Here is a 72,089-nt window from a genome sequence, read left to right as displayed (position 1 = left end):
CTGACAAAAACTAAATGGAAACTAAATGAAAACTAAGCTATGATGACTAAAACTGAGACTGAGAATTTTGTCAACAAATAAAAACTAGACTAAAATGTTATAGGAAGGGTCTAGTGGACAAGAGATCCAGTATAAGTCATTTTACACTTGGTTGCATGCTGAAAATAGCAGATCTACAAGCTCACAACACGTCACAGCGTGGTGAGTTGTGAGCTTGTATATCAGCTATTTTCAGCAAGTGTAAAATCAATCATCACGACGGCATCAAGGCCGTCCAAAACACATTTTAGTCGACTAAATCAACTGTAGATTTAGTCGACTAAAATCCTATGATATTTAGTCGACTAAAACACTAAGACATTCCAGGTGACTAAACACTATTCAAGAGACTAAAACTAAAATCTAAATTTGCTGCCAAAAACAACACTGCATTTCAGTAGCAACAACTACTAACGCCATGAAGATACATGATGGCACACTAATGCACGCACGCATGCATGTTATGTGCTTGTGAACAAATTAATGCATGTGTGTGTACATTGACTCATAAACATTCATATATGCACAAATGCACACAGACGCACTTACTGGACTGTACACTACCGATACGCACGCACGCACGCACGCACACACGCACGCACGCACGCACGCACGCACGCATGCACGTGCACACACGTGCACACACGTGCACACACGCACGCACACACACGTGCACACACACAAGATATACTGCAGTAGCTCCAATGATGGTAGTTTGAAATTTGCTGCCCTCTGCTGAAACAACACGTCCATTCTCATCTTCCTTAGAAGACATTAATTCATAGCAGAGAACACGGGTCATTTTCATAATGTTGCTGATGTCTGAGGTGGGTGGGTCTTTCAGTACCATCATGACGCTCAGTGACATCATAGAAGGTAGCCCGTTTGTTTTTCCTGCCCACATCCCTGTTTTTTTCTACAGGCAGGTGTTTGGGTGTATTTCACCCGTGTTTAATGATAGTGTGATAGAGAAAAATACCATACACCCACAATGGACTTGTTTTATTTAGATTATTTTTTTTCAAATAATAATAGTTTTTCACCGTTGTCATCAACGCTGAGGAAGGCCGACTAGGCCGAAACGCGTACGTTGTTGTCATTCTATTAGGCATCATCGAACCTTGCTCCTATAAGGATTATCTCTCTAACCTGGAGTTAGTCTGCCTCGGCAGTACTCTTCTCTTCTCATATTAATAAAGAAGAGTACCTCAAGTTGCTGTACTTCAATATATTTGGATGAGAAATATTTTTTATGGAATATTATCGGGTACAATATACAATATACAATATATATATTATTGTGATAATGATGGCTTCCATCGTGAAAACGATGGTTCGCATTGTAACTTTTCAGGAATAATAGCCTGCAGTTTCTATTAGCTTGGATTCCCCATTGATGATGTCACTGGTGGATGTGAGGGGGGGAGTGAAAAGACCTGCATTTTCATTATAAAGTTAACCCCGGCCTTGCCCCATAAAAGCGCAACAAAACCAAAACATCAACGAGCACATGCAGCCGCCAACGCACCACATTGGTGTTGTAAGCATTGTTATACTTTAGCTATTGAAAAATAGCAGATCTACATGCTCATAGCACGGCACCGAGTGCCGCTACGAGCTTGTAGATCTGCTATTTTTTTTTAATTCGTGAAAATGTGTTGCAGATCTTTCAGAGCCAATGTTTTTAACTCAAATCTTTGCTTCTGGGGGGGTCCCTGGAACAACATATTTTCAGATGGGGGTCGGCGGGCCAAATACACATATTTTTGGGGGTCCTTGACATGAAATTGTTTGAGAACCACTGATACAGAAACATGTGGTATTTCAGAAAACTGTCATGATTTAGAAGACATTTTTAAAATGTCGACGTCAGGCCTAAAGTGTTTAATATCCCCGTTTCCCCTGCTTTCTGTTTTCATTTATGCCCCCCCCCCCACACACACACACACACACACACACACACACCCCTCCCTCTCCATCTCATCTCTATACCTCAACCACTTCCTGCCTGTCTCTGCCTGAGGGCTGCTCATCAGTGCTGCTTCATGTCATTTGCATGGCATTAGAGCACAGCACGCACGTGCGCGCACACACACAGACCGCGCATGCGCCCATGCAAACACACTGTGAGCACCTAACACATAAGGTCACAGATGATGATGCACACACACACGCGCGACACACACACACACACACACACGTGACACACACACACACACACACACACGCGAATATGTATGAATGTTCATTATTCGTTGCTTCTCCACGTCACTCTCATACGCAATCATGCACACACGCACACATGCACATGCACGGGCACACACCCACACGCACATGCACGCACACACACAGAGGAAGGCAGCCATCAGACACTGTCACTACCACTGCCCACATTATGTACAGTAGAGATGAATCCATGGAGCGGTGCCCTGTAGGCCAGGTGTAGGGCGGTGCCCTGTAGGCCAGGTGTAGGGCAGTGCCCTGTAGACCAGGTGTAGGGCGGTACCCTGTAGGCCAGGTGTAGGGCGGTGCCCTGTAGGCCAGGTGTAGGGCAGTGCCCTGTAGGCCAGGTGTAGGGCGGTGCCCTGTATGCCGGGTGTAGGGCGGTGCCCTGGCCGGGTGTAGGGCGGTGCCCTGTAGGCCAGGTGTAGGGCGGTGCCCTGTAGGCCAGGTGTAGGGCGGTGCCCTGTAGGCCAGGTGTAGGGCAGTGCCCTGTAGGCCAGGTGTAGGGCGGTGCCCTGTATGCCGGGTGTAGGGCGGTGCCCTGGCCGGGTGTAGGGCGGTGCCCTGTAGGCCAGGTGTAGGGCGGTGCCCTGTAGGCCAGGTGTAGGGCAGTGCCCTGTAGGCCAGGTGTAGGGTGGTGCCATGTAGGCCAGGTGTAGGGCGGTGCCCTGTAGGCCAGGTGTAGGGCGGTGCCCTGTAGGCCAGGTGTATGCCAGGTGTAGGGCGGTGCCCTGTAGGCCGGGTGTAGGGTGGTGCCCTGTAGGGCAGGTGTAGGGCAGTGCCCTGTAGGCCAGGTGTATGCCAGGTGTAGGGCGGTGCCCTGTAGGCCAGGTGTAGGTTGGTGCCCTGTAGGCCAGGTGTAGGGCAGGTGTAGGGTGGTGCCCTGTAGACCAGGTGTAGAACAGGTGTAGGGTGGTGCCCTGTAGACCAGGTGTAGAACAGGTGTAGGGCGGTGCCCTGTAGGCCAGGTGTAGGGCGGTGCCCTGTAGGCCAGGTGTAGGGCGGTGCCCTGTAGGCCAGGTGTAGGGCGGTGCCCTGTAGGGCAGGTGTAGGGCGGTGCCCTGTAGGCCAGGTGTAGGGCGGTGCCCTGTAGACCAGGTGTAGAACAGGTGTAGAACAGGTGTAGGGCGGTGCCCTGTAGGCCAGGTGTAGGGCGGTGCCCTGTAGGCCAGGTGTAGGGCGGTGCCCTGTAGGCCAGGTGTAGGGCAGGTGTAGGGTGGTGCCCTGTAGGCCAGGTGTAGGGCGGTGCCCTGTAGGCCAGGTGTAGGGCGGTGCCCTGTAGACCAGGTGTAGGCCAGGTGTAGCGCAGGTGTAGGGCGGTGCCCTGTAGACCAGGTGTAGGCCAGGTGTAGGGCAGGCGTAGGCCAGGTGTAGGGCAGGTGTAGGCCCGGTGTAGGCCAGGTGTAGGGCGGTGCCCTGTAGGCCAGGTGTAGGGTGGTGCCCTGTAGGCCAGGTGTAGGGCGGTGCCCTGTAGGCCAGGTGTAGGCAATCAAAACTGAGGCGTCAAGTTGCTCTTAAAGGACCACTTCACCACTTTTCAACTAGTTCATGATAAAATACCACCATTTTTGTTCTACTCGATCTGTGTCTCATAGGAGGGCTGTGGGCAGTTCAATAGGCAGATTAATTTTTTTTTTTTAAATGTTTTGATTTTTATTATTGTGATAATGATGGCTTCCATCGTGAAAACGATGGTTCGCATTGTAACTTTTCAGGAATAATAGCCTGCAGTTTCTATTAGCTTGGATTCCCCATTGATGATGTCACTGGTGGATGGGTTTCTGAACGGCCCACAGCTCTCCTATGAGACACAGACCGAGTAGACAAACAAATGTGGCATTTTATCATGAAAGGGCCTTTCTCGGCCCCACCCTTCTCCCTTTGTTTATATTGTGTTTAGTTTCCAAGATGGCCGCAGCACCAGGAGGGGGTGGGGCGGAGGTGAGCGGGCGGGGTCGACATATGCCCTTACTAGGGGCACGGTGGTACAGTCGGTAGTGCTGTCGCCTCACAGCTAGAAGGTCCTGGGTTCGATTCCCACTGGGGATGCTGTGGGCGCTGGGGGCGTGTTCCCTCCTCTGCGTCATCAGTGCCCATACCCGAGGTGGGGTTGGCGAAAGGGCCTTTCTGTGTGGAGTTTGCATGTTCTCCCCGTGTCCCCTAGGGTAGGTACCCTCACAAAAACATGCAGTAATCCTGGTCTCGAAAACGACCTCCCCCTGGCCAGCCGGGGCGCCTGATGGAGGGGAAAGGAACTGGTCGGAATAACGTGTTCCTTCCACGCACTACGTGCGGCCAGGGAAATTCCCCCCTGTCAGGTGAAAAGAAGCAGCTTGGACTCCTCATGCATAGAAGGAGGCATGAGGTCAGTCCGCTGCCCCCCCAGGTTGGCAGAGGAAGTGTAGCGCCCAGGATTACATTAGATAATTGGCACTGGGTGAAAAAACTGGGTTGCAAAATCGTGGGAAAAAGCGCATGAGGCGATTTCACTCCTCCTTCCGGGTAGGAACAGAGTGCATTCTGGGATGGATTGGGCCAAATCATGAACGCGCTGGCCGTTGACTATCATTGCGCCATTTGCTCGTGTTCACGTATGAAACATAGCGTTCACGTGTCATCATGAACGTGCGCAATGATAGTCAACGGCCCAGCGCTGCAATACCGAATTCGGCCACTATGTCCATTTCGCCTCAGGGTTTCCTCCGGGTGCCGTCTCTATTAATAACTCTTAAGGCCTTGCCTCACCTCCCTGTATTAGTGTAACCCTAGTCACCTGTGTTCTGTTGCCTGTTAGCCTATCCCGGTATTGATTGCGTGTTTCAGTTCACCTGTGTCTATAGTCTTTGTCTATATTTATGCCCCAGTGTGTTCAGTTCCTTGTCAGTTGGTCATCATATACTGTATGATGTGGTCAGTTCTTAGCCTGGTTAATAAACCAGACCGAATCAGCCGTTGGCAAAAAAAAATTGCCTACCAGCGGATTACGGTCTGGCGAGGCTCAGTAGCACGCCTCTTTCCTACAACTGAGAACAGGTCGGACCAATCGGGACACGGTATGCAATATGGGCGGGCTTTGGTACAGTGACGTTCAATGCTTGAGACTTTTGACTGACAGTAGCTCTGACCAATTGCGTCAAAGAGAAAATGTTTGAACCCGCCCCCCGGGAAATGAAATCCAAGTGGAGCCAGCCCAAGGGGGCAGGCAGACTTTCCAACGTTGAAGCTCTCCTCCCTAGTGGTAGGAGGAGGGACTACAGGCGGACCCGTGGATTCATGACCGGGAAACCCCGTGCAGCTGGGCTTTAACATTGAGCGCTCGGTTGCACTTCCGCATTTGACCACCAAATTTTGGTGGTCAAATGGGTCAAATGCGGAAGTAGACGTTCTGAGACGGTACTTCCGGCAGTCTTCCGGGTGCTTCAAAACGCCACTGAGCAACTTCCACTGACATGAATAGCTGGGGGGGCGGAGCTTCGCGCCAGTTCAGTCTCTCAGACTAATATACCGCGACAGTGTTGTGTGATATTAGTCTGGCTTATTAGCCAGGCTAGGTCTGGCGAGGCTCAGTAGCACGCCTCTTTCCTACAACCGAGAACAGGTCGGACCAATCGGGACACGGTATGCAATATGGGCGGGCTTTGGTACAGTGACGTTCAATGCTTGAGACTTTTGACTGACAGTAGCTCTGACCAATTGCGTCAAAGAGAAAATGTTTGAACCCGCCCCCCGGGAAATGAAATCCAAGTGGAGCCAGCCCAGACTAATATACCGCGACAGTGTTGTGTGATATTAGTCTGGCTTATTAGCCAGGCTAGTCAGTTCTAGCTTGTGTCTCCTAGTATTTTGTGAAGTTCCTTGTTATTTTTTCCTTGTGGGATTTTGAGAATTAAACCTCTTGAACATTCACTTCTCTGCCTGGCCTGGTCGTTCTGCATTTGAGTCCTATACCTCCGTGTCCACATGGTGACACCGTTGCCGTGTAAAATCTGGCAAGAGAGGCAAAGGGGGGGGGGGGGGGGGGGGGGGGGGGGCGTAACCCTAACCCTTGTTGTAGATTTGCAGTACTTACACTCAGAGTAAGTAAAACATGATCATCAGGTATTATTATAATATAAGCAGGAAGAACTTTTTCCAAAAAGTGTACAGTATTTGTTAAAATCATGCTTTTATGTGGATACGCCCACCAGGTAATTAAGTATGCCTGGTTTGCCTGGTGGGTGGTGATGGGTGGTGAGTGCACCTGAACTGAAGCCGCACCCACAGCTGTAGTTGTATGATAAAGGGGGAAGGGTTAGGGGAGGGGCTGATAGTGTGATGTCACTTTATTACTGTTTATTTCATTGGCCCGTTTGACTGTCAAGTGTTCAGCCTCCAGGAAGAAACCCTAAATACAAAGTTAATACACCATTGCACATATGGTAAAAACGACTCCAGGGTGTCTAATGAAGTACTGTCACCTCATAGACACATGAAAAAAACAAAAAATTGTGGCACTCCATCTTTAAGAAATACAAAAGGTAGAGAGTGGAATGAACAATGTTTGTTTAATACAAGAGCTTCCGGATAGCCCAGGGAGACTGCATGCAATGCAGCCTCCAGAGCTGTATGTACGTGTCCCGTTTATAAACGGCCATAAATACACTGGAGGTGTGGTTAGTGGACATAGTCAAACAAGGATTTGATGTTTTGATTGATTGATTCTTTATTTAAGTGTCATGCTTCCGAAGAAGCCCAGCCCATATGGACTTACAGGACACTTTTTACAGTTTACATGAACAATTACAATAAACCGACATGACGGTTTGCAAACAATGATCAATTGAATACAATGATCTCTGTCAGAATACTTCCTCTGACAGGCAGCCAACAGGTGAAAGCCTTGCTTCTTAATATACTGTGAGATGTAAAAGGACACTACTTGTCCTTTAAGTGGATGACTCATGTGATCTATTGGAACAGTGTAGTATTTTCATCCCCTTGGGATGGGATAGGAGGGCACCGTTTCTCCCCCAAGGTTATGGAGGAGAAACACAGCTGTTAACATATTAGTTGATGATTCACACCATAGATATAAAGGCTAGATGGCTCAAGGCGAAGTCTCTGACGTAGTTCACCCGGCGGCCATCTTGCTTTGGGACTACAGTACAGTATGTTCAATGGCAGCTCAAACAAAAACAGTCATAACTCACTCAAATCTTGACGGATTTACAAACGGGTTGGTTTATTACAAACGTTGTCAAGTGGCTATGATTCAGGACGCTTATCTGCTTAATTTTGTTTTTTTTATATGGACGTCGTATAAAAGCATATAAGTATGCAGACGTCTCTGACGTTTATAACAAACCAAACTGTTTGAAAATCGGTTGGAAATTGAGCAAGTTATGGTTATTTAAAAGTACATGCCCCATAGACACAATGGTATGCTGCCCCGAGGTAAGATGGCCGCCACGTAGCAACGTCGCTCTCCATTGGCCAGAGCACGGGTGAGCCATCTAGCCATCTATGATTCACAGTGCCAGTGTGCTGGGGCAATATTAATGCTCCATGCAGGAGAGGACCCAGCAGGCCTGCATGCACATATCAAACTGCATGCAGCACTGTTAAATCACGGGGTCTTAATCCCTCCTGTGTGTGTGTGTGTGTGTGTGTGTGTGTGTGTGTGTGTGTGTGTGTGTGTGTGTGTGTGTGTGTGTGTGTGTGTGTGTGTGTGTGTGTGTGTGTGTGTGTGTGTGTGTGTGTGTGTGTGTGTGTGTGTGTGTGAGTGACTGTGCCGTTATCTGAGGGTATGGAAATGTTGTTTTTGGCAGCAAATTTTGATTTTAGTTTTAGTCATAGTCTTTTGAAAAGTTTTCAAAAGAGCCAACTGACAAAGCCAGTTGTGACACATCATGACAATAAACACAATGTTTTTCGCTGATCAAATAATTTGTAAGAAGAAAAACAAAACAAAAAGTGTTGTATCCTGCCATGTTTTTCTCCTTACAAATTATTTGATCAGCCCAAAACATTGTGTTTACTGTCATTTGTCGTCACAACTCGAGTTGGCTTTGGCTGAGCTCAGACCTTTACTGCATTGCTGTATGCTTGTTGGATGAATGTTGTGTAGTGTCATGGCCGCCCCAATGCATTTCCAATGGAGGTCACATGGTTTGACACAACATTTGTGTTGTGTGAGGGGGAGGGGGCAGTCGAAACACAGCTGAAAGCCATACAACAGACCATGTGACCTCTATTGGAAATGCATTGGGGCGGCCATGACACTCACAACGCTGTAAAGGTCTGAGTGAGGCCTTTGTCCGCGGTGTAAACGTCTTTATATAAATACTTTTTGAAAAGTCTATAAGGAAAATGAACGGGGAATTCACTTCTGGTCCTCGGGAGGGGGCGGGACTACAAAGCTCTATAGTCCTGTTAACCTGTGATTGATTGTATTTTGAGTTCACCTGTGTCTATTTATATATCCCAGTTTGTTCAGTTCCTTGTCAGATCGTCATTTCATGTCAGCGTGTTGTAGGCTATATACTGTGTCCTTATTTTGCCTGTCCCATTTTATGAGAAGTTTAAGTTAGTTTAATAAACATCCTGAACTGTGAATCCTGCCTTTTGGCCGTACTGCTTTTGGGTCCTCTGAACGCACCCTGACAGGTACAGTATATATAAAATCCATCCATCCATCTTCAACCGCTTATCCGTAGTCGGGTCGCGGGGGCAACAGCTCCACCAGAGTGCTACAGACTTCCCTCTCCAGAGCATGCATGATCTGCCAAAACAACGCTAATCTGTTTTCTATAGCTGGGACTCTCTGGCTGAATGAAAAGTCTAGGCCGTTTTTGCTTGTTTTTGTTTTATATTTATTCTTAAAAATGACTAAGCAGACCGTTCTTGTGCCCTGTGTGAATATACCAAAGTGTTTGTAAAACAGTACAGAACAGTAAAACCTTTTCTTTGTCTATAACATGTTTATTTTTGAGAGGGATATCAAAAGTCTTAAAAAACAAAAAAAACAAAAAACAAAACAGAAACAGACCCAGGATCTCTAGAAAGGGATGTAAAAATAATATACATTGATCTCTATATCTGATCAGTGTTAAAACGCTTCCAACGCACACAATGTTTTGTTTTCTTCACTTATATAAAGCGTCGCAGCCCCGCCCCTGCCAGGGCAGCCCCTCCCCTGCCAGGGCAGTCCCATCCCCTACCAGGGCAGCCCCGCCCCCTGCAATTTTACCGGAAGAGAATCTCCCGTTCATTGTTCCATAGATGTTTTCAAAATGTATTTATTTAAAAACCTTTAAGCCTCGGATAAAGCCAACAGCCGAGTTGACAAATCATGACAATAAACAATTTTTAATTTAAGTTTTTCTTCTTTCTAATTATTTGTTTGGCTGCCAAAAACAACACTGGCTCAGACAGTTAAGGGCTCATCAATCTGAAAATGGCACCACCGCTCAGTCACACCTTCCTTCCTCAATCCTGCACTTCCTCTTTTCTTTCATCGCTTCCCTTATTTCTTCCTTTTGCCTTCTCTTATTAAACTTAAAGGCATATTCAGTGATTTCACTTAATTCAAATATCACTTATTTTTTTTAAATATAGAGTGTGCTGACCATATAAGGAGTTCCCTGTCCCCAGTTAACACCTGGCGGTCAAAAAAACCGTAAGTTTTGTTTTTGGCTATAGGTGGCCCAGCCTTCATCCAATCAGGATAGAGAGGGGCCTTCCGCCAATCATGATCGAGCAGGGGCGGGCCTTGGTGTGTGTGCTGTTGGCCTGGCGCGTGTCCCCCCCCCCCCCCCCCCACTGTAGTGTGTGTGCATGTGCACATCTTGTTACTGGGGCGGACCGGGTTTTTTTTTCTAAATCACCCAAATCACTGAAGGCTCCTTTAATTCTCCATTTTCACGAGAAAGCGAACGAGGAAGAGTAAAGAAAAAGGGTAAAGGCAAGGCAGACAAAGAGAGGAATTATGCACTGGAACAAACGGAAGGACGTACTGAAGGCACCGATTTGAGGCTTTACGCGGTTTGAATCATGAGACCTGCTCACTCACTGGCCCTTACTTAACCACTATAGCCCTAGATACACTTTGTCGTATAACAAATAGCGAGCTATTTGCAATATATATACTGTATAAATGTTTTCAAAAGATGATACCCAAAATAGGGACGGCAGGTCCAAAGTGGTTAAGGCCATAACCAACAGTCAGAGACAGACCCTGGTGCTATACCCTACATGCAATGGCTCAGAATGCAAAAAGAAAAAAAAAAACACAAAGAAAGAAAAATAAAGTGATGTTCTTTTATTTGATTATCCAAATGACCACAAATTCCACCAAACTAATCTGGCCATCATCAGCGTGCGCGGGCATCACAAGCGTCATGCCGAGCAATCACAATGAATGTCACAGTTTCAAATAAGCACTACTAGCGCTCAAGAGAGAGAGAGAGAGAGAAGGGGCTATACACACACACACACACGCATGCACACGCACACACACGCACACGCCATGTGGCAGATCAGAGGCTAGTTTAAGAACTCGGTGAAGAAAAGGACATCGGCATGCAGGAAAGAGGGGGAGAGGGACTGAGGGAGGGAGAGAGAGAGAGAGAGGAGGCGAAGGGGACAGGGATGTGGATCTGATGGTACGTCCATCTTCATCTCCACAGGCAGAGCATGCAGGGGAAAAATAAAAAAAAAATAGAACGCAGGGGGAGCACGCACGTCTGTCTGTCACTCTGCGTTAGGCTCAGCGTAATGACTGTGAAATGACACAGATCCAGCACTTATAACAGGAGGGCAGCTAGAGGGGAGAGACCCGGCCCGCGAGTCACTCACAACAGAGCTATATTTGTAGCAGCTCAGAGAGCCTTATAGAACCTCAAAACTGCATGGAGAAGTATAATGAAAGAGGGTTCTAACGCACGCACGCACGCACGCACGCACGCACACACGCACACGCACACGCACGCGCACACGCACACGCACACAGGGGGGTTGGGGGGGGGGCTACATTAACCCATTAACATTAAGATATTGTTGGGGTCTTTCTTTCTGCCTTTATTGATAGATTAACTGTATAGGTTGACAGGAAATGGGGGAGTGGCACCCAGCGAGGTCTGGATCACCAGCCTGTACGGTAGCCCCCTTTTTGAAACTATAGCTCCTCGCCACTCGCCCTACACACACTTCCACTCGGTTTGAGCATAGATATATAAATAATAGTGACAGCACCGGAACTCCCCTCCCATCCGCTTGTATTGCATTGCGTCTCTATTATTTATATATCTATGCTCAAAACCGAGTGGAAGTGTGTAGGGCGAGTGCATGGTGAGGAGCTATAGTTTCAACAATGGCCCTATAGGTGTCTGCAGACGGCTACATGCCAGTCGTACGACATTCTAAATCCTACACGGCTTGTGCTTATAACCACGCCCTGCTTCTGTGGGCAACGCGGAAGTGCCTCTAGCCTACAACAAGTCGTTTTTAAGTATAGTTTTTGACCGCGACGGAGGCCTGCCGCCTCAAAACGAACTTGAGCCATGCGAGGCACCACAGAGCGAGCTAAAGCGAGCGAGTTGCCGTGCCGAACGTTGCGAAGCCGACTCAGTGCCGTTCGAGTTGTGACCCGATAGGCCCAGAATCGGAAATTATGTTCTGGCGCGAGAGCATTTGCCCCGACTCGACTGCCAATCGGAACGTGTCCTTGTGCAAGCCGTGTAGGGTTTCGAATGACGCAGGCCAAAGTTTAGCTCCAGATAATCAACATAACATCAGGGGGGGGAGAGACGTCATGAGTTTGAAGTGACAGAACTCTTTCAGTATACAACTCAAGGTTTTACTAGAGGGGTTGAAATAAGCCAATCTCTACAAGCTCACGCAACGTGTCGCATCATCAGAGTATAACTTAAGCCTTACAATGCTATAGGTCACTGCATCCTCTCTTAACACACGACTATACAGAAATGGTCCTCAACTGCTACAGATTAGATATAGTCACATTTGTGTACCTGCTATAACGTATATGGGAGCGATGCAGCACTTCGACCAACACATAAACCTTTTCACAGCGCAACACATTGGGCATTGCTCGAAAAGGCGATCGATGCTGCTGATACAAGCATACCGGGACAACTTGTACCTCATCTACATCGTCAAATAGATTCTCAAACATTACTGGTTAAAAAGAGAAACAAAGCAGCTGCTTTAGTCACAATGTTAATATAAAACAATGCATTTTGTTATCAAAGTCCGTGCAAAACAGAAGCAAACACTACATAATCATTTGATCAGTTTTTTGCCTTTTTACAGAAAAGAAGAAAAGGAAAAAAAAAACACTTCATTCATTTCACTTCCTGTTTTGTGCAATGGTGGTTTTAACGTGGCTGTTGCTGAAGTTGTTGTTTTTTGCTGTTGTCATTGTGTAGATAGCTGGCAGCTTGGTCGACATGTCAGGCGGTCGGTTAGAAATGCGTCTCCTTGTCGCCGACGGTGGATATCTTCCCAATCCCATCGCCCTTTAGTTTGGCATCGTTGACAGCGTAGGGACTGATCGAACCTGAAAGCTTCCCTCTCATCTTCAGGTCTGGGGAGGGAGTGGTCAACTTCTTCATCCTCTGTAGAGACACACACAGAGAGAGAGAGAGAGAGAGAGAGAATGAGAGAGAATGAGAGAGACAGAGAGATGGAGGTCAGTGTTGTTTTTGGCAGCAATTTTCTATTTTAGTATGGGGTGCGTTCGGAAATGCACCCCGGGAATGTGGTCAGTTTGTTGAGTGTGGTGGGCGGTGACGTCACAGAGTGCGTTAAGTGTGCCTTATTTACGAACGACCACAGCTGTGACGCATTCACACCGGACAACCCTAGCTTCAGGGTAAGGTCGCTCAGTGCGGGCACTCGGCACACCCGGTGCGCAGCGCACTGGATTTTCGAACGACAACGCACCGAGTGCACTGAATAAACAAACGACAAGAGAGCACACCAGTGCATTCAGGGCGCATTTCCGAACGCACCCTTAGTCATAGTCTTTGGACTGAAACTTAATTTCGTTTTAATCACATTTTAGTCACCTGGAATGTTTTAGTGTTTAGTCGACTAAATATTACTAATAACTGGGTTTTTTTCACTTGCTGAAAATAGCCGATCTACAAGCCCACAACACGTCACAGCGCTGTGTTGTGGGCTTGTAGATCTGCTATTTTCAGCATGCAACTAAGTGTACAATGACTTATACTGGATCTCTTGTCCATTAGTCCCTTCCTAACATTTTAGTCTAGTTTTTATTCATTGACGAAATTGTCAATATATTTAGTTTTAGTCACCATAGCTTAGTTTTCATTTAGTTTCCATTTAGTTTTCGTAGTTGACGAACATTTTTCATTTTAGTTTTAGTCGACGAAAACAACACTGATGGAGGTTATATGCAAAATATGAAGAATATAAATTACGTCACGTCATCATCATCGCCCCTCCATCCTCACCCCTTTCATCCTCACCTCCCCTATAGTCCCCTTTGTCTGTCACTCCCATGTCACTGCTTCCCAAGAGCCTCAAGAGAAACAAGCCATCAGTGGCAACTTGTGTGACGCGTGGAACCACCTTCCTTAATAATATAGTGAGATTTATAGATTTTGTGGCATAAATAATATAAGAAGCTTTTAATCCAGAATTGATCAATGGCATCTTGAGACACTTACTGTACACTGTACAAAACAAAAATTAAATGAACAAACTGTACAAAAAAAATAATAATAACTTTAAAAAGTCCACATTGCTGTCACAAGGGGCAGGTGCTCTAGCACCACTTAGTGTCATGGACTGTGTACTTTTATTGTGTAGTGATGCCCTAGTGTTTCCTGTTTTGCCTAGTGTTTGCCTGTCTTGTCTCACCTCCCTGTTATTACTAGTTTTCTCCACCTGTGTCCTGTTAGTCTCCCAGCCAATCCCAGTGTTGATTGTTTGTTCTGTTCACCTGTGTATTGTGATCCCTGTGTCTACTTAAACCCTCAGTTCCTTGTGTTCCCTTGCTAGATTATACTTCTTGTTACGTTGTGTTCCTGCCTGTGTATGTCCTTTTCTTTGCCAATAAATACTGGACTTGACCTGCTTGCCTGCTTGTTCTGCTTTGGGCAGAGACGTGCTGGCCATTGGGAAATTCGGGACAACTCCCGAACGGCCGGTCCAGGCCGGTCTGGGCCAGCCGTTTTTTTTTAATATTAATAAAAAATAAAAATAAAAATAAAATTTCAAAGATACACAATTATCTTTTAACAAGGTAACAGCCTATATAATCATGTTGCTTTGTGGCATAATAATGTTGTGCACAGCAGCCACTGTCTCAGCCATCCTGATTTTAGTTCACTGTAGGACCTAAAGTGACCAAAAATGCGCTCGCACGCCCTTGATTTGTCAGTGTTTGTTTCGCCGCGCGCCTAGAGGGCCTCTGCAACTCTACTTCCCGGGCTGAATTATGGGCCCACCACGTCCCTGGCTTTGGGGTCCTCACCTGACACGCACAGTGACACTTAAAGTGGGATTTTGAACGTCCAAAACCCATGCGGTATTACAGATTTTTGGCCTCGCTCTGCGCCCTTTCGTATTATGGAAGCCGTGTTGAACGCACACACATATGGCATACCACGTTCCTGCATATTTTAGCATTGGTGTCCATATGTTAATTATATTCGCTTTGCGCAATTTGCTATTAAGCCCCTTGACCTAAAAACACTCCGCGCATACCGATTACACCTGGGTCTGACCACCTCTTAAATGCAAAACGCAACGTTTGATTTTACACAAGAGCGGCTCTGTGCGCTGCTCTGGAGTGTTGCCATGTATGTTTATTATTAGCGACTTTGGGCTTCTTTTTCTGTAAAGTTGCTTGTAAATATTGGTAGTTGTGGTTGCTTTTCTTGTTTCTAAAGTGCTTATTTGGGCTTTTCTCCTAATGTTGTTTAAACCAGTGATCCTCACACAGTGACATTGCCATGTCAAGGACCCCCAGATGAATGCATTTGCCCAACTAAGGACCCTAATCCAAAAATATGTTGGGCCAGTGACCCCCATGACAGATTGTGTTTTTAAATGTTTCAATAAAATGTTTCCACAATTGTCACTTTTATCCAAGATTCCTTTTGAAAATAGCAGATCTACCAGCTCACAATGCATCACATTGCGACGTGTAACATTGTGACAACTAAGTATTGTCGGTTTAAACATCTATAGTCAAATAACATTCTGCACAGCACATTCTATACATTCATTAAAACTATGAACTATGAACATTATAACAATGTGCAAGAAAATATTTAAAAAGAAGAATTTGTGGACAATCAATATGTTGGAAATTTTAATTTGGTGTCATTAAAATTAATCTTGATATGGCACACTCACTATCTAGAAAATAAAAACATGGCACTTCATTTAAAAAAGGGTTGTAGACACCTGTTATAGGCGCTTCTTTTGGGATTATTTTATAGACATATTTACTTGTTTCTATGAGACATGGCAACAGCTTTCTTTGGAAAATGTTGAGATTTGAAATGTTCATAGTTAGCTCATTTCTTAACCTTTTTTAAAAATTAAAACATCTCCATAATCCTTGGGAGTTTGCTTTCATTCGCTGTATCACACCCGAATCTATTCTTATTGAGTCAAACGCTACAAGCGAAGACCATAACATCGGGGCAGCAGCATTACGCATGGCACACGGTATAGGCCTAGTAGGTGGCATTTCAACTCATTCCTTCGTCGTGACTCGAATAAAATAAAATAAAATAAATGTTATTGTCTCCACCAGGCCGAAGGCCTGGGGAGAGAGTATGTTTTGCACTCCGTCCGTGTGTGTGTGTGTGTGTGTGTGTGTGTCCGTCCGTCCGTCCTTCCGTCCGTCCGTTACCAGCTAATCTCCGGCACCATTAACCCGGTCGATGCCAAACTTTGCACACACACTCCCTGGATGCCAACGATGAACCTCTGCCCCGCATTGTCCAGAACGGCCTGTTATAGCACCACCATGAGGCAGCTTTTCACATTTTTTACCTAACACTGCACCGATCTGCGTGAAACGTTGCAAGATTGCCCTGTTTTGAACAAAAGCCTCAAATCATGAACGCAGCATGCAATTTACGTGAAATCTTTCACACATTTTCTTACTAGGCTGAGGAATATATCCCACCCTTTTCACATTGGTCTGTTATAGCGCCACCAACAGGTTGATTTTTGCTAAACACATTTTTGGAACAAAATGCCTCAAATCATCTAATTGCCATCAAAGGCAAACATGTTTATATTACTCCTAAACATTTTGACAAACATCTCACACAGTCCTATCCTCCTGGTGGAGACCTGTGCCCAGAAGGGCACTTTTTCTAGTTTTACAGCTGTTTTTCCATTGTGTGCGTGCAACAGTGCATATACATATAGTGCAAATAGCCTATACGTGCACTAGGCTATATTTCCTCCTTGTCGGGATCAGGGCCGTTTTAACCCCCATGAGGCGTGTGTTTTTACCTCAGAGAATGTTCCAGGAGTCTTCCAGATCATCCAGATCATGCCGATAGGAATGCAGATCATGGAGGACATGGCCATGAACCACCCGATGCCGTAACCCCAGTCAGGATAGGTGTACACGTTGTTGTACTTCAAGGGCTTGTATTTGATCAGAAAGAACAGAAAGATAGCCTGTGGCAGAAAAGAGCGGAGATTAAAATAGGGTGCATTTTGCATCCCAAAACGCAGTTTATAGTTAACCACATTATAATCATATAAAATGAAATGGTGCAATTTGTAAAAAATATTATTATTATTATTATTATTATTATTATTAATATTACCCTTATTACTATTATTATTATTATTATTATTACTATTATTATTATTAGTATTATTATTTCATTATCACCCTCCCTTTTCCACTACCCTACATACAAATTTATATTCAAAATATTAAAAAAACTAAAACAAAATGTCAACAATGAAAACATTACTAAAATAATTTAATTCATACAATTTAAACAAATTAAACTAAGAATTCCCATTAAAAAAAATATATATATATATATATATATATATATATATATATACATATATATATATATATATATATATTTTTTTTTTTTTTAAATAAATGATGGCAGACTCACAGCACAAATGCCCGGGGTTAGGAGCATCCAGCACCATTTGATAAAGAAGACAGGTTTGTAACCAATCATGTCCTCAATGTTGGTGTAGAACCTGTCACTTCCTGGAACACACACAAGGATGGCCATTGTCACACATTATAGAAAGGCAGACGCCTCCTTCGGCTCTGGGGCATCCGTACATAGACATATATAAAGGCTAGATGGCTCAAGGCGGAGTCTTTGACGCAGTTCACCCGGCGGCCATCTTCTGAGGGGCTACAGTAGGCCTACAGTATATGTTCAATGGCAGCTCAAACAAAAATAGTCATAACTCCCTCAAATCTTGACGAATTTACAAACGCGTTGGTTTATTACAAACGTTGTCAACATGGCTATGATTCAGGACTCTTATCTGCTTAATTTTGTTTTTGATATGAACTTCGTATAAAATCATGTAAGTATGCGGACGTCTCTGACGTTTGTAACATACCAAACCGTTTGAAAATCGGTTGAAAATTGAGCAAGTTATGGTTATTTAAAAGTACATGACCCATAGACACAATGTTATGCTGCCCTGAGGTAAGATGGCCGCTCTCCATTGGCCAGAGTGCGGGTGAGCCATCTAGCTTTCTTATAATGTATCTATGCGTCCGTATCTCGCAGGGAGGGCAATCTTCCACACATAGTCACAGAACCTTCCGCGTGAGTCACAGAGCGGACGTTCGGTATACATAGGCCAATCAAGAGGCAGGTGTGGGTGGGTCTTTTCGTATATATGCAGGCAGCCACGCAGAAACTGGCTCGGCTGCGTACTATTTTTGTATACAGCTAGATTCTATCCACTCTGGGCAAGACCTACGCTAGTGTAGAGTGCAAATCACCATATGGAGTACCCTAGACTGGCCTTCCTGAACTCCATATTTGGCCATGCCTGGCACGGACCTCCATATATGGGCATAAAAGGGACACAGACAGACAGACAGACAGACAGACAGACAGACAGACAGACAAGTACGGGTATTGCATAACTGGGGGGGGGGGGGGGGGGGGGGGGGGGGCACATATATAACTGGTACAGATGGAAACAAAGTAGAGTTTGTAACTCAAGTCTGCTTCTCAAAAATCCAAATACCAATCCCCAACATCTCGGCCACTTGCTCACTCACACTCGGTCACTCTAGCATGGCGGTGTTACAGTGCAATTGGTGACCTACCGAAATATGTGACCATGTGGACTTCAAATAACGTAACATGGAGGTGTGTAAATAAGTGGCCTAAACACTATAAGTTAAGTTGAACTCTGCTAATAAACAAACCACAATGATTTATGTTCGGACGCTGACGTTATGTGATTGTCTACACGATTGTTCCATATTTCATCAGGTCACCAATTTCACCGTAACACCGCCATGCTAGAGTGACGAGTGTGAGTGAGTGAGTGGCCGAGATTTTGGGTATTTGGAATTTGGCTTTAAAGGACTAGAGGCTTTCAGTGGTTGAAGTAGATGCACTACAGCTCACTATCCAGCAGAGGGCATAGGAGGAATATTAATGTATTGGGAATAGCATTGCTGCACAGCTTTTCACACATTTCTTGCATTCTTCTTCTGAAATAAATACATGTGGGAGAGCCTGCTAATTCTATGTGAAAACATCTGGCTAAAATATATATGTTATGGTATACTGTCACCACCAGTGCGCATATATACATATAGGCTACAGCAGTGTTGATTTCGTCGACTAAAACTAAGACAAAAAATGTTCGTCGACTACCTTTTTTCCACTGACTAAATGGAAACTAAATGAAAACTAAGCTATGATGACTGAAACTAAGACTAAATATACCGACAACTTTGTCAACAAATAAAATTAAGGCACTAGTGGACAAGAGATCCAGTATTCCAGTAAGTCATTTTACAATTAGTTGCATGCTGAAAATAGACGATCTACAAGCTCACAGCGCGACACGTTGTGGGCTTGTAGATCGTCTATTTGCAAGTGAAAAACGGCATCAAGGCCCGCCAAAATACATTTTAGTCGACTAAAACTAGACTAACACGAAAACATTCCGGGTGACTAAAATGTGACTACAACTAAATGAAAACTATTCAAAAGACTATGACTAAAACTAAAATCAAATATTGGCAACACTGGCATACAGACACACATAGTTTCTTACCATAGACCCAGCCAATAGCTATAGACTCAAATATGGCCACGAACAGCAAACACATCCCAGAGGCAGCGTACGAATCAAATAGCTGGAACACGTACATCCCTCCCTGATAGGGGGAGACAGGTGTCAGTCACAGCACAGGCAGCCCATAACCCATTAAGTTATAAGATATATATATATATATATATATATATATATATATATATATAAGATATATATATATATATATATATATATATATATATATATATATATATATAAGTTCGATTCTACAAATGTCTTCTAAATCCTGACAGTTTTCTGAGAAACCTATGTTTCTATGTCAGTGGTGCTCAACCTTTTTCATGTCAAGGACCCCCAGAATTATCTGTATTTGCCACCGACCCCCATCTGAAAATATGTTGTTGCGCCACATTTTCGCTATTTTTCAAAAATAGCAGACCTACAAGCTTGTAGCACGGCACTCGCGGCAGCCGCACTATGAGCTTGTAGATCTGCTATTTTGCAATAGCTAAAGCATAACATTACATAATGCTTAAAACACCAAAAGGGGTTCCCGCCCCAAAATGGGATAAATAAGCATTGGAATTATTGGTTCTGTGCGAGATGAAATAATGCAGATGCAAGGTTTCGGCACGACAATTAACAATATGAAGCTGATTCTGAAGTCCAAGTTCAGTGTGTGAGCCCACGATGTCTCTCGCTTTTCTCAGTGTCTAGCTTTGAGACAATGCCGCCATGTTCCGAGGTTATGGAAGTATGCATATACAGTAAGATCAGCATACATACTTGTATGTGAACTTTTATAAACAAAAGTTTACAAAATCCCTCTTTTATCCCTCTTTTAAATAACCTGCAGTCCATCACTTTCATGTCCATTGACCTTTTGCAGATGTTGCCATGCCTCTGATGGCCATTGTTGCAATCAGAGTTTGGAAGCACTCGTTTTTCAGTAAAGCAATGTCCTGCTGCCTCTTGCATTATGTGCTAATTCAAAACAGGTGGTACACAGGGCAGGGCTGTTGAATGATATCCTACGAGCACTCCCAAACTCTGACACTTAGAGAAATAAATATCATGCACAGAATTTCTTGAGAGGAAGTAGCTCATAATATGTCTACCGTGGATTATTATGAAACAAAAACGTTACAGATTGAAAGAGGATAATTCAAGCTTTCCGTACAGCTGCAATGTTGGTGAGTTTGATGTTTGTTGTTTAATGATAGGACTTTTCTGTTTGGATGAATGGGCTGTCTATGGGAAGTTAGCACCTTGCTGGCAAGATGGCCGCGCTCTGAATATTGTCAATTGAAGAGCAGGGAGACCAAATACAAAACTGCAGTTGTGTTATATTTTAGACAGACAGTTTTAATGGTGATGTAAAACAAATGGTGCCAACACAAACATTAAACGCAATTAACAATAAAGAGACAATATGACGTAAACGACACATTATGACATACATTTTCCCTTTATTGTCAATGCGTTTACTAAACAAACTTTAAACTAAAGACAAACATTAAACCTGTGTATAGGAGGGGCTAGCCCCTCAAAAACATAAATTGTAGATTGCAGCTTTCAAGTGCCGTACGTGGTTTTTGTACTTTTCTGTTTTGTACAGTATGTGCCTATATGGAGTTAACATTAGTCTAATAGACCCCCAGGTGTGGTTAGAATATTGAAATATGTCTTTCCTGTGTATTTTTGTTTTCTCAATAGGCCCAGGTCAAAAGGCCCAAATGACAGTGATATAGTGACGTCACAATATCATCCCCTCCCCTAACCCCTCCCTCTTTTAAATGGATTCAGTCTGACAAATTCCACAAAGGAGTACTCGAATAAGATTTACCTCAGACTTGTATTTTGGTGATGGTGGTCGTGATGATGATGATGATGATGATGATGGTGATGATGATGATGATGGTGATGATGACGATGATGATGATGGTGGTGGTGGTGGTGGTGGTGCTGGTATGTCGATGATTGAAATACATTATAAGGTATTTAATAAATAATTAGGTATATCCTGAAGAATGCCAGGTGCAAATTAGCAGATAATACCAAATGTAAAATTTGACTGAGGGACTGCCATTTTTTTTAATTTTCGTTTTTTTTCATGTCATATGAAAGCAGGGAATCATAGCTTAAAATTGACATATTGGTTGTTCAATTTGACCCACCAGTTTTGGAGATACATGTATGGCTTAGCCTTATAGAGTAATGTCTTGCAGAAAACAGCGAGTTGAGAAAACAGGCTTGAAAGGTTCACTTCTGTGGTTTCTAACATTACACCTAGCTACATGTTTAAGCATTTATTTCATATTTACATGTCGATTTCAGCTCTGACACTTATTTCAGACATGCTCTAGTATGTGAAGAGTCTTCCTGTGCTATTAACTCATTTTGGGGAAGAAAAAAAAAAGTTTTTCTCCTCTGGTGAAAAGCTGGAATTTGCGCGATGGCAGGCTCTCAGTCAAATCTGGTCACAGATGAGTCATACCTCCATACACATGATGAGTCCTATCAGGAAAGAGAATATAGACATGCCGAGGATCAGCATCTCTCTGCGATAGCCTCTCCTGAAGGTCTTTGGATACATGTCCACCACAGCCGTCACCAAGCTCTCCACACACACAAACTGAATAAAGGGGAGAGGGAAAAAAGTACTATTAGGTCAGAACCACGTATGGACTGTATGGAACAGTGTTGTTTTTGGCAGCAAATTTCTATTTTTGTTTAGTCATAGTCTTTGGACTGAAACTGTATAAACCATATTTTAGTCACCTGGAATGTCTTAGTGTTAGTTTTAGTCGACTAAATATCATAAGAGTTTAGTCGACTGAATTTACAGTTGATTTAGTCGACTAAAATGTGTTTTGGCGGGCCACTATAGTCCCTTCGTAACATTTTAGTCTCGTTTTTATTTGTTGACGAAATTGTCAGTATATTTAGTCATAGTTTTAGTCATCATGGCTTAGTTTTTGTCAGTGAAAAAAGGTAGTCGACGAACATTGTTTTGTCATAGTATTAGACTTAGTCGACGAAAACAACACTGGTTAGTCTGGTATGGAACACAGGAGGGATTATAATTTGAAACGATACAGGAAACAGAAGCGACACTCGGCGGGTTTAACTTCATCAGTCACCTGATGTTCAGGTTTTGTTTTATGCCTGTAGCAGCGGTTCGGTCATGCCAGGTTAATAAATAGATAGATAGGTCTGACTGGAACCGAGACACAGACGTAGTATACCAGCAGTCTGGCAACAAACCATGTGCAACCCAGATTCGGCACAAACAAGGGACTAAATTATTTTCGCTCCTATGCCACCAAAATGTGGAACACCCTACCAACAGTCATTAAGACGTGCAAATCCCTTGACTCCTTCAAAACCGCTCTCAAAGGGCACCTACGGACGGCCGCAATTCGAAACTGGCCCCCGTAAAACCTGAATCCCCCACCCACCCTTTTTTCCCCTCACTGTATGTATGTTTGTTTCTTTCCTTTTTTTACCTCCTCTGATGATTTCCTGTTTTTTTGCTATATAGAGTATATTTGTACGTCTCTAATTGTTATGATCAATTGAACATGGTGGGCCCTATTGTAAACAAGTGTAATGCTTTATGGTGTCGTCCACAGTTAACAGTTTTGATTTGAGTCGTGCTTGAAATGTATACTGTAATTCTACAATCTGTTAATAAATTCATCAATCAATCAATCAATCAAAACGTGAGACTATAGTTCTTCACAGAAGCTTCCTCGCGCATCACAGAGCGGACGTTCAAGTCCCGGAAAAGTGATTGGCCAGTAGTCACTTAAATCAGGCGTAGCGTGGCCTTTTTCACTTCTGCCGCACTTCCACCCTCGATACAGGTCAAACCAATGGTATCTATTTTTTTTATAATCTGTGGGTGTAACTTCATCAACTCAGTGAGTCACTCAGTCACTCAGACTCAGAGCTATAGCAACCACATTGAAAACACATCTTTTAATTATTTTACTGCAGCGTCAGATCCTGGTTTAAACTTCTGTATTTCTCTTCACAGTCCACACAGGGGACCTTTATATTGACCACATTGTAACCTAAACCTTTATGTATACAGTAATTCAGCAACTATATTTATTGTTAGATTATTGAACAACTGAATGGAAGCCCATGGTTAATATGTCTTTCAGTCTTAAAGGACCACTTCACCACTTTTCAACATCTCTTCATATAATTGGCCCTCACTAATGTTCATGATAAAACACCACCATTTGTTCCTACTCAGTCTGTGTCTCATAGGAGGGCTTTGGGCAGTTCGGACACCCGTCCACCAGTGACATCATCATTAGGCAGATTTTTTTTTAAACAAGATTTGTTTTAAAATATATTTAGATTTGTATTATCGTGAGAACGATGGCTTCAACTTTTGCATTGCAACTTTTCAGGAAAAGAAAGCCTGCCGCTTCGATTAGCTTGGATTCACCATCGATGAGGTCACTGGTGGACGGGTTTCTGAACTGCCCACAGCCTTCCTATGAGACACAGACTGAGTAGGAAAAAATTGGGGTATTTTATCATGAACATTAGTTAGGACCAATTATAGGAAGAGAAGTTGTGAAGTGGTCCTTTAACACAATTCTTTTTTGTCTTTTTTGAAAGCCGGTGCATTTTAGTACCACACGATCCCATGGTTAATTCTCACCTGACTGTCCAGACCAAGGAAGATGAGCATCATGAAGAACATGAAAGCCCAAAGTGGAGACAAGGGCATCATTGTAACAGCCTTGGGATAGGCAATGAAGGCGAGACCAGGACCTGCATCACACCACATACACAGTACAATCAATGAAGGCGAGACCAGGACCTGCATCACACCACATACACAGTGCAATCAATGAAGGCGAGACCAGGACCTGCATCACACCACATACACAGTACAATCAATGAAGGCGAGACCAGGACCTGCATCACACCACATACACAGTACAATCAATGAAGGCGAGACCAGGACCTGCATCACACCACATACACAGCACAATCAATGAAGGCGAGACCAGGACCTGCATCACACCACATACACAGCACAATCAATGAAGGCGAGACCAGGACCTGCATCACACCACATACACAGCACAATCAATGAAGGCGAGACCAGGACCTGCATCACACCACATACACAGCACAATCAATGAAGGCGAGAATGGAACCTGTAATAGTACAATATCAGTGGTGGAAAGTAACTAAGTACTTTTACTTAAGTACAGTACTTAAGTACAATTTTGAGGTATTTGTACTTTACTTGAGTATTTCCAATTTCCAGTACTTGTACTTCTACTCCACTACATCTCAGAGCCACAACTTGTCCTTTTACTCCTCCACAATTATTTGAAAACTTTACCCTATACATTGCGGCCATTTAAAAATAGCAGATCTACAAGCTGTGTGTCGCAACGCGTATTGTGATCTGCTATTTTCTTTTTTTTACTTTATAATTTTTATCCCACGATTTTGTAACCCATTTTTCACCCCTGTGTCAATTATCTAAATGGTAAATGGTAAATTTATATAGTGCCTTTATCCAAGGCGCTTTACATAGATGTGCATTACATTCACCCATTCACACACACATTCATACACCGATTGCAGCGGAAGCCATGCAAGGTACCAACCAGCACATCGGGAGCAATTTTGGGTTCAGTGTCTTGCCCAAGGACACTTCGACATGTAGACAGGAGGAGCCGGGATTCGAACCGCCGACCCATGGATCATTGGACGACCTGCTCTACCTCCTGAGCCACAGCCGCCCATCTAATGTGATCCTGGGCTCTACACACCCTCCGCCAACCTGGGGAGAGCAACGGACTTGAACTCATGCTTCCTTCATGCATGAGTGTCCAAGTTGCTCCTTTACACCTGACATTGGGGAGTTTCCCTGGTTGGACGTAGCGCGTGGAAGGAACACGTTATTCCAACCAGTTCCATTCCCCTCCATCAGGCGCCCCGGCTGGCCAGGGGGAGGCAGTTTAGAGACCAGGATTACTGCATGTTTTTGTGAGGGTACCTACCCTAGGGGACACGGGGAGAACATGCAAACTCCACACAGAAAGGCCCTTTCGCCAACCTTGCCTCGGTATGGGCACTGATGACGTGGAGGAGAGGACACGCCGCCAGCGCCCACAGCGTCCCCAGCGGGAATCGAACCCAGGACCTTCTAGCTGTGAGGCGACAGCACTACCGACTGTGCCACCGTGCCCAGAGATCTGCTATTTTCAATAGATTTTGTACACATTTTGAACTTGTGAAATGGGACATTCTGCAATATGAGTCATTTTACTTTTAGTACTTTAAGTACATTTTGATGCAGATACTTTTGTACTTTTACTCAAGTACATTTTCAATTCCGTACTTTTACGTGTAACGAAGTAGTTCTAAATTGCAGTATTGGTACTTTTACTTAAATAAAACATTTCTTTTTTTTCCACCACTGTACAATATACACAGTACAATTATTGTCTTCATTGGGACTGACAGGCCGGGAGGTGAAGACACCGCTGTCTTGTGTTGTGCGTGTCGTGTGTGCGTTGTGTGATGGACATGACGAGGGGCCTCTAAACAACACAAAGCCTAAAAGTGATTTCACTGACACCCATTGGGGTGCTACAAATGCTAGAAACATGACTGGTTATGTTTTAAGTTGTGCATGTGTACCACTGGATGAGCTTTCAAACAAGACGAGATGATAAGACCCCGAGATAAGAGAGAATACATTGAAACCCATTTAGGAAGGGAACCCCTTTAGCAGTGTTGATTTTGGCATTTTAGTTTTAGTCATAGTCTTTTGAATGGCTTTAATTTAGTTTTAGTCACATTTTAGTCACCCGGAATGTTTCAGTGTTAGTCTAGTTTTAGTCGACTAAAATGTCATAAGACTTTAGTCGACTAAATCTACAGTTGATTTAGTCGACTAAAATGTATTTTGGCGGGCCTTGATGTCGTCGAAAGGCCTAATTTTACACTTTCTGAAAATAGCCGATCTACAAGCTCACAACGCGTCGCAGCGAGACACGTTGTGAGCTTGCAGATCGGCTATTTTCAGCATGCAACCAAGTGTAAAATTACTTATACTTATATTTTTCGTCTTAGTTTTAGTTGTCAAAATCACTGCACTTTAGTAGTTTTTACCTTTCAAGACGGGAACCCCTTTTGCAGCAAGGGCGAATTCCGACCGCGACTCCCGACCGAGTTGCCGACCTGTCCCCTATAGGTCGGTCGACCTGTCTCCTCTTTTGGGGTATATTGTTGCTCTGTACAGTACAGACTTAGCCTTGCGTATATTAGCCAGACTTATCTGCCATGCACGCAGTGATATTATCTGGCTACGCAATCTTTTTAAATAAATTAAGTCAGAAAACGTAGGTCAGGATTTAGAATGAATTTAGAATTTTTAGAATGGGCCTCAATTCTAAATGGGTTAAGCATGCAGCATTGGCCAGCTGGTTATAAACGAGTGGTAGCATTCCATTGAGTTCTTTATAGCACCTCTGTGCAAGGGCGGCCTTAGGAATCTGGAGGCCTGTTTCAAATATGAGGCCCCCATATACATATGACATAATTATTCTGCTGATACGGGAGTATTGATACAAAATAGACTATTCAATATCGCGTGCAGCCATTATTCTCGAAAATTACGCAGCAACAACACCTCTCCTCATCCTGTCCCTTCACAATAAAGTGTCTCCCCTTTACCTTCCAATGCTGCACATTTTACGCAGGTTATTAACAGGAAATAGGTGTAACTTTGTGCGAGAGAGCAAGGCAGCAAATGAGCGAGAGAGAGAGAGCCAAGGGTTTGACTGAGGGTGGAGGCCCGTTTCAATTGAAACTGGTGAAACATAGCAAAGGCCTCCTATGCCTCTGTGATAACTTTAATATGACATCAGAAACACATTATGGAAGAGGCCCCCTGCATGCAGTAGATCGCTATAGTGGAATTAATTTGTCATCTCGTTATAACTAAATAATTAATGCTGACATGAATAAGTCATATACCTGTGACGGTCTTAACAGCCTGGGTGAAATGTGGGTGGTTATATAACTGCTTCATGTATAATTTATCACTGTTTAGGATGGTGGAAGGAGAGAGAAAGACAAGGTGGGTACTATAGGGTTCACAGACACAACATTTTTCCTCACCAGACTCCGCCACCTCCGCGATGGGGACGCCCTGTTCATAGGCCATGAAGCCCAACACGGAAAAGATGGCAAAACCCGCTATGAAGCTGGTGCCGCTGTTCAGGCAACAGAGCATGAGGCAGTCCCTGAGAGAGAGATGGAGATAGCAAGACAAGGAGAAGGAAAGAGAGGGCAAGGCAGAGAGAAAGAAACAGAGATGAGGGACAGAGACAGAGATGCAGAATGAAGGAGACAGAACGTGAGACAGTCAGCATTGCACCATCAGAGTGTCACCATCGTATGACATGTATACATCTTTAGATGTGAGCCACATTTCAAAACTCCCAGGAATTGGGGGCAAATCTGATCAGCTTCCATGTGTTTTTTTTTTAGTTTGTTTGATTTTCTGTTCAGACTTGATTAAATTCCAATCTATTTAAGCCAAAACAATTGGATGTGTTAAAGTGGAAATGTTGGCCTAATGGTGGCACTAGAGGAAAGGGAATCAGTAGGAATCATTCCCTGGAGGTAAACATGAAGGTGCCAATCCAGCCAGTAGGTTTTGACCCATTCCGTTAGGATGTAAGTGCTGGACGGACAGGCGACAATGCCATGCTTAATGTCCCACTGTCTGCTAGCAGCAGATTTCATCAAAATATACAGTAACACAAAGTACAATTACAACATTTATTTTTCTTTTGTTTTTCCATGTTAAGGCTTCCACGCCTCTCATGTCACTTTCAGTGCCAGACCACTGAAAGTGGTTTTGTCACGCCTGTTTCCTTGGCGGTGGTTTTGCTAAATAGCAGGTGTAGCGACAGTGGGAATCTCGTTAATCCGTTAACGTGCGTCACTAATAAGACGACGAGGCATTTGGCTATTTCGAGAGAGTCATCTCCGGTACCTGTAGCAGTTGTTATTGTAGGCATTGTAACTCCCCAGAGCTGTGAGACACCCAAGACAGATAGCATAGGAGAAGAAAATCTGAGTCCCTGCATCCACCCATACCTGTGAGAAAGACAAGCATGCACGCATGCACGCACATGCACGCGCACGCACGCACGCACGCACGCACGCACGCACGCACGCACGCACGCACGCACGCACGCACGCACGGACACACAAACATTTTGTTAAACCTTAAAGGTTCAAGTCTTTCTGAAAATGTGGGCTACTGTTATTTCAAACAATACAGGGGTTTCTTCATTTATAAAACTTTGCCATGACACGCCAATAAATCTCCAATTGCATGAACTGAACCCTGGATAAATACGAGCCTATAGTTGTCACAGATGTTTCAATACACTTTAGAAAGTGTCATACATATAGACAGTGTGCTCTACCCAGTAGTACATTTTATGTCTAGTCCATTTAATAGAGCAGATGTGTACATACAGTTAAATCCACAAATGATAGTGGCACTGAAATGCTGAAGGCGAGGCTTTTTGAAACGTAACTATAAGGTATTTTAAAACAAAACATACATTTTCAAAACTGTCCGAACTGGCGATGTTCAAAACTGAACAACGGACAAATTGAAGAGAAAAGGCTCATAGATTTTTGTCGACACTAATTGAAAAGTAATTGCACTGCAGTGCACTGACTGACACAGCAGGACAACAAGCGTTTATGGGGAGCCACAATCTTGTGGAAGCAGCAGGTCATTAACTACCTCAATGAGCAGTTTGTGGTAGAGCCTAATACAAGGTGCTGCCACACTATCGAAAGAGCCGCGCACGTTCTCGGCTGTGCGCAGCTTAAATTCTGAGTTTTTAGACAGCTGGTGGATGGAAAAGAAGCTCCACCTCCGTGGACTTTTTGCGCGACGGCCAGATTCCCGGAAACGCTCTCCTCCGCGCAAAAGGTCCGCGGAGGTGGAGCTTCTTTTCCATCCACCAGCTGTCTAAAAACTCGGAATTTAAGCTGCGCAGAGCTTAAGAAGTGCGCAGCTTAAGACCATTTTGCGCTGAGGTGTGGAGACGGTGACAGTATGTCTGAGCTCTAGTGGAAGGGCTCTATAGAGCGTCGCAGTCCCGCCCCCTTTCATGATGACGCCAGGCCTAGGAAATAATTCCCAATGCATTTTTCCCATAGACATTTCAAAAAGTATTTCTTTAAAGACCTTTTAAGCATCGTACAAAGCCAACTCGAGTCGTGACAAATCATGACAATAAACACAATATTTTGGACCAAACAAATAATTACAAAGAAGAAAAACAAGAAAAAAAGTTTTGTAACCTGCCGTTTCTTCTTCTTTCTAATTATTTGTTCGGCCCGAAAAATTGTGTTTGTTGTCTTGATTTCTCACAACTCGAGTTGGCTTTGTACGAGTCTTAAAAGGTCTTTAAATAAATACTTTTTGAAATGTCTATGAGGAAAATGAACGGGGAATCATTTCCAGGGCCCTGCAGGGGGCGGGACTGCGACGCTCTATTAGGTATTCATTGAGTTGTGTTGCTACAACAATTTCAAGTATTTTGGAGAGAACATTAAAACTGTTTAAGTGCCAGGGACGTTAAGACGAACTGAATCTAATTATGCACTGATTGTCAGGGGCGTTAAGACGAGTTAAAATCCATATCCATATCCATATCCATTTTTTTAATCCATATTTTGAAAATTCCTCTAATCTGGTGTGCAGGTGATGACATGCACAATATAATTACATTTTCTTTCTTTTATTTATAATGGGCTTCGGTGGCACCGAGGACCAAAACTGGTGTCCACCCCCTGGCGCTTAAACAGATAGAAATGGGGATGCATTATGAGGTATGGTTTGGTTTCTTAGTCACTTATAACCTGCCCCTAATGTGGGCAATCTGGACATTTCATTCTATCACACTGAATTGTCTGAATTTGTTATGCCATTAGGGCTCAGGCTGAACTTTTGAACATTCCCGATGCAATGCTGAAAGCTAAATTCCATGAATCATGTATTATCAAGCTGAAAGTCTTCGGATGTTTAAATGTTCATTACTCCCCACCACTTTTTCTCAAATCTCTAGAGGGAGGCTGTATAAATTATGCGTAGCCTGCGGAGTTAGTTCAGTCAGATATACTCGAGGGGGTTCATGCCATGCTCAAAGGCGCATACTATACTCAAGGGGTTAACATGCTGCATTACTATGTGGGTGTATAAGTGTGTGCAAGTCCCACACGTCATTCGCTGATGTGGCAGTCAGCTGACCAATTGGGCGGGCTACTTAAGCTCACTAGACTGCATGCTCTTCCTGCCTTCCTCTGCATATGGTTCCTGGTTGTTATGTGATGTTTGCTCCCACCACCACCCCAGCACCACCGGTGAGCTCTGTTATTTATGCTCCCCATGGGGGTTTTATTGTATATCTATCTCCCTGCTCTTAAGGTTTTATGATAGTGTTCAATCGTGCCGAGCAGGGAGGAAATGCAGCAGAGCCGAATGCCAAGTCAATGTGCACTTGTATTCTCATTGTATTGTAAATATTGGTTAAATCTATTCGTGAGTTGTCTGACTGAACTACTCAAACAATCCTCTTCATGTTTGACTCTGAAAAGAGAAACTATAAAGTTAATATTTAAAGGAACAAGCCCGAAGGGACTTCTAGACAAATACAACAAGGGACCAAGAAGTCCCTTCGGGTTGGTCCGTTGTTGTATTTGTCTGTTTTTTTTATTGTATTTGTCTGTTTTTTTCTTCATTTTCTTCTCCTTCGGGCCAACAATAGCAGTTCTGGCTTAACCGTGCAGTCGGTTTTCACAAAACTTAGAGCAATACGGTAGAGGGGTATGCTAAACGGTGAGTACTTGAAGCCCATAACCATTGGCCAAAGGGTGGCGCTATAGCACTCAATTGAAAATGCAAACTTTCAGGGGCACGGTGGCACAGTCGGTAGTGCTGTCGCCTCACAGCTAGCAAAGAGGCATAGCTCATGAACCGTTTTGACCTCTGACCTTTGGATCACCTATACAGACAAAATCTGAGTACATTTTTTAAGTGAAAAAAATGAAGGTTTAATGAAAATTCTTCTTCTGCCCCTAATACATACATGCAGTGTCACATATTTATGAAACTTTACAGTATGGTAGAGGGTCATGCCAAATAGTACTGAAACCAGTCTTACTCCAATTGGCCAAAGGGGGGGCGCTATAGCAATCGTTTCAAAATGGAACCTTTGAACAGGCATAACTCATGCCTCATTTGGCCTAAAGCCATGGCACTTGTTTGAGCAATTCCGTGAAATTTTCTACACACAATCTATAGACCATTAACTGGAATCCCAGTTAAAAGAGAAGTTTGTACGTGACAAAATGTAAAATAAATATAGTTGCAAGCAACAATAACAAGCACTGAACAGGCACAACTCGTGCCTCATTTGGACAAAAGCCATGGAACTTACACATTCATGCAGAACACATCAGTCACTTTGTATGTGAAGACATTTGTAAAATAAGAAATAAGAAAAAAGACTACATGCAATACACACAATAAGCGGGTCTGTTTGGGGTCTGTTTAGGGTACAAACAGCTGCAATACTGCTGGGTGACCAAAAGTGGCACAATTGAGCAGCTTAAAAGGGCCATTCACACTGAGCACTATAACTATAATTGTAGCCAACCAGCGGTGTTGAGCAGCCTGCACCGCTCAGTTCACACGGGTGTGATTTTCGTATTGCTTGGCCCCATCTTATCCCTGCTTGCAGCTACATGTATGATCGGTACGCCTGAAACTCCTCCAGTGAGAAAGGTTCCGTGGTGCAAAAACTAAGCACGATTAAAATGCACATTTATTTTTATTGCATACCGGTATTTATTTCTGTAATTAATTAATCAAAATTAATCAGTTAAAGTCCCACCCCTATAATATATTTATATTTAGCCTGAGCCCAGATCAGAATGGATTCTGTACTGGCCATACTGTATATGGAGCGAGTGTACAGGATTTGATGAGGTCAGATCAACATATCAAATTTTGGTCAGGTCAGCTCCATATGGAGATCTAAGGGTATAGGGCGGTATAGGGCGGTTCATATGAACTTGTAGTTCTGCTATTTTTTTTAAATGGCGCAAATCTTTGAATATATATTCTTTCAGAGTGAACGTTTTTAACTCAAATCTTTGCTTCTGGGGGAACATATTTTCAGATGGGGGTCGGCGGCCAAATACAGACAATTCTGGGTGTCCTTGACATGAAAAAGGTTGAGTACCACTGACATAGAAACATAGGTTTTTAGAAGACATTTTTTTAAGAATCGTCCTCAGGTCAAAATCGGTTAAGTAAATGTACTTAGTTACTTATAACACCACTGACAGGGGCTATCATTTGAAGAAGAAAAAAAAGGACAGTGGTAAAATGCACATTAAGGGAACCGAGCTTGCTGTGCCCATGCACACTGGAACCTAGCAGCACCCAGCCGGATAGCGCAGGGGGAGCGGAGGGATTCAAACTTAATGCAGCGTGGCTCTTTGAAAACGCTCTCACATCTACTATTCAGCCACTAATCTCATTTCCCCCCACCGATAAACAATTAACAAAAACGCAACAGTCTTCTCTCCCTCCTGGGAGTAACCACGGTAACTTCTCCTGACCTCACAAACACAGGACTGTTCCTGTTTTGGGGAGAACTTGGCCTTTTCTCTCTCTCCTAATGTTCATTAATGTTCCCTTTAGTTCACCCCCGGGCTGATGGCCGCGCAGCGCGGGGGAAACCTTAAAGGTCCGGTCTCTCCGAGAGAATCACTTGTTGATGTTGTGCCTAATTTGTGAGGCCTGTGTTTGGTTATGTTGAGCCTGTGGGTTTTTGTTGTTGTGGTTTATTTAGTTTTTTTTACTGTGTGAAAGCTGAATAATGTTGGCTCTTGTTTCGATGTAATATTATTCAGAGCAGAGTTGTTCTCAATTTACAATTTAGGCATTTAGCAATTAAACACTCTTAATCCAGAGTGATTTACAGTAACCAAGAACAAAAACATGGCAATACATCAAAATCAAATAGTCATGATGACTATTTTTTATGTATTCGATGCATTACCATGTTTTCGTTCTTGCTTACTGTAAATCACTCTGGATTAAGATCTTAAAAGTGTTGTTGTACATAAAAATAGTCATCAAGACTCATACGTAAGCTAACAGTGGAATATCTATATAATGAAACAATGCATATAGAGTGCTATATGTCTACATACAATGCTATCTAAGTTCTCAAACATTTTAACTTCAAAGACCCCCACAACTCTGAGGGTGTACAAATGGAACTATTTGTAGCCTACTCAATATTTTCCAAAAAATGGAAATAAGTAAATGTATTCCAATGGATTCTGTGTATAGTTATATTATTTACAGTAGTCACTTAGACCTGAAACCGATTCTACAAATGTCTTCTAAATCCTGACAGTTTTCAGAAAAAAACCCATGTTTCTATGTCAGTGGTTCTCAAACATTTTCATGTCAAGGACCCCCAAGATGATATGTAATTGACCGCCGACCCCCATCGGAAAATATGTTGTTCCAGGAACCCCCCCAGAAGCAAAGATTTGAGTTAAAAACGTTCGCTCTGAAAGAATATATATTCAAAGGTTTGCACCACATTTTCACGTTTTTATCAAAAATATCAGACCTACAAGCTCGTAGCTTGTAGATCTGCTATTTTTTAATAGCTAATATAACATAATGCTTAAAACGCCAAAAGGGATTCCCGCCCAGAATGGGTTAATAACTTTCATTGGATACATATTTTTAAAAACCCACAAAGACACACTTGAAGTGATGCGATGTATTGTGAGCTTGTAGATGAGCTATATTTGCATGCACTACTTTTGATACAATAGAAAAGAAAAAGTATAAGAGATAACAAGGTTCTCAACATTCAGGCATTCCAGGGTTGGACAAGGTGTGAGAAAGTGATGTGTAGTCCGGTGGGAATGTCCATCATCTCTACCTATCTGAGATCCTTAGATTAGCCAAAATGGCAGGGAAGATCACGGTGGGTATGTCTACACCTCCGATCACCCCACTAGTCATCTTTGAGCAGGCCACCATTGGACAGGTTAAGAAAATTGTGTCTGACCCCTCCCCTCCCTGAGTATCGGCTAATGCCATCAGGTAGGAGGTACGAGGTACATGTGTGCAAGTATAATAGGTACAAGCATTCCTTTGCCCCTCTGTCAATCACACTCCTTAACAGAGTCCTTGCAGAGGACAGACAGGGTAGGGGTCGAAGGTTTTGAGGTGATGTTCTTCCCCTCTTTTGCACTAGGTATGTTGGTGTGTGGTACTTAAACGGATTTTGTTCGATATAGAATAGACAATATCTGTACATTACTGGAATGGGATGAGTATGACACTGCAAAGAGATGGTAACGTATATCCCAGCAGTCACATGTCAAATAGTCACATATATCATTTGCAGGGACGTGCACACATATACGTCAAAGGGGACTTCAAGCCCCTGCCCTTTTACCCGCCCTTTCCAGACCACGAATGCAGCATTTACTACATGGTGAAAGAAATGCAAATGCCACTCCTTTTTCCATGCCAGCATTCAGGAGAATTGCTTTTTGTCTCTTGAACTTGAACAGTGTTTTGCATTGGTCAAATTTGTTTAGAAATCCATGTCGTACGTACACCATATATCTCCACTAGCTAAAGAGTGCTTTATTTGTAGATCTGCTATTTTCGCTATTTTTGTCCAAAAGTGCCCTCTTTATATGGGATTCCAGCCCCTGCCCCTCTAACACTCTCTGCACGTCCCTGATCAGTTGTGCATGCTGAACAGAGGAGGGTGGTGATCGCCTGGGTTATGATGGAAAAGGGCTTAAAAAAAGTAAGGGGGGAAATAGCAGATCTACAGGCACAAAAATGCATCGCGATGCGAAGCAGAGCTTGCAGATATTATTATTATTATTACAATAATGTCGGACGCGCCCAGGCGGTGGCGTAACCGTCTGGGCACCCGACTGGTAATCCAGTCGCAGTGTGCCGCGGGTTCGACTCCCGAGCCCGACACGGCCTTTACTGCATGTCTTCCCCCATCTCTCTCCCGTTTCCTGTCAGCCTACTGTCTGTCCCTTCAAAAACCAATAAAAGGCGTAAGCCGCAAAAAAATATCTTAAAAAAAAAAAAATGTCGGACGCCAGGTGGAAAGTGGTTAAACTGAATGGAAATTGAATTGAAATGAAACGTGGTGGCCCCCTCTTGGTGGCCCCCCTGGTGGCCCCCCCATACCTTGAAGAGGGGGGGGGGGCGGTGGAGCTGTGAATGATGCTGGAGAAAGCGGGAGAACAGACAAGAAAGGTGCAGGGAACTACGGAGGGAGGGGGGGGGAATAGGGGAGAGGCATGATGAAGACCTGGGGGTGTAAATGGGGTAGAGGGGTCACACACATATAGTCCCATCACGGCTCAACACCGTCCCCGCACCACACAGAACAGAGGGCTGATTGTCCCCCCGAGGAAGCTCATTTAACATCGGGTGTCAGAAGTAATGTCTTCCTCGCTATAGCTGCCAAACAGCAGCGCTTCTTTATCACCCTTGTGTACCCATGCCTCTCTCCATCTGTTTGTTTCCGCGTCTTGTTCTGTCCGTCTCTCCACCTAACACTCCCTCCCTCTTTCTCTCCCCCTGCCTTTCATTCACTCGCGCTCTCTTTCTCTTTCTCTACTATGCTACAACACAGTCATTGAACAGCAGCTATACGCTACGGAATGACTGAAAGATCTTCCAAGATTTGTGAAAATACACAATTAACTGTACTATCTAGCCTACTGTATGCTACTGTACTTTGTGATTAAAACTGACATACCGAAGCACTTTTTTAAATACTTTTCATTGGTTAAATATTATTGTTTAACACACAGACGTAAAGGGTGCATGTCCAATGGCAAAAAATAAATAAATAATTAAAAAAAAAACAATCTGCTGTACAGCGACAAGTATACCAGGTCTGCCATAACATTTTGCCTGCCAAGAGTGACTTAAAATGCTCATTAGCTTTAATTAAATCTGTTCATTTGATTGATTGCGTAAAACATACATGCCCTGTGGTGGGCTGGCGGTGCTCTAAGGTGTGTAATTAGGCGTAGACTTGTGTGTCATTACCGTGGCCACATGTGGCTGTGGTGGCAGCAGAGTGTGAAACAGACTTGTCCTGTCTTTAAAGTAAGTGAATAGCGAAGCGAGCAGCATTATTACGTTCAACACATCTCGGCCCACAGGCGGACTGACTGGTGCCTGGGCGGGAAGTTGGGAACCCCTGTTGGTGTTTTAAGCATTATGTCATAATTTAGCTGAAAAATTGCAGATCTGCTATTTTTGAAAGATCGTGAAAATGTGGCACAAATTGGGAATATATATTATTTCAGAGCGAACGTTTTTAACTCAAATCTTTGCTTCTGGGGGGGTCCCTGGAACAACATATTGACATAGACTGACATAGAAACATAGGGTTTTCAGAAAACTGTCACAATTTAGAAGGCATTTGTAGAATCGACCTCAGGTCTAAATCCTACTATAAATGTGCCACGTCTCTGCGTGTCTGGGCATGTGTGTGTACGGTTGTATTGTACGTAACTCGAGAACCGTTTGCCCCACCGACTTCACATTCGACACACGAGTTCCAAACCCCCACAGGGAGTGCAGTGCCTGGCTTCGAGTCGGTCGGGCCCACGGTTCTCCAGAACCACCACAAAAGCCTCTGCTCAGGCTCTGCCAGTGGGCCTAATCAGCCTAAGTCCCCTCACCTGTGCAATTCCCAGCATCTGCCTCAGCCAATTGATTGCCATGGCAACCCCACACCTGCAAATTGATTGCTTAACCAGTACACTTTTCACAGTCAGTTTGCACTCTTCAGGCACAGGCAGACAGACAGATATAGAGATCTCCATATACAGTATGGGCACAAAAGGGACACAGACAGATAGTTTAAATGGGTGCTATTACAAGTTGTATTACGGGTATTATTAGGTTCCCTAGTTGCATCGTTCTCAAGTCTTTCATTTCTTTATTTTTTTTAAAGGCGTAGTGAAACGGAAATGGTGGACATTTTATTTTGAAGTCTCAAGTTGAAACACCGCTATGAAGTTTCTGAACCAATCAGAGCGTCGCATCCCTTCAGGGGATGGGACGGTAGCTAGGGACGGGTAGCTATGCTACGCAGGACAGCGTGTGGAATCTGTGGATGTTTGTTTACAAATCTGATAGTCGGCCAGCTTTACCAGTTTACTCTTAATGTGGCTTATTTCTACCCTATAATGTTTTCAGATACATTTTTAGCGTGATGATTAAGTTGAAACCGAGTAATACACTCTCTGGATGTTATCTTGAATGGGAATACAAACGGAAGATTTCTGTAATCAGTAGCAGCTGTGCAGCCTGTGCTGGACGGATGCGGAGATATGGGGAATTAAACTGGTGAGCTTCATTTTTATTGGCTTTTATCGATGTTGGCCTCGACACGTCATCACGCAGCACGTTTTCGTTTTCAGGAAGTAATACAAAATATATTTTTATGGACGTTTGATATAAAAACACACAAAAATGAGAATTTTCCCACTTTTTTGGCATCCATTGTTAGGTATGACCATATGATGACCACGGATATGGTCTAAAAGTGTGAAAAACGTATTTTTCATTTCACTACACCTTTAAGGTTTTCTGAGCTCAATTGCACCCAAAAAAACCCTGAACTTTTAACATTCAGTAGATTTTCTGTGGTCTGGGGTTTTCTGGCTCAAACAAGTGCTCTGATTTTCCTGCTGACTGTGATGTCACAGCCTGCAAATCCCATATATGACAATGGGATTTGCCAGCTGATGGCACTGTTTTCACTGTTTTGCCTGTTTTCATCGCAGCTCAAAGGGCTTCACAGACAGACAAAATCCCAGACCACAGAAAATCCACAGAATGTTCAAAGTTCAGGTTTTTGGGTGTAATTGAGGTCATAAAACCTAAAAGAAAAGTGGAAAATAAAACTAAATGAAAATGAATGCCATGCAACCTTTAACTGTGAGAGTATGTGGACCCATACTATATACGGTTTAAATTTGTATACCCTCTAGAGCATACATGGGCAACTGGCGGCCCGGGGGCCACACCTTCGGCCCCCACCTTCACTTAATGCAGCCCTCAGGTTAACATTGGGATACTGATAAATGTTTTATTTCAGCTGTTACAATTCCAAACATGCAAACATGACCAGCTTTAGTACATAGCTTAATGAGTATAGTATTAAAATGTTATTGTCTTTTTTACATGTCCAATGTATTTGTATTTAGTTTATAAAGTTAACATAACTATAAAGAAATGTATTTGAAATTAAATAAAAATGTTACTTTTCAGGATAGCCAATATCAAATTTGGTTTTCAATTCAAATATAGCAAAAATAGCTGATCTACAAGCTCAAAACGTGTCGCATTGCGACGCGTTTTGAGCTTGTAGATCGGCTATTTTTGCCACGACAGTAATATGCACTGCGGCCCATCTGGAGTGAGTGTGGAAATATATTGGCCCTCCCCGTCGTCAAAGTTGCCCACCCCTGCTCTAGAGTTACAAATGGATACATTAAAGATGGAGTGACACCAGTTTCCAGTTTTTCATGTGTGAGGTGACACCCTGGAGTCGTTTTTATGTGCAATGGTGTATTAACTTTGTATTTAGGGTTTCTTCCTGGAGGCTGAACACTTGACAGTCAAACGTGCCAATGAAAAAAAACGTAATATAGTGACATCACATTATCAGCCCCTCCCCTAACTCCTCCCCCTTTATCATACAACTACAGCTGTGGGTGCGGCTTAAGTTCAGGTGGATCACCACCCACCAGGCAAACCAGGCATACTTAATGAACTGGTGGGGGTGCCCACATAAAAACGACATTTTAACAATACTGTACACTTTTTTGAAAAACTTCTTCCTCCTTATATAACAATAAGACCTGATGATCATGTTTTAGGGTGGAAAAAAATCATGGCACTCCATCTTTAACCCTGAGGACTTTACTTTACACAGTATGTGTAAGTTACAGTGTATAATAACTACAACATGTACAGTATCTTGACCTTTGTATCTTGCCTTTGGGTTTGTTAAAGATTCAGTGATTGGACAGTGTGTCTTTCTGTCTATAGAAACACACATCACAGATGAAGGTGATGTGTCTTTCTATATGTAGTTCACTCTGCCGTATACACGCTTGCACTCAAGGCCCTTATTTATCAATGCGGTGTACACCCCAAATTGGGTGTACACCTGGTGTACACCCGGTGTAGGTGTACACCCAATTTTGTGTCTACACCGCATTGATAAATAAGGGCCTTGCTGTCTCTGTATCGTTCTCTCACATCCGCTATCTCTCTCTCTCTCCACATTGTCATGACAAGACCACCTCCACTGACATTTGTCGGCGGTGCACCGTTGCTTACAGTGTTGATTTCGTCGACTAAAACTAAGACGAAAAATGTCCGTCGACTACCTTTTTTCACTGACAAAAACGACATAAAAACTAAATGTAAACTAAGCTAATGATGACTAAATCTAAGACTAAAAATACTGTTGATTTTGTCAACCAATAAAGGGAATAGTGGACAACAGATCCAGTATAAGTAAAAGACACAAGTCATTTTACACTTGGTTGCATGCTGAAAATAGCCGACCTACAAGCGCGTCGCAGAGCTTGTAGATCGGCTATTTTCAGCAAGCGTAAAATCAGTCATTACGACGGCATCGAGGCCCGCCAAAATACATTTTAGTCGACTAAATCACCTGTAGATTTAGTCGACTAAAATCGTATGATATTTAGTCGACTAAAACTAGACTAACACTAAAACATTCCGGGTGACTAAAATGTGACGAAAACTAAATGAAAACTATTCAAGAGACTATGACTAAAACTAAAATAGAAATTTGCTGCCAAAAACAACACTGGTTGCTTAGAGACCTTTGCCGATGGATGTCTGCCTTTTACGGACCAGGTGAAGTCTGCTTGCTGTGTGCATGTGTGTACTGTATGTGTGCGTCCGTGCGTGCATGCGCATGTATGTCTGTGTAACTGCATGTGCTGGTATGGTGTAGCTTAGGTGAGAAAACATTTGGCAACAAATGCTGATCTACAAGGCAAGCCTCACAACGCTGTTGCAATGTTTACATCACATTTGATATCTCTGATTATCTGTGCACCGAGACACAGCTCTGATATCAACGACCCCCCAGAGCAGAGACAAAGATACAATAATTCCATGAACAACAATACACAGTAATAACACAACGCATGATTCAACACAATGAATCTACACAATCGCAAACAATACAATAATATCCCATAACCCCTGGACTAAGAACTACAGGGAGGAGGGACATTTTCACGCAGACGCTGCACGAGCTGCTTTGACAGCTCAGCATGGAGAATGAGTCTGAGGCTGCTTAAGTATAGGCCGCCTGAATTGCACTGTGGGAATGAGGGCGTGGCCAGGAGAGGTAGCTGATTTATAGAAGCAGAATTAATTACTAGGGGGAATGAATGAGGGGAACTATATATACACATATATAATAACCTTCTGCCTTCCGTGCCTCAATTAACTATCGCTTACGCTTGATTAGTCAGCTTTTCTAGTAGACTTGCGTTGCTGGACGATCGGATGACTCCACCTTCCAATGTCTGGTGATTTCTTGTCAAATTCAACATAGCCTAATGCCTAGAACAACCATAGATAGAAACAATAGATGCCTCATTGGCCGCTGCAGTTCGTTGGAGCCATGTGTGTCGACGGAAGGGCGGAAGTGCGCTTAGGAACAAAATGAGGAAGTGTGCCGGAAGTGCGGAAGGCATGCTTCGCTACGCTGCCACTCAAGTGACTATACTGGCCAATCACTGCGCATCTTCTCTGGGACTTGTCAGCCCCGAACATCTGCTCTGTGACGCCTACGGAAGCTTCTGTGAAGCACTAACGTGGAAGCTTGCCCTCCTTGAGAGCATGAGAACAATGGCGAGAAACACGCCAATAACAAACCTATACGCCCACTGCTTAGAAAACTACCCCATATGAAGGACCGCCCTATAGTCTTTGCATTGGTTCTGGACGGTTCAGTTACTTCATAAATCTCATAATTGCATCCACCCACATACAACATATAATTTCTGCTAAATTCCTACACTGACCTGGCCTGTGCGCCAAAACGCGTATGTTTGGTTTGCCTGCTGCTGTAGATCCTATATCATTATTAAACAAGACTCCTAAAGACTACAGAGAGTGCAGATTGTATTCTCCGTCTAGGTATTTTCTGAACCTGCGCCCAGCAGCATCCTCCTGAACGCTTACAGACTGTCCTTGAGTCGAGCGAGCCTTTCCCTTGAAGTGAGTTGTGCACCGGTATAGTCCGGCAGCCGACGGGCTTCTTTTGTTTAAAGCAGGGGTTCTCAACCCGTGGGTCGCGACCCCTCGGGGGGTCGCCAAATTATTTTAGGGGGTCCCCAAATTATTTAAAAAAAGAAAAAAAAAAAAAAAAAAAAGTTATATTTTTAAATTTTTATTTTCACGATTTTTCTAAAATAGCAGACCTACAAGCTCGTAGCGCGCCACTCGGTGGCGCGCTATGAGCTTGTAGATCTGCTATTTTTCAATAGCTAAATTATAACATAATGCTTAAAACACCAAAAGAGGTTCCCGCCCAAAATGGGTTAAGGTTATTGTAGCAGTCAATTTATATTGGGGGTCGGGAGGGGGCGGGGCGGGGGTCCCGAGACATTGCCAAAGCATTTCCGGGGGTCCCCGGCCAAAAACGTTGAGAACCCCTGCATTAATCCACTTGCTGACCTATTGGGCAATCTTTTCTTGTGACTTTCTTGTGACTCTACCATTAACATCCTATATGGCAGGCAAAGATGTCAAATTTTCCTTTTGCTTTATGTGACATTTATGTGACATTCTGAATCCATTCCAAGCATTAGTTTTGCACAAAATATACACTCCTTGGGCTAAAAGCAGCCATAGCCACTTAGCCCAAATGTGCCCAAAATGTGCTGACCTCATCACATTTGTCATGATGTCTATGGCATTTCGATAGGGGTTCCTCCTACCTGTGGGTCTGACAGTCGTGACATGTCGGGGTAGAGGTAGAACATGATGCCGTCGTATGCACCGGGCAGCGTCACGCCCCTGACCAGCAGGATCAACAGCATGGCGTAGGGAAACGTAGCCGTCACATAGACCACCTGCAAACACGCACGCACGCACGAACACACGCACAAACACACGTCAAACACACACACATGCATGCATAATTATGTACAGTTTAAATAAATTAATGTCCACAATCCATATACACATATATATATATATACACACTGAAGATTGAATGTGAAAGTGGCTAATAAGTTGAGTTGAGTTAAGAATGGGGCTAAATTATGTATTTCTTATTTTCTTTACAACATTTGACAGCGATTTCTTTTTTGAGTGGTGCAACCACTCCAAGGAAAAGCAATGTCCGTTTTAACCTGTGACTATGTTTCGAGTACCAGTAGCGTGTTACTATGTTACTATATGAGTACCAGTAGGGGCAAAAGTGGCGCTGTTGTGCCAGAAACAGAGTAGGGGCAAAAGTGGCGCTGTTGTGCCAGAGAGAGAGAGAGAGAGAGACTCAGTTCACACAGGTGTGATTTTTGTATTCTTTACTATAGTCCTACTAGACCCCAAGAAATTACAGAGAGAGAGAGAGAGAACCACTCAGTTCACACGGGTGTGATTTTTTAATTCTTTACTATAGTCCTACTAGACCCCAAGAAATTACATCTGGCCACAAAAGATCACGAGATCTACTGAATGTGTCAAACTACCCGTTTCGACTGTTATCAATAGACAAGACCGCAGTGATCACTTAGGATCAGTACGATTGTTTTCGACAAGTATGGGCATGCTCTGCCGACTGATAAAAAAAAAACGACTTAAGGTTGGCGAACATGCGTTAATATTAGGACCGCACTGCAACATGCTTGCGGTTAAGTTTAGGGGAGGGTATGAGGAGGCTTGTCATTTTTAGTAGGCAGTAGACCAAAACGACAGGATTAAGGTTGGAACATGCGTTAATATTAGGACCGCACTGCAACATGCTTGCGGTTAAGTTTAGGGGAGGGTATGAGGAGGCTTGTCGTTTTTAGTAGGCAGTAGACCAAAACGACAGGATTAAGGTTGGCGAACATGCGTTAATATTAGGACCGCGCTGCGACATGCTTGCGGTTAAGTTTAGGGGAGGGTATGAGGAGGCTTGTCATTTTCAGTAGGCTCCCAGCATGTCCAGTAGACCTGAGTAGACCGATAAGATCGGTTAACGTGTCATCAACACCAATCGCAGCCAGTAGGCTCCAGACTACAGGTCCGATCGGCTAGATAAGATCGGTGTAATAAGTAACCTAGGCTACTGGGAATTAGCGGTTGATTTTCGGTCGAAACGGCTCGTCAAACTGACATAGTGAGCCTACACACAGTGTGGCTTCCCCCCAGTAGGCTACCTTCACATTCAGCAGATCCTGTGATCTTTTGTGGCCAGATGTAATTTCTTGGGTTCTAGACAGTATACTATAGTAAATAATAATAAAAAAAATCGCTATAGAATATTTAGCGTATATAACATATTTATACATATATAAAAATAACACTCATCTTTTACTTTCTCTAATAACAACCTGAAACATGAACCTTGGTTGGACATTTACTGCATCTCTCTCCCCATGTTTCCTATCAGCCTACTGTCTGTCCCTCCACAAAAACAAAACGTGGGGGGGACGCCCCATAAGACATGTACGTGGATTTGCGTGCATGTGAGCAACACACTATTAAACCATGCATACGTGTATATATAGCCAATTTAGAAACAGGGTTTACAATGCTTAACCATATCCATAAAATTAAACGACAAGTCAAAAAACATATTTTTGTCAAAACAAATATGATATAATAGTACACCACTGAGTATGATGAAGTATAGGCACTAGGCAATCTATGCAAAACATGAACAGTTCAAATATGGAGATAAGAGGTTTCTGCCCAACATCAGCAGTATTCTCTGGAGGACACGGAGGAGGATGTGGAGGAAGAGGAGAAAACCTAGGAGATATTCAGCACAGCTAAGAGACTTTAGAGTTCAGCCTATATGGTTCATGCTTTAGTTGTGTCGTGTCTAACACACATAATTGCCAATCTACAAGCTTGTGGATTTGCTATTTTTGGTGTGAGATAAATCAGGTGTTTGGGGACAGGGCACTTAGCCAACTCTGTCTTTCACTGGCACAAATGTTCACACATAGACCCACAGACTCAAACACACACACACTTGCATGAACATACTGAGAACGAAAGAAAGTAAAAAGCCAGAAATAGCATGTGTTGGGCTGTGAAGTGTCAAAGTGATGTTCACTGTCGCCATCAGAGCCTAACCAGACCAGCCACAGTCGCAGAAGTCGTTTTCACAAACATCTATACAGCTGGAGGGACAACTTAACACTAAACATATTTTTTTGTTACACCATCACTAAACACGGGTATATTTTACCCAATATAAAATATTCCATGAGAAAAATATTTCTCATAAAAATATATTGCAGTACAGCAATACATGGCAACGTGAGGTACTCTTCTTTAATATTTCATCATGACTTTTCACAAAAAAACAATAAATAGATTTCATGGGGGGGCCTATCATGGGCAGGGGGGGGGGGGGGCAAATTCGGTGAAAAACGTGCATTGTAATTTTTTTAATATTCCTAAAAAAAGATAAATGAAGTTGGGAACTTCTCATTTGGTCCACCCATTCCTAAGACATGTGCGAATGGTCCAGTGTGAAAAAGGAAAAAAAAGTCAATTTTATTTTATTTATTTATTTAGGGACAAAGCTCATTAATCAACATGTCAGTTTTCACCTCAATGTAAATGGGCCATCTGTAGTCCCTGAGTCCCATTGTGGGTGTATTGGATTTTTCTCTATCACACTATCACTAAACATGGGTGAAATTCACCCGAACAGGGAAACAAGCCTTCTATGATGTCACTGAGCATCATGAAGGTACTGAAAGACCCACCCACCTCAGACATCAGCTTCATTATGAAAATTGCAAAAATCTTATCGTCCGGGTGAAAATCACCCATGTTTAGTGTTCTAGGGTTAACTATTTTGAGCTATGATGACAGTACCGTTCAGTGGCTACAGAGCCTTACAATATAGGCTAATAATAGTCCTCGTGAGCGCGAAGACCAACGTTTGAATCTGGCCCGATCATCTTGTCTGGCATGTCTCTCCCTTCCCTTGGTTTCTCTACACTCTCCTGTCTGAAATAAAGCATACAAGTGCTATTCCCAGCAAGCAACATGGGTGTACAATAAAGCACAAAGCCTGCATTTATACTTGCCAACATGCCTTGCACTGAAAATAGACGATGTACAAGCTCACAACATGTCACAGGATGATGTATTGTGAGCTTGTAGATTGTCTATTTCCGGTGCAAGACACCGGCACGCAACTAAGCATAAGTCGGGCATAAATAAGCCATCAGTCCGCTTGCCATCTGAGAATACTCGTGTTTATTGGCTATCATGCGTAGCTTTGAATTCAGCCGCGTACATAGCATTCCAAGTGACTACAACCAATACCTGCGGCACACAGTCTCACACTTGCAAAGCCTCTCAAACCGTGGCTCCTCCTCTATCCAGCTATTCAGTTTTTTCGCAGAACTGTGTTCAAGGCTCTTAGAAACCCCCTTGAACAAAGACCCAGGCCTCTTGGAAGGCGAGCGGCGAGCAACGTACATCCCCTGGCTCGTTGGCACCCAGTCAAAGTCCAATTGAGGCCAGAGCAGAACAGAGCAGAGCAGAGCCAAGCCGGGAGGCCGAGAAGAAAAGAAGGCTGTTCTGGCACGGTCTCTTAAACGGGAGGAGCTCAGAAGACTGATGCTGGCAGTGTGGGAAAATGTGCTGCTCGGCACAAAACGCACGCACGCACGCGCGCGCGTGCGCGCCCACACGGTGCAAATAAGTGGTGCGACAAAAATGACTATTCAGACAGGCACGTGTACATCTCACATTCAGACACATACTGTATACATACATGTATGCGTACACCTACATGTATGCGTACACCTACTGACACTCCAATTACCCAGGTGACCGGGAGGGAATGCTACCTTGTACAGCAGTTTGGTGAATGGGCTCTGAATGTAACAACAATGTAAGCAACTGTCCCGCTAGTGGAACTTGATGTACTGTGCTCATTAATCTCCTGTTCACGCTTAGAATCCTGGAGCAGATGTGTGACTAGAGTACTGTTAAAACCGCTTGTTAACACCAAGTGAATTCAAGCCAAGTTTAAGTTGTAAAGAGCATACCGCAGGCGTGGACTTTCATGACAAAGTATAAACGGTGCCCATGTCATACGGTAGACGCAACCTGTAAATAAAATCGCTATCTTCAGACACAAGAGATCTTCGCTTTGCCATGGCTAGGCAATGAATTAGCCTTCCGTCGTAACAGTTTCGCTGGGGCTCAGTAGATATGGCAGTCTGCACCTGGCTGGGAGTTCACACTTTGCTCATCCCAACATTGCATCAAGTGTCAATGTGTCATTGAGCAAGACCACCTCTAACTGCTGTTCAAAAGCTGCATGGGTTGAATGCAGACGACAAGGTCCCGTCCTTTTTCTCACGGCCACATATAAAGTAAAGTCAAATATAAAGGTAAACTTTATTGAAGAATCTCAAGCAAAACAGTGGCTGGACACTAGTGTCACCTGCAGAGACCTTAATCTGTCCACGCCAAACTGTGTTAATCCCAGTTGGGCCTACAGGGAGAGTGTGGGAAAAAATGTGGGGGAAAAAAAGTGTCTTCCGCTCGATTCATCCCTTTTTCAATTAGACTAATAAAACGATTACACATCCGAAACCACTGCTTGGCTCCTCTCTCTCTCTCTCTCTCTCTCTCTCTCTCTCTCGCTCTCTCCCCCTCTCCGCAGATGAATAGAAACATATTCCATCTCCATGTGAACTCGTGATGCTTCTCGTGCTCCCTCCAGCTCACCGCGGGGGCACGTTTAAAACCACCCTCTGAAATTTACTGGTCAAACTTGCCCCTGCCTTTGCCGTAAATCTAACGGGAGGGCTTAAATGTGAGAATGGCTGGCAAACATGGCCTACAAAACAAACAGCTTAACGCAGGGTAGCTCAATGGTCTGAGGGGCTCTGTATAGAAGAAAGCATCTCTCTCACTCACTCACTCACTCACTCACACACTCACACACTCACTCACTCACTCACTCACTCACTCACTCACTCACTCACTCACACTCTCTCTCTCTCTCTCTCTCTCTCTCTCTCTCTCTCTCTCTCTCTCTCTCTCTCTCTCTCTCTCTCTCTCTCTCTCTCTCTCTCTAGTGAAGATGTGGTAATGTCTCAGAAGATGAGAGAGAGGGAGAGGGAGAGGGAGAGATAGACAGAGAGGAGGAGGAGGTGGAGGAGGACGTTAGGAAGAAAGGAATACTCTGCATGCTCCTCATGAACGCTCTACTTTCCCTCCATTGAATGCAGGAATCAATCTTGGACCGGCCGCTAAAGCCCAGCCATGAAGAAGCATTCTTTGCTCTTACTTCACATCCAGACAAAAGACACTTCATGGAGATACAGGCATCGCTGCTGCCTGCTCTCCTTCTCCCCCGTCCTGTACAGCGTGGGTCCATTAATTTATTTTTGTTCACACTCTCTCTCTCTCTCTCTCTCTCTCTCTCTCTCTCTCTCTCTCTCTCTCTCTCACAGCTCATTCTGGCTCACTGAATCTTTGAGGAGTTTCTTAAGAACTGCTGAGCGAAAGAAGGTGGGGAGGCAGATTCTCCCCCACCTTTTCTGTCTTTGTCCTGTGTGGTTACATGGGAGTATACTGTGCAGTACGTCCTCCCAAAGAGTTTTTACTGTATGGAACTGTTAATTTAGCTCTGCACTGAGTTTACTTTGCATGCAGGCACACACATTTTAAAAGCGTGGTTTTCAACCCTTTGCATGTCGAGGTCCATTATTTGTTCAGCATTTGAGCCACGTACGGAGCGGACCATCATTTGATGAGATTTAGCCTCGCAGACGCAAAACTAAAGAATATGTTGTCGTTTGGATAGTATTTTGTCCACAATCCCATGCTGTAGTGATGTGGTACCATGGGAGAAATAAGGCAAACATTGATCAAAATGACAATTATTTTACATGCTCTAATTGTGTAGACTTAAGCAATATTACACGAGAGGGTGTGGTTTAACGTGATTATTGCCACGACAGTGATGCGGTAAGGAACGAGACGAAGTCGAGTTCCGCAAGCATCACTGAAGTGGCCCTCAAGTGTAATATTGCAATTATACAACAGTTACCCTTAAAACTAAGAAAATCGCTGAAAAAAATATACATTTTTAATGACAGATGTAGTCACTACGACCACACATGTCCCAGAAACTAGCTAGCCTAGCCACCGAGTTTGCTAGGGCTCTGGGAAAACAGAGCAGCTGAATTCTTTGTTTTGATTAGGTGGTGAATGGGGCTGTTTGATCCATGGCTAGAAGCCGTTTCAACCAATCAGATTGCTTCCTCGAAACGACCTGTTAATTCTTGTTAATGGATAGCCTAATGCAGGTATTTAACAATCATTTTACTCGAGAGCGTAGAGGGTCCAATTTGTTACCAACTCTCCATCATTTAGCTGCAGGGACCACCTGGAATCCCCTCAAGGACCACTGGTGGTCCCCGGATGGCCGGACCACTGGTGGTCCCCGGACGGCCGGACCACTGGTGGTCCCCGGACCACTGGTGGTCCCCGGACGGCCAGACCACTGGTGGTCCCCGGACCACTGCTTGAAAACCACTGTTTGAATTGAGTGCTACATTCACTCTTTGTTGGGGGGATATAGGTTAGCTTTTATCTTTGTGCTTCAACATGTACTTAAAACGTGAGTAACATGCCGCATTGAGTTGAAATATTAATGGATGTTTCCTTTCTTGGATTAATTGGTCTTGCCTGGCATAACGGTGCTAATCACATGCTCCCCAAAATGTAAACCTCCAAGCAGGAAGTCTCTTGCTCCTATACTTATGAGGAAACGCAGTAAATAAATGGTTCTCCAGTCTCCACTATACCTCTGGCACCCAGCTATAGAGACAAATACACACACATGCACACTATACACACACATGTACTTGTAAGCAACGGGCTGACATGCAGCATCCGTTGGAACTTTAACCATCAGCTGTTTTGGGACAGAATCGAACTGAGGAAGACATAGGAGGACAGCTGGCTTGCTTGTTTCTTACCTTGCCCGTGGATTTGGGTCCTTTCCAGATGCAGAAGTAACAGATGAACCAGGCCAGAGCCAGACACATGGCCAGCTCCCAGCGCATCCCCCCCATGTGTTCAATGCCATCTGATATCTTCAGCACTCGTCGTCTACACACACACACACGCAAGCAACGCACGCACGCACGCACGCACGCACGCACGCACGCACGCACGCACGCACGTGCACACACACACACACACACACACACGTAGAGAGAAACATGTTGGGAATTTAGATAATCGTTGCGGTCGTCTCGAAGCCTTGTACTGTAGCTGTTCCTTTTTTATTATTTAAAAAGTCATTTTAATATTAGGAGAGCTACTTTTGTGCAACACTTGTTTGATGAAGAAGGGCATTCATTTAAAAAAAAAACACCCGTGTGAACTGAGTGGTGTAAGGTCTTATATAGCCTGATCAGCTGTGGTCTGACGTAATGTCTGACGTAATTAAATCACACCCGGGTGAACTGGGTGACCGTAGCAACCATGCTCATTTTGGTACGAACAGACAGACAGACAGACAGACAGACAGACAGACAGACAGACACGTAAACTAACAAAGCCAGTCGTAGGAGTGGTTTACACCACTCAAAAATAATAAATATATATCGAAATATATAAAATATAGAAATACGAGGTCTCTGCCCTATACAGTGACGTCATGCCGTGGAGTGATTCATGCACACAGGTGCAGCCCATGAGCCATCTAATAGAAGAGTTACGACATTGAGGGGGCAGAAACCGAGCGCTCGAGCGCTGTTCATGCAGCCTGAACTGAGACAAGCTATTTTAAGCATGTGTGCAACATGACAACGTTTTAAAGTATTGTACAGTAACAACTAAAGTCTCTTTAATGTTGTTATACTATTACTACAAAACAATTTAAAATAAAGGGATTTAAGATCATTAAAGCTGGGCTGTTGCCTGAGTCGGAGTGAGTCCAATGCATTTCTGCCTACTTCTGGTCCAGGACTTGGCCCAGTTGGTTGTCCCCATGCATGCTCAATGCGTAGTCTATGTAGGAGAGCCGCCATTGGACTGGCCCCTGTTATGGCAATCTGTGGGACACATGCTCAGGAAGACATAATAATGAGGCAACACAAGGATTCATAGTTTGGAGATATTAGGATTTACTCTATGACACCCCATGTAGTGAACGCAGTTTGCGTAACTAAGTCTATATCTAAGGCTCTGGCCGCAATATGGTCCCTCAGTCCCTACGCTCATTCTGTAGCTCCGAGATGAGGTCACATCCACGCCCGCTCCCACCACGGTTCAGAAACGGCTCATGGTTTCCAAAAGGAACGTTTCTTACCCTTTTCTGCAAATTGAATCCAGAAAGTGAAGGGCTACTAGCATGCTAAAATAATTTAAGCTTATGAATGGCCAAGAAAATTCAAGTTTAAACGGTTAAACGAGCATTTAAATCGGTTGTTTAGCATGTTTTTTTCAAGGAAGTTGAAAAGCCTCCCCTGGTCGAATGTGGAATTAGATTTCCAAGTTCACTCGACATGCACGCGCAGTGTCGCGCACACGCAAGCGGCTGACTAAACAACCGATTTAAACGCTCGTTTAACTGTTTCAACTTGGATTTTCTTGGCCGTTCATAAGCTTAAATTGGTTTAGCACGCTAGTAGCCCTTCACTTTTTGTATTCATTGTGCAGAAAAGGGTAAGAAATGTTCCTTTTGGAAACCATGCGCCGTTTCTGAACCTCGGTGGGAGCGAGCGGGTGTGAATGTGACCTCATCTCGGAGCTACAGAATGAGTTTTAGGGACTGAGGGAACGTATTGGGGCTACAGAATGAGCGTAGGGACTGAGGGAACGTATTGGGGCTAAGGTGCAGCCATGATTGCAGAAGTTTTCCTCTTCTCTCTTTGAAGTGGTTTATTGATATTAACCGCGATGCGGCGTGGTGACGCAAGCCATTTCATTCGCCAGTGATAATGACATCACTCGCTCGTCAGTCAGTGGTGTCTGGTGTGTGTGAACTGACAAACGTGCACAGTGCACTTCCTGTGCTCTGACTCGCGGCCAGGGGGGGCGACGGCACAGAGGGAGGGAGAATAAAAAAGAGAGGGAAGCTGCCAACGCTTTGCCACAGAGTTCACACCCCATATAGCTCCTGACCAGCCATTGATCATAGTGACATGTTCTTGGTGGCTGTCCACAGCCACCAAGAACACAGAGGTCCGACAGAAGCCTGGCTGTCGCTGCATGGTCAGTGAGTGGATGGGGAGAGTGAGGTGCGTGCGTGCGTGCGTGCGTGCGTGCGTGCGTGCGTGCGTGCGTGCGTGCGTGCGTGCGTGCGTGCGTATGTGTGTGCGTGTGTGGGTGTAGAGGGGCAAAATTTAGCGCCTCTAGTACAGAGCCTTGTAAGACTCCAAAAAACAAAGTATAGGGTTTAAGTGCAGTATAGCTATCGTTATAATTGTCTTTAGACTGTAGCACATGGTCAAGTTATATGTTTTAAATGTATAGTATTGTTTTTATATGTGGACCCCAGGAAAACTATAGCGGTGCTTTAGGGCACAGCTAATGGCGATTCTACCAAATAAAAGTAAGGCATTAATAATAATAATAATAATAATAATAAAAAGTTAAATGGAGATATACTGTAAGCAGTTTCTGCTGGATACTGCAACAATATCTTACTGTAAGCGATTCCTGCAGGGAATTTCTCCACAGTTCCATTTTCTGTTCACACTGTACATACAGTGAAACACGTGACATATTCCTTGGCATAGTTCATACTTAGGCCCCGGTCGGCGTTTGTTGTTTGTCGTCCAATTAACATTCCCGGATTTTAGTTAGCGTATCCTCTGGCAGTGCGACAGGAAGTGTGGTAAGCATAACACGCTGACAGGGAAAGCTGATTCGCTGCCATGTTGCACACAAACACGGGTCTAGCTGGGAGACAGCTGGCCCTCCGAGGCCATAGCTGTCGACACAGAATATGAAAAAAGGCCTGGCTAATTATCGGGTGAGAGGTTCTAGCAGGGGTCAGTGACACGCGGTCAACTGAAGCTGCCATTCTATCAGCTGTGGCTGCTTTTCTTTTCAGGCTATATACATGCCGCAGAGATCGGCACACATAGACATCAAAGGGGGCTTCAGCCCCATGCCCTTTTATCCGTCTGTAAAACAACTGCCCTCTCCAGACCATGAATGCAGCATTTACTACATGGTGAAAGAAATGCAAATGCCACTCCTTTCCATGCCATGCTGGAAGGCAGCATTCAGGAGAATTGCTTTTATTCTACTGAACTTGAACACAGTATTTTGCATTGAACAAATTTGTTTAGAAATCCATGTCATATAAACCGCATATCTATAGCTAAAGAGTGATGGGTTGCGCCCCGAAAATAGCAGATCTACAAGCTCACAATGCATTGCAGTGCGACGCGTTGTGAGCTTGTAGATCTGCTATTTTCACAAATTTTGTCCAAAAGTGCCCTCTATACGGGATTTTAGCCCCTCTAACACACTCTGCACATCCCTGTCGGCACCCACTGTCACGGTTAATCGCTGAGTGTCACATATACTGGAAGGGGGTCCCAGATATAAATGGCATTAAATGGGGGTCAGTATATGCATGTCAAACTGGGCATCCTTTTCAAATGACCTCGACCTTGCGCGTGTGGACTCGGCCCCCAGCCTGGTACCCTAGTCAAAATATGGCCCTTGAGGAAAATTAATTGGGGAAACCTGCTGTATATAGTGTCAAAAATAACAGATCTACAAGCTCAAAACGCGTCACACTGTGACGCGTTTTGAGCTTGTCTGCTATTTTTGCTATATTTGAATTTAAATCTTGAATTATTATGTTTTGCTATTTTTAAGTGGTGCAACCACTTCCTTAAGTGAGTATGTGTGTGGGTGCCTGCCTGCCTGCCTGGGTGGCTGGCTGGGTGCGTCTGAGCACGAAAACAGCATGGTTGTTTTTCACCACCTGTGCGCAACCTACACGCACACAAACACACACGCACATATTAACTGTATATATGGTGATTTTGGGTGTGCCAGTATAGTACAGCCTATTGTAAGTCGCTCTGGATTAAGAGCGTCTGCTAAATGCCTAAATTGTAAATTGTACAGTACAGTACAGTACAGTACAGTACAGTACAGTAGAGGGACCCCCACACGGTAACTCTGTCATTTCTCAACCGTTTCGGACGCGGGGCGGCTTGCCGGAATCGGGCCGGCACCCTGGGTGCCAGAACTCCCCCACCCCCCCCCCCCCCGGGGACCCCCACACGGAGTTGCACCACTTACTTCACACGGGTGTGTTTTTTTTAATTGGAATCCTGGAAATGAACATTTTTATGTAATTTCAAATGTAATTTCTAAGGCCTTTAATTATATATTTTTAAACGTTATGAACTAAATACAAATACATTGGACATATAAAAGACAAACATTTTAAGAATTTAGACTGAAGTAATTAAAGCGGGTCATGTTTGCATGTTTGTAACAGCTGAAATCAATAATATATCAATATTCTGATATTAACGTGAGGGCCACATTAAGTGAAGGTGCATGTGGCACCCGGGCCACATGCACCATCACTTAACTTCACTTAAAATGTGTACTTTTACTCCACTACAATTATTTGAAAACTTTAGTTACTAGTTACTTTGGAGATTTTAATTTTGATTAGAAAACATACATTAACCACTTGAACTATATATTTCGGCCATTCGAAAATAGCCGATCTACAAGCTTGTAGATCTGCTATTTTCAATAGATTTTGTACACATTTTGAACTTGTGAAATGGGACATTCTGCACAATGAGTACTTTTCTTTTAGTACTTTAAGTACATTTTGATGCCGATACTTTAGTACTTTTACTCAAGTACATTTTCAATTCCGTACTTGTAACGAAGTAGTTCTAAATTGCAGTATTGGTACTTTTACTTTTACTTTACTACTTTTCCCACCACTGCTCACGGGTGGGCAACTTTGATGAGGGAAACGAGGGCTACTATTTCCACACTTATTCCAGGGAGCCACATTGCATATCGTTGCTGTCGGGGCAGAAACCTCTCCGTATTTTCACTCTTTTCATAAATCAATGCCCATTTTGTCACACAAAAGTAGCAAAAAAATTGCTGATCTATCTTGAATTGGAATCCTGAATTCGTTTTGAATTGGAATCGTGAAAAGTATTTTATTTCATTTCAAATGCATTTAGTTACAGGCTACTTATGAACTTGAATACAAATACATTGGACATAAAAAAAAAGACAATCACGTTTTAATACTAGTCCTTAAATTACTAATATTGGAGCAGCTGAAATCAATACTTATTCCGCTATTAAATTGCGGGCCGCATTAAGTGAATGTGGCCCCCGGGCGGGCAGTTGCCCATGTCTGGCCTAGCTTGTAGATTGGCTATTTTCAGGGACAATAAGGTGTAGAGGGGGAGGAGCGGACCTACAGTAAAGAGCCATGGGAGACCCCTCATAATAGGCTATTATAAATACTGTCAAAATGGGAAAGATTTGACATTATTCCCACAACCCAAAGGGTAACATTCATGTATCAATATATACCCAGTATTTGATTAGCCTAAATCAGTGGTTCCCAAAGCGGGGTCGTTTATTGCATCAATGCAATAAACATAAGTGTTGTGAACACATGTGAGCCATGATGTCACACGTTTTGCGGATTCAAAAAATACTTTATTTTGCCTTTTTCTATATGAACCGTTACAATTTACAATTTAGGCATTTAGCAGACGCTCTTAATCCAGAGCGATTTACGTTCTCGTGTAAAGTGGGCCTATATCCAGTGATGTCATACTGTATTGGTCCTTTGTAGCCCTGGCATTGAAACAGAAATGATTTTGAATGAGGTGAAAAGAAAATGAGAAAATAATGTACTCACTCCCAGAACTCTATGACTGGAGAGCTGGCATTGGGGTTTGTAAAGTTGGTAGAATTTGTTTGGGAGTCAACACAGTTATCTGTGGAAACAGAGTGACATCTCATGGAAAATGCATTATGTTATCAGCCATATATGGCTGAGACAAAGACAAAGACAGACAGAGAGGTAGTAGGAGCTCTCAAATCACCGGTGCTCAGGGAAGAGAATACTATAGGCCTATTCAATGAGAGAGGATGAGTTATATCCCAGAGAAGATACAATGGCATAATGTCCCCACACTCCCATTAGTCAATTTTAACAGTCAATAGCCAATATTTGTCATAATTCTTCTTGAATATTACTAGGCCAAGATCTTCAGGTACAAGAGTACCACAGACGAAAAACAGTCTAAGTCCAAATTTCAGACTGACCCTCCACGAAAAGGCCTCGTTGTCCTGAACCCTTATCTATCATTTATATATTATGGATCAATAGTGTGCAGGACTTAGACTGTTATTCGTCTGTGGTACTCATTAATAATGTTCCAGGAATGAAAGGGTCGATGACTGTGGGAGGACAAAACAACGATTTGTTTGTATTTGCCTGGAATGAAATGTGATGATCGACATCTTAAATGGATATCTTAAAATGAAGATAATAGATCTAAACTTTGCACACAACAAAGAAAGCCACTCTCCACTTTTCTGCTATAGCAGTACCTGTGTTCCAGTAGTGGCCACAGCTGGCCCATGGCAGCTCCATGGTAAAACAGTTGAAGAGGTAGAAGATAGACCAGGCCAAGATCACCACATAGTAGATATTTAGATAGGCCTCGATCACCTGGGTTGCATAGCCGATACCTGTACAGTGTATAGGTAGAGAAGGATTGGTATATATCAGGATGGTGTAAAACAGTGGTTCCCAAACTTTTTCATGTCAAGGACCCCTAAATCAGCCCCCCATTTGAAAATAATATGACAGGGACCCCCCATAAGATACGATTTTCACGGCTCTAGCAGTGATTCTCAACCCGTTTAATTTCAAGGACCCCCAGTTTGACATGCATTAGTCTACGGACCCCTATTTAATAGCATTTCTATCTCTGGGACCCCCAATTTATATTGTAAAATCAATGCTAATTTAACTCTGAGAGTGTACACATTTGTACACTCTCTGAGTTACAGACCCATAAGGGTCCATTTGGTTCCAATTTATCATTTAGCTGGGTCCCCCCCTTGAACTCCCTCAAGTACCCCTGGGGGTCCCCAGACCTCACTTTGGGAACCACTGATCAAAGTGCTATAGAACAAGTCTTCCTGTTCTTAGCATCTTGCTTGTATACAGCAGGGGTTCTCAACCCGTGGGTCGCGACCCCTCGGGGGGGGTCGCCAAATTATTTTAGGGGGTCCCCAAATTATTTTCCCCAAAAAAATTTTTTTTTTCAAAAATAGCAGATCTACAAGCTCGTAGCGCGCCACTCGGTGGCGCGCTATGAGCTTGTAGATCTGCTATTTTTCAATAGCTAAATTATAACAATGCTTAAAACACCAAAAGGGGTTCCCGCCCAAAATGGGTTAAGGTTATTGTAGCAGTCAATTTATATTGGGGGTCGGGAGGGGGCGGGGCGGGGGTCCCGATACATTGCCAAATCATTTCCGGGGGTCCCCGGCCAAAAACGTTGAGAACCCCTGGTATACAGTAGTTCCAACAATCCAACACATTATACTGGGAAGATGCAAAGGAAATCTATTGATTTGTTTTTGTTTATATCATAGCAAAAGGTGAAGCACTGACATCGACTTTCATGATTTGTGCACAGCAGATACTATAATAATAATAATAATAATCTGTATGGTCCCGAAGGATATTCATCTTCACAGGTCTGTTCAACACCAACAACAAAAACAACACATAATACAGAAAAACGGGGCAGTTTGTTTAATGCCGCGATGGCTGAGGGGACACAACTCCTACTGAAACGAACCTTTTTCCATGGTAAGGTTCTGTATCTTTCTCCAGATGGCATGAGGTTGAAAAAGCGATACTACAACATTAGAAAACGCTGTGTGCACGAAAGCCATCCATGTACTGGACACTAAGCAGTGGTGGGAAAGGTACTCAGATGTTTTACTTAACCACCATCATTCAAAATAATGTCAATGTATTTTAAATAGTTACTGTATCGATTTCAAATCATTGAACCGTATCGTATCGGATCGCCATATTGAACCAATATGGCCCACGTATCGTATCGTCAACCATGTATCGTGATACGTATCGTATCGCTGTTACAGTGTATCGTTACACCCCTACTAAACACCATAGTTAAGACACAACGTTTCGACCGCAGGCGGCCTTCATCACCTGATGAAGGCCGCCTGCGGTCGAAACGTCGTGTCTTAACTATGGTGTTTCAATAAAAGAACACCATTGGAGCAATCCTGTGTGCGGACTCTCTCCTTTATGGGTCTGTATCTCTGAGAGTGTACAAATGGAAGAGTTAAATTAACATTGATTTTGCGATATAAATCGGGGGTCGCAGAGATAGAAATTACATTAAATGGGGGTCCGTAGACTAATGCATGTCAAACTGGGGGTCCTTGAAATTAAAATTCCTCCTTCGCTGGGTTCAGAATCAATGCTGTAAAAATCTTCTCTTATTGGGGTCCCTGGCATATCTTTTCCAAATGGGGGTCCGCGGGCTCATTGGTGTCAACTTGACATGAACAAGTTTGGGAACCAGTGCTCTAAACCATGCAACATAGCTGGTCTCACCACCGTCTTCCCTTTCATTCTTGCTGGTACTTTCCTATCACAATTCTAACCTGCTTGCACTCGTTTCCACACCTCTTTTCCACACTCTCCATTGCTCTGAAATATTGACCCTATAAGTAAGTCGTCCACCTTCTTCACGTCTACTCCTTGTAACCTCACTGTTCCACTTGGGTTCCTCTCATTCACACACATGTATTCTGTCTTGCTGCATGCGGCTAACCTTCATTCCTCTATGGCTGAGCTCACACCTTTCATGCAATTCTGTGCTCGTTGGATGCTCGTTGGATGCATGTTGTGTTGTGTCATGGACGCCCAATGCATTTCCAATGGAGGTCACATGGTTTGACCCAACATTGTGTGAGTGCACCCTAAGGCTGAGCTCACACCTTTCATGCAATTCTCTGTGCTCGTTGGGTGTTGTGTCATGGCCGCCCAGCGGCCCAATGCATTTCCAATGGAGGTCACATGGTTTGACCCAACATTGTGTTGTGTGAGGGGGAAGGGCGGATGACTGCGCCCCTCCCCCTCACACAACACAAACCATGTGACCTCCATTGGAAATGCATTGGGCCGCTGGGCGGCCATGACACAACACCCAACGAGCACAGAGAATTGCATGAAAGGTGTGAGCTCAGCCTAAAGTTTTCAAATAAATGTAGTGGAGTAGAAGTAAAAGTATTGGATAGTGGAAATTCACAAGTAAAGTACAAATACCTTGGAATTATACTCAAGTACAGTACTTAAGTAAATGTAACCTTGTGTCACCAGACTTTCCCCCTCGGAGGAAAGCCTGGTCGGTGTTTCTAAATCGTCTGTGTGATCCGGTCTAGACCGGATAGAAAAATCTAAAAATAATAATAATAATAAACTAAAGAAATCTTATTCCGGTTTGTGGTTTCCGTTGTGTTCGGCATCGTTTTTTGTCTCGCCATGCAGTCGCTACGAGTTGGAATAAAAGATGGATATGAGTGCCGCGCTATGAGCTTGTAGGTCTGCTATTTTTGAAAAATCGTGAAAATGTAGTGCAAATCTTTGAATATATATTCTTTCACAGTGAACGTTTTTAACTCAAATCTTTGCTTCTGGGAGGTCGCTGGAACTACATATTTTCAGATGGGGGTCGGCGGCCAATTACAGATAATTCTGGGGGTCCTTGACATGAAAAAGGTTGAGCACCACTGACATAGAAACATGGGTTTTTCAGAAAACTGTCAGGATTTAGAAGCCATTTGTAGAATCGTCCTCAGGTCTAAATGGGTTAAGCGCCACATCGAGGCTTTTATTGGGTAGGCCCTAAAGTTACGATTCCCTTTTTGATCACGGGGAATTTTGGGTACTACTGACTCCGGTTTGGTTGTTCTGGCCTGATGACTACAAACCAGTAACTACAACCAGTGTTGTTTTTGGCAGCAAATTTAGATTTTAGTTTTAGTCGTAGTCTCTTGAATAGGTTTTACTTAGTTTTAGTCACATTTTAGTCACCGGAATGTTTTAGTGTTAGTCTAGTTTCAGTCGACTAAATGTCATAATATTTTAGACTACTAAATCTACAGTTGATTTAGCCGACTACATTTATTTTGGCGGGCCTTGATGCCGTCGTAATGACTGATTTTACACTTAAATAGCCGATCGGCTATTCGGATCGGAAAATAGTCGATCGGCTATTTTCAGCATGCAACCAAGTGTAAAATGTTTTTATTTGTTGACGAAATTGTCAATATATTTAGTCTTAGTTTTAGTCATCATAGCTTAGTTCTCATTTCGTTTCCATTTGGTTTTCGTCAGTGAAAAAAGGTAGTCGACGAACATTTTTCGTCTTAGTTTTAGTCGACAAAATCAACACTGACTACAACATGGCGTAAGTTACCATCCGCTCCCGACCGGGTCGTAAACACGAAAATGGTATGCCTCCCAGTCTAAAGTAAAAGGTACTTAGTTCACTGTCCCCCACTGGACAGAATAAACAACACATTGCAGAGATAACGCAAGTGTGTGGTATACCTTCAAACAGCGGGCAGATCTTCCTCCAGCAGGTGATTCCTCCCTCGCTGGTGAACTGACCCAACGCCGTCTCCAGGAAGAACACGGGAATGCCGCAGCATATGAAGAAGATGACATACGGAACGAAGAAGGCACCTTCAACACAAACACAGGAACATTAACGCTGAGGATTGTACTGTACAGGACATGTTGAGAATACAGTAATGCGTGCATGTGTGTGTGTGTCCGTCCGTCTGCTACCAGCTAATCTCTGGCACCGTTAACCCGGTCGATATCACATTTTGTACGCACACTCCCTGGATGCCAACGATGAACCTATGCCCCAAGAACGGCCTGTTATCGCGCCAGGAGGCCGACTTTTGAAAAACACATTTTTTGCTATTACCTCCTCCAGATTATGTCCAAAAATTCCGCAAATCGTTACACACTATCTCTATAGTCATGTGTTCAAGACGGATCTGTCCGATATTTCATATTCCATCCTAATTGACTAACATTGACTTTCAAAGTTTGCACGATTGGCCTGTTTTGAACAAAATTCCTCAAATCATGAACGCAGCATGCAATTTACGTGAAATCTATCACAGACTTTCCTACTAGGCTGAGGAATATATCCCACCCTTTTCACATTGGCCTGTTATAGCGCCACCAACAGGTGGATTTTTGCAAAACACATTTTTTGGAACAAAATGCCTCAAATCATCCAATTGCCATCCAAGGCGTAAGAGGAAATGGCACCCTTTTCACATTGGCCTATCATAGCGCCACCAGGAGGCCACAACCTGACCTGCCCTTTTGGAGACCTGTGCCCTGAGGGGCACTTTATCTAGTTCTTAACTTCTTACCTCCACCGTTCTTGTAGCAGAGGTAGGGGAACCTCCAGACATTGCCCAGGCCAATGATCTCTCCAGCCACGGACAGGAAAAACTCAATCTTGTTGTTCCAGTGGCCTCTCTCCTTGTAGAACACCTTATCCGAGCTGGTTTCGGAGCCTTCCTCGCTCCTGCCGTCCTCCGATTTAACGCTCACCACGGGCCCGCTCTTCTCTGCTGTCATGACTCTCCCAGACGGCCCGCTGAGTGAGGCCAGGAGAGATGAATTGAAGACAAAATGAACGTGACCTCATAACCGGGGGCCTTTAAATGGACTCGGTGACTTAAGTGGATTAATATATCTTCTTCCCCATGGCACTGTGGAGAATTAATGGGACTGTTCCCAAACTCCACCCACATTACTCAACCATGCAGAATTAAGAAAAGCTAAATGTTCAAGTTGACTAAAAGATTCTCCAGTAGGAGCGAGGTGAATTTACCTCCCGCATGTCAGTCCCATATATTGGTCGGTAAATTCATCACTCTCTCTCTCTCTCTCTCTCTCTCTCTCTCTCTCTCTCTCTCTCTCAGATTTCCAGCTAATGTTTGACACCTGTTAGCTCATTACTAAGGCCCCCGATTGATCACATTGTTTTGCTTTGGAGTGCCTGTAGTAGCCTACAGTGTAGTACGATATAGTACAGTATAGTATACAGCTACCAACAAGAGGATGCGCCATCTGTCATTATCCCCCTTGTATGCAGCTGCAGTAGTGTTAAACATGCATCCCGTATAGCCTACATGTATATCTACATTTTTATTTAAATCTTGGTGGAAGGTGATGAAACATCCCACTGAGCAATAGCCGGCTATTAGACGTGCGTCTAAAAATGAGATAAAAATCTATTCTTAGATTAGCGGTTGTTTAAACGTCTATAGACTGTCTATATATAGACGTCTAATCCAGGGGTTCTCAACGTTTTTGGCCGGGGACCCCCAGAAATGCTTTGGCAATGTCTCGGGAGACGTCTATTAGACCAAAAAATGCTCAGTGGGATCTTCTTCTTTTTTTTCTGAATCTGAAACCGCTCTTCCCGGGAAATCTCCCTCGAACTATTGCTCCTGTCAAATGTAATATTTTCCTTGTCACCTGTTCACATTCACCTCACTAACCGACATCTATAACCTAACTAAGCCTATACTCAATACACCAGTGGTTCCCAAAGTGGGGTCGGGGGACCCCCAGGGGTACCTGAGGGAGTTCCAGGGGGTCCCCAGCTAAATGATAGTTGGGAACCAAATGGACCCTATGGGTCTGTAACTCTGAGAGTGTACAAATGGAACCAAATGGACCCTAATGGACCCTAACTCTCAGAGTTAAATTAACATTGCAGGGGGTCCTTGAAATGAAAATAGTTGAAAATCACTGCTAGAGCCGTAAAAATCTTCATGGGGGTCCTTGGCATATCTCTTCAAATCATAAATGGGGGTAATTATGGCCAATTTGGGGGTCCTTGACATGAAAAAGTTTGGGAACCACTGCAATACACTACAGTAGCCTACACTACAGACAAAGCAGCAACAGCCAGGGGGGTATTGAATGACCTGTGGCTGCAAATGAAGAAGACATGCGGATTAACACAGAGTGGAATCAACTGTACATTGTTTTTTCCCCACTGTGCTGAATAGCAGGCTGCACTAAACGTGAATCATCCACGATTGCTTAAGGATATTTTCCCTCTTGTTTGCTGATGTCTGTTTTCATTATACTCCCTACCTTACAGTGTGTGAGATAGAATAGGACTTTGTTGTTAGTGTTGTTAATACCGTAATAATGGCAAGGTAAGGGTAAAATCAAACTTGAAGGACACTCCATTCCATCTACCGGCTCTATTTCAGGTATGCTGCCCTTTCTAGAAAATAATCTGATTACAATAGATATTTAGTTAATATTTAGCATCATCAATCACGCCCTGTGTTTGCTTGCAAATCCAGTAATACTTGTAATTATTCTGCATTATTAGGCTACTGTCATCTACAGTGAAATTAAAGTGTCTGGTTGGTAACAGGTTGAAAGAAAGGGGGAAAAGGCCATATCCTCCATGGGAGATCAGGGTATAATGAACTCGTTATCCAAATAAACACAAAGACTAGTAACTTCGTCTTACTCACAGATCTAGATTGGAACAGCGGCAATCCTCCTTTGGCTCCTGATGATGATGCACACACCAACAATTGGGCTATACAAAACAAGGGATGATTAAGCCTGACCCGGGGCGATGAGAGTTGAGAAGAAGAAGTGAAGGGGGGCAAAAAAAGAAAGGGAGAATTTCTGGTCCCGCGTTCGTTGTGTGAGTGGGTTTGTAAAGTCTCTTGTCTATAAAAAGAGGATCCCAGAGGGAGCAGAGCGTCGGTATCTTGTACCAGCCTGTGGATAACGTGCGAATGCGCTCCCACTCTCCCTGCGCTCTACTCTCTGTGCCTCCACTTGGATAAAAGCCATGTGGTAACAGCTTTAAGCGCTCTACGACAGACACACAGCAGTGTGTGACATGGAGAGACGGGCAAAAGAGGAGGGGAAACGATACAGTAAGATGCCCCCGGATTGATATAGCTATATTATAAGCAGTATTCTAAGGATTCTTGATTATATTCTTAAGGGTTAGTCTGTCATTAAATGAGGATTTGAGTCAGTAATTATTAGTTTTAGTTTTCCAAAGCTACGGTAGATAGATGTAGGCTTATTTATGTGTATTAGTTGTATTGTGAAGATGTAACCTAAATAAAAGTCAGAAATAAAGACATATAGGCTAGATTAAAGGTATAGCTTCAATTTAGCAGTTGGATATTATTCCTCACTGAGTTTAGACGATTGGGCATATCAATGTCTAACATTCAAAACATAATTATAGCCTAACTGTCATTGTCATCTTCAAAACACACCAGGATTTAAGTAAATATTGATAGGCCATCCATGTGGCGATGTATTAAAAACCTAATATAGCCTATACTGCAAAAGGATCTAAAAAAAAGAAAAGAGAAAGAAAATAAATTAAAAATTAGGATAATGAGTTCCAATCTCAAAAGTTTATTTTAGTATAGCTACTGCTATGATCTCGTGGGAAGTCTTGGGCCTCACTCACACGTCGCAACAGCATTGCTGTATGCTTGTTGTATACAAAGGGTGTGACACAGCTTGCCCCAATGCATTTCCAATGGGAGTCACATGGTTTGACACAACATTTGTGTTGTATGAGGGGGAGGGGCGCAGTCGGAACACAGCCGAAAGCCATACAACAGCTTGTAGTCCAAAATGTGGACTACAAACCATGTGACTTCCATTGGAAATGCATTGGGGCGGCCATGACACTCACAACATTCATACAACAAGCATGCATCAATGTTTTAAAGGTCTGAGTGAGGCCTGGATCTTCAAAGAGGCAGCAGCCCCATTTGATTTATGAATTGATGTCACTGGTCTTGTTCCCTTTGTCAGTCCATTTGCTCCATGTGGCTCTGCTTTCAGCATACCAACGCACACCCTTTTGTCCTCTCTAAAAGTCACAGTGCACTCCAACGTTTTTTCCTAAATTGCCCCGCCGATAGGATGGTTCTGTATTCAACATATACATCGTGTCAGTGGTGGAAAAAGTACTCAATTGTTTTACTTAAGTAAAAGTACCAATATTGCAATTTAGAAGTACTACGTTACAAGTAAAAGTACGGAATTGAAAATGTACTTGAGTAAAAGTACAAAAGTATCGGCATCAACATGTACTTAAAGTACCAAAATAAAAAGTGCTCATTGTGCAGAATGTACCATTTCAAGTTCAAAATGTGTACGAAATCTATTGAAAATAGCAGATCTACAGATCTACATTGTGAGCTTGTAGATCGGCTATTTTCAAATGGCCAAAATGTATATTTGAAGTGGTTAATGTATGTTTTCTAATCAAAATTAAAATCTCCAAAGTAACTATAGTACCTAACTAAAGTTTTCAAATAATTGTAGTGAAGTAAAAGTACAAATGTTGGCTCCGAGATGTAGTGGAGTAGAAGTAAAAGTACTGGAAATTGGAAATACTCAAGGAAAGTACAAATACCTCAAAATCTTACTTAAGTACAGTACTTAAGTAAAAGTACTTAGTTACTTTCCACCACTGCATCATGTATGATGGGATGGTTCTGTATACCGTGGGGACCTCATGTTTTTGTATTGTCTTGGTGTTATGTGCTATGTGTTGTTTTTGACATGGGTGTTTGAACAGACTGTGAAGACAAATATCCTTTCGGGACAATAAAGATTATTATTAAATTAAAAATGTTTGATCGCATGCTGTCGTTGGCCGATGATGGATGTGCAGGCTGTACTACAGTCTTAATAACACATGCATATTAACTAACATGTTATGTCATTGGCTTGAAGGGATTGTTTTCTTCTTTTTTTTTTTAGGATGTGAGCATACACAAGTTGATTGCCTGGGTTTCCAGGCGTGATAGACTTGGTGTACTAGGAACTCTAAGAAACTGACCATACCGGTAGTCTGTGAGAATCCCTTCACATAAGGGTCACTCGTCATTAGGGGCTAAAAAGGAAGTGCCTTGCATAAAAAGTATGGCCACCCAAAGTGGCTGGCAGACACTCACTGAGTTCTTCAGGCAGAGTCAAGCTCTTTATATTAGACCTACTACTACGTCATCAGAATGGGAATCCTTGATGTGGTTGAAGCCAAAACAATTCTAGGACGTTTTGAAGACAAGTGTGTGTGTGTGTGTGTGTGTGTGTGTGTGTGTGTGTGTGTGTGTGTGTGTGTGTGTGTGTGTGTGTGTGTGTGTGTGTGTGTGTGTGTGTGTGTGTGTGTGTGTGTGTGTGTGTGTGTGTGTGTGTGTGTGTGTGTGTGTCCGTCTGTGTACAGCTAATCTCGCCACCGATGGCCCGGACGATGCCAAACTGTGCACACACACTAACTGGATACCAAGGACGAACCTCTGCCCCAAATTTTACGCAACGGGCCTGGGCCATGGCTCAGCAGTCCAGGCACCTTGGCTGGTAATCCAGTCTGGCAGTGTGCCGCGGGTTTGACTTCCGATCCCGACGGCCTTTGTGTGTGTGTGTGTGTGTGTGTGTGTGTGTGTGTGTGTGTGTGTGTGTGTGCGTGTGCGTGTGCGTGTGCACTGCATGCGTGTGTGTGTATTGTAAATACTGTTCTCATACAGTAGCAATGCTGTGCTATTAAAGTCACTTCCTGAATTCACTGTATATCTGAAATGTCTTCACATCATAACTAAAATATGACCGTTCATCTTTACAATACTTGGAAAATCTTGAGTGTCCACAGCCCACTATACTCACCCACCTGACCACCTGACTGGATATTTCACTTTAAAAAAATACTCAGTCTTATGTGAACACTCCGGGCAGTTCCTAAGTTGCTTGATTCAGTATTTAGATATTTGATATTATTTTTAACTGCCCCGCCCCCTTCCTATACAAACCCATTATAACTTAAAACTCCATTTTAACCATGATAGTTTCATCAAAAACACCTAAACTCACCAACTCTCTGTTGACTGATATTGTCCTTCTGAGGGGCCGTGGTTTGTCATTTACTGTTTTCATTTATTGTCTCCACCAGGCCGAAGGCATGGGGAGAGAGTATGTTTTGCACTCCGTCCGTGTGTCCGTCCTTCCGTCCTTCCGTCCGTCTGTGAACAGCTAATCTCCGGCACCGTTAACCCGGTCGATGCCAAACTTTGCACACACACTCCCTGGATGCCAACGATGAACCTCTGCCCCACATTTTCCAGAACGGCCTGTTATAGCGCCACCATGAGGCAGCTTTTCACATTTGTTACCTAAAACTGCACCGATCTGCGTGAAACGTTGCATGCACACTCCCCAGAGGCCGAGGACAAACCTTTGACCTGCATTTTCCGCATCTGCCTTTTATAGCGCCACCAGGAGGCCGACTTTTGTAAAACAATTTTTTTGATATTACTCCTCCAGATTCTGTTCAAAAATCTCACAAATCGTTACACAGTATCTCTATGGTCATGTGCTCAAGTTGGATCTGTCCCATATTTCATATTCCATCCTAATTGGTTATAATTGGCTTTCACAGTTTGCAAGATTGCCCCGTTTTGAAGAAAAGCCTCAAATCATGAACGCAGCATGCAATTTACGTGAAATCTTTCACACATTTTCTTACTAGGCTGAGGAATATATCCCACCCTTTTCACATTGGCCTGTTATAGCGCCACCAACAGGTTGATTTTTGCAAAACACATTTTTGGAACAAAATGCCTCAAATCATCCAATTGCCATCATGGCAAAGGGTACACATGATCTCTGTAGTCATGTGATCAAGACGAGTCTGTTGGATTTCTCAGATTGTACACTGATTGGCTAAGATTGCCTTCCAAAGTTTTCAGGAGTGGCCCGTTTTGTACAAAATGCTGCACATGTCCTGCTCATCCAGAATTCTATCCTTAGAGATGCTATGAGTGATCTGGCTCTGCATTTCCTCAACAAAATGAAGAAAATTGTTGCAAAAACAAATAAAAAAAAACATCCTCCTAAACATTTTGCCAAACATCACACACACTCCTATCCTCCTGGTGGAGACCTGTGCCCGGAAGGGCACTTTTTCTAGTTTGTAATAATTCTTTTGGAAAATAACCTCCTGCTGCCTAGCTCCTTCAGCTGCAGATCCTCCTCACAAAATTTAAAATAATTATTAAAAATAAATGAAAACAGTAAATGTAAAACCACGGCCCCCTCACGTATTAGAAGGACATTATCCTGCAGTCAACAGAAAATAGGTTGGGTGTTTTCGATGAATCTATCATGGTTAAAATGGAGTTTTAAGTTATAAGGGGCAGCTAAAATGAATATCAAATTTCTAAATAGTGACTGGAGCAACTTAAAAACTGTCTGGGGTGTTCACATAAGACTGAGTAGATGATGAAATGACCAAACGTTTTTTTGAAAGTGAAATATCCCTTTAACATGGCACAGCCACGACCACGTGCATGTTTTTTTTTTGTGGCTTTCGCCTTTATTTTATATTTTTTATGAAGGGACAGACAGTAGGCTGACAGGAAATGGGGAGAGAGATGGGGGGAAGACATGCTGTAAAGGCCGTCGGGATTGGGAGTCGAACCCGCGGCACACTGCCAGACTGGATTACCAGCCAAGGTGCCTGGACCATTGAGCCATGGCCCAGGCTATGTGCATGTTTGTATTACTGATCAATCATTATGTTCAGGGACGTGCAGAGAGTGTTAGAGAGGCAGGGGGCTGAAATCCGTAAGAGGGCACTTTTGGACAAAAATATATGATCAGCTATTTCCGGGGCGCAACCCAGCACTCTTTAGCTAGTGCAAGATGCTGTGTACGACATGGATTTCGAAACAAATTTGTTCAACACAAAATGCTGCGTTCAAGTTCAGGATTGGGGAATTGTCCTGAATGCAGACTTTGGGTATGGCATGGAAAGGAAAGGAGTGGCATGTGCATTTCTTCCACCATAGTAAATCCTGCATTTGTGGTCTGGAAAGGGCAGTTGTTTTACAGACGGGTAAAAGGGCAGGGGCTGAAGAAGCCCCCTTTGATGTCTATGTGTGCACGTCCCTGATTACGTTGTGTTCCGGCTTGGAGCATTGGAACTGCACAGCATGTTCCACCGCGCCTCCAGCCAAGTCTAGGCTGGTCCGGTGCCAGTGCTGGAAAAAAGTACTCACGTAGTACTTAAAGGAGCATTCAGTGATTTGGGTGATTTGGAAAACCCCCCGGTCTGCCCCGGTAGCAAGATGTGCACATGCACACGCTCTACAGTGGGGGGAAGTGCAACAAGCCAACAGCACGTGCACTAAGGCCCGCCCCCACTCGATCATAATTGGAGTGGGGGCTTTGCCACCCAAAGCCCAAACCAAAACTAGGGTTTTTTGACCCCAGGGGCTCACTGGGGACAGGGAGTCCTTATATGGTCAGCACACTCAGAAGGCTTATTAAAAAATATATATATATATATTTGAAATAAGTGAAATCACTGAATATACCTTTAAGTATCAATACTGCATTGTACACAATGGCCGGAATTAAAAGTAAAAATACAAAAGTATTGGCATCAATACTTAAAGAACCAAAAGTAGAAAGTACTCATTATGCAGAATGTCCCATTTCACAAGTTTTCAAATGTATTCACAAGTTTTCATTTTTTTGAATGTTCTGTTGACAAAAAGGTTAGTCTCCTCTATTGAGATGTTCCATCGCAATTGGCCACCGTGCAGTTATAGAGACCAGAAAGCCGTCTCACCATTGGTTGCAGACAGCTTAAGTCTAGTCTCTCGGCTGTCCAGCCAGGAGACCAGAAAGCAGTGGCGGAAAGTAGCTAAATACATTTACTTAAGTACTGTACTTAAATACAATTTAAGGTATTTGTACTTTACTTAATTGAGTAATTCCAATTTCCAATCCTTTTACTCCTACTCAGAGACAGATATTGTACTTTTAATCCACTATAATTATTTGAAAACTTTATTTACTAGTGACTTTGAAGATTTTAATTATGATTAGTGTAACGAAGGCTTTCACCTAGAGCTCCATATATGAGGACGACGGCGACATCCAGCACTGGCATCAGGCTAATGTAGTTAGACGTCAGGGTCCTGAGGTTGTGGGACCCACCTTGCCACCAGAACCCGCAGGCTCTGGTGGTTCTCGGGGCGTCATATGGTTAGACGCCAGGGTCCCGAGGTTGTGGGACACACCTTGCCGCCAGAGCCCACAGGCTCTGGTGGTCCTGACCGTCATGTTAGATGGCAGGGTCCTGAAGTTGTGGGAACCACCTCCTGGTCTGGGACAGCGATCTCTACCAGGGCCTGATGGTGTGAGGAGGTAGAGCAGGTCGTCCAATGATCCATGGGTCGGCGGTTTGAATCCCGGCTCCTCCTGTCTACATGTCGAAGTGTCCTTGGGCAAGACACTGAACCCCAAATTGCTCCCGATGTGCTGGTTGGTACCTTGCATGGCTTACGCTGCAATCGGTGTATGAATGTGTGTGTGAATGGGTGAATCTATGTAAAGCGCCTTGGATAAAGGCGCTATATAAATGCACCATTTACCATTTACCATTTATGGTCCTGGCGGTTTCCGGCTGTCAGATTAACATCTGGCAGATTGATGGGATTTGACCTTCAGTTATTTATGGCCTACCAGAACATCGAAGGAAGAAAGCGGTATTGCCCATATCTTTCCATGGGAAATCTGGGGGTGGCGGCATGCTTTTTTTAATGGGGTGGTCAGAACGGCCGACGTATACTGTTCAAGCCTTCTTGATTATGGTACAGGAAATCTGGTGGTGGCTGTAATGAAGGCTTTCACCTAGAGCTCCCATATAGGGAGACAACTCCATGCATGAGGACGACGGCGACATCCAGCACTGACATCAGGCGTCCTGTAGAAAACCTCATATATGGGTATACTTGTTTGGCATCGTCATCGTGACACGCACCCAGTTGGCTGGCATCGTCATCATTCATGGCACGCATCCACTAAAACCTCTAAGAAGAATCCGAAGAGGTTTAGGAGAGATAGCAGCAGTTGCTATACGCTCCTCGCGAGAGACTCGATCGCCCTCTGTACGAGACAGGATATTTGGCCTTACAACCCAGATATCCTCAGTGACGTCTGGCCTTATACAACCCAGATATCGTTGTGTATAGAAGTTTCGGCATCCCGGTTTAGTTCTAATGGGACACCACTGCGGCGGTTCCTAACTCCCACCTTCACTTTGGCCTCAACTATACCCCGGCTATCATTCCGTAGTCCATCTTCTCCGGACCGTCCCCAGTTCCGGCCAACCTCCGCACGCAAATCTTAAGGGGTGCGTATGTGGACCTGGCCGAGCTCATCCAACCATCAATCGCAGACCACCTCCGAAATCGGGCCGGAAATGGTATTGCAGCTTCGAGCGTATTTACCAAGTGTTTCCTCTCGGTGACATCTCTATTAATATACAATACTCTAAGGTCTTCTCTGTATTTTTGGTTTCTTCCTGAAAGCTGAAAGCCTTTGAGTCAAAAGGCCCAATCGAAATACACCACTTTAGTGACATCATAACCCTAACAACTCCCCTAACCCCAGCTGCGGGCGAGGCTTAAGTTCAGGTGGGTGGTGGGTGTACCAGGTATACTTAATGAAGTGGTGGGTGTGGCCACATAAAAATATAATTTTAACACTTCCTGTACACTGAAAGAATCTTCCTCCTATAATCACGTCACTTTAAATATAGGCTACTGTGTTAGTTCCATTGATCCCATGTCAGAACATTATCAATTGGTCGATCATTTAAAATAAACATGCTCTGAATATGCAGGTGGCCCACCCGGCAGTATGTACAGTTGGAGGCCATCGATATTGTCCTTTTCCTTTTGCTGAGGTTTGCGTGATCTGCGCAAAAGGACAGTTAACCCATTTGGGCGGGAACCCCTTTTGGTGTTTTAAACATTATGTTATAATTTAGCTATTGAAAAATAGCAGATCTACAAGCTCATAGCGCGCCACCGAGTGGCGCGCTACGAGCTTGTAGGTCTGCTATTTTTGAAA

General features: G+C 43.6%; 1 protein-coding gene across 1 annotated transcript; it reads right to left on the bottom strand.

Annotated features, from left to right (window-relative positions):
• Window positions 1-12,118: 12,118 nt before the first annotated feature.
• Window positions 12,119-61,724, bottom strand: slc6a11b (solute carrier family 6 member 11b; the record flags this gene model as incomplete). Its single annotated transcript, XM_079510390.1, has 14 exons — window positions 12,119-12,875; window positions 16,771-16,941; window positions 17,403-17,503; window positions 19,561-19,663; window positions 22,058-22,195; window positions 24,245-24,357; window positions 27,736-27,860; window positions 28,619-28,722; window positions 42,754-42,888; window positions 49,999-50,131; window positions 55,914-55,992; window positions 56,612-56,752; window positions 60,669-60,803; window positions 61,514-61,724. The coding sequence occupies 14 exons, from the start codon at window positions 61,722-61,724 to the stop codon at window positions 12,723-12,725; spliced, it is 1,842 nt and encodes a 613-aa protein (XP_079366516.1). The 3' UTR covers window positions 12,119-12,722.
• Window positions 61,725-72,089: the final 10,365 nt, after the last annotated feature.

This window comes from Electrona antarctica (assembly GCF_951216825.1).
Source record: "Electrona antarctica genome assembly, chromosome: 9".
In the NCBI taxonomy this organism is placed as follows: Eukaryota; Metazoa; Chordata; class Actinopteri; order Myctophiformes; family Myctophidae; genus Electrona; species Electrona antarctica.
The sequence above is the reverse complement of the archived record's forward strand: the minus strand, read 5'-3'. Positions and strand labels throughout refer to the sequence as shown.